The sequence below is a fragment of the Neoarius graeffei genome, chromosome 19 (genome assembly GCF_027579695.1).
Source record: "Neoarius graeffei isolate fNeoGra1 chromosome 19, fNeoGra1.pri, whole genome shotgun sequence".
NCBI lineage: Eukaryota > Metazoa > Chordata > Actinopteri > Siluriformes > Ariidae > Neoarius > Neoarius graeffei.
Genome location: NC_083587.1, coordinates 54,417,719 through 54,489,807, shown reverse-complemented (window position 1 = coordinate 54,489,807; position 72,089 = coordinate 54,417,719). Strand labels below are relative to the sequence as shown.

General features: G+C 42.6%; 1 protein-coding gene across 3 annotated transcripts; it reads left to right on the top strand.

Moving 5' to 3' along the window:
• The first annotated feature begins 16,302 nt into the window (after nucleotides 1-16,302).
• Nucleotides 16,303-71,272, top strand: ifnlr1 (interferon lambda receptor 1). Of its 3 annotated transcripts, none has more exons than XM_060900321.1 (7): nucleotides 16,303-16,494; nucleotides 36,728-36,854; nucleotides 54,845-55,008; nucleotides 56,071-56,261; nucleotides 59,036-59,177; nucleotides 59,582-59,709; nucleotides 67,391-71,272. In XM_060900321.1, the coding sequence occupies exons 2-7, from the start codon at nucleotides 36,751-36,753 to the stop codon at nucleotides 68,225-68,227; spliced, it is 1,566 nt and encodes a 521-aa protein (XP_060756304.1). In that variant the 5' UTR covers nucleotides 16,303-16,494; nucleotides 36,728-36,750; the 3' UTR covers nucleotides 68,228-71,272. The 3 variants fall into 3 exon arrangements, with proteins under 3 accessions (XP_060756304.1, XP_060756303.1, XP_060756302.1); XM_060900320.1 differs by having other exon boundaries at nucleotides 16,303-16,591; XM_060900319.1 differs by having other exon boundaries at nucleotides 16,303-16,591; nucleotides 67,388-71,272.
• Nucleotides 71,273-72,089: the final 817 nt, after the last annotated feature.

Here is a 72,089-nt window from a genome sequence, read left to right as displayed (position 1 = left end):
GGCAAGCTGGAGCCTATCCCAGCTGACTACGGGTGAGAGGCGGGGTACACCCTGGACAAGTCGCCAGGTCATCACAGGACTGACACATAGACACAGACAACCATTCACACTCACACCTACGGTCAATTTAGAATCACCAGTTAACCTAACCTGCATGTCTTTGGACTGTGGGGGAAACCGGAGCACCCGCAGGAAACCCACATGGACACGGGGAGAACATGCAAACTCCACACAGAAAGGCCCTCGCCGGCCATGGGGCTCGAACCCGGACCTTCTTGCTGTGAGGCAACAGCGCTAACCACTACACCACCGTGCCGCCGATGGAAGAGTCATTCTTTAAAAAAAGCTTTTATCCTAAGAAAGATGCAGAATCGAGAGATTTGACCTAATACATTCTACTCTGAATTTTATTAAATGTATATGAGGATCAGGTAAGAGGCATTTCACAATAAATTTTTCATTTAGGTTTCACCACAGACTTGTATGTTTTTAAATGGTTGATTAATTCAGTATCATGATACTCTAAAATCATGATATTTTAAGACTAGGTTATTATACCATGGAAATTTTAAACTGTAACACCCCTACTTTGTTCCATGCAGTATATCTAGCACAGGAACATATTCAGTGAAATATCACTACATTGGTGTAACAGTTCTATAAGAATCAAAGAGCCATCCCTGTCACTGCTGCTTTAAATATCCCCCTATCCAAATCCAGAATTATCCTATCCACATTCACTGGATATGAGCAATCGTGTGCTCTGATTGGCTACTCTACTACTAGGCTATCAGCTCATATACCGTGAGTAGAGAAAAACAAAATGGCGGAGCGTGTTGCTGAACCAACCAAGGACAAAATAAAAACTGTACTCGAAAAAAAAACAAGCAACAAAATATGGAATAAAAGTATTTGATGGTAAGAACTTTTTTTTATTTTCAAGAATTATGATTGTAGCATTTTTCACAAATTGCTCCTGTCATTTCGCTGGGTTGTTTACATTCTAAGCGGAAATGATTTTGTCGGACGTATTGTATAATGGGCAGCATGGTGGTGCAGTGGTTAGCACCGTTGCCTCAAAGCAAGAAGGTTCTGGATTCGAGCCTAGCAGCTGACTGGGGCCTTTCTGTGTGGACTTTGCATGTTTTCTTCGTGCCTGTCTGGGTTTCCTCCCACAGTCCAAAGACATACAGGCCTGAGTTTCCCAAAAGCATCGTAGCACAAAGATCATCATTAAATGGTAGAGTGAGCAGCACAATGAATGCTCTCTCTCCTAGTTAAGATGCTGTTAGCGTTAATAGGCTTTTGGGAAACCCACCCTAGTGGGTTAGTTCAATTGGCTACTCTAAGTTGCCCATAGGTGTGTATGTGTACCCACCACCAAATGAGGGTTTGGGTCCCTCTGGTGTGCGATAATCACCCAAGAGAATTCACAGAAGCTAGTTGATGGCTTCCTGGATCTCTAACCCTCAACTATGAGGATGACAGACAGACATTTTATTGCTGTCTTCTCTGCGTGGGTTTCCTCAGGGTGCTCTGGTTTCCCCCACAGTTCAAAGACATATGGTTAGGTTAACATGGGGTGGCCTTCGGCTGAAGTGCCCTTGAGTGAGGCACCAAACCCCCAACTGCTCCCTGGGCACTGTAGCATAGCTGCCCACTGCTCTGGGTGTGTGTGTGTGTGTGTGTGTGTGTGTGTGTGTGTGTGTGTGTGTGTGTGTGTGTGTGTGTGTTCACTGCCTCAGATGGGTTACATGCAGAGGAGGAATTTCACTGTGTGATTAAGTCTGTGCTTGAGTGTACATGTGATAAATAAAGGCTTCTTTTTCTTCTATGAAGTTATTATTTATCGAATTTGCAAAAAATATAAATGCTCTGTTTCTCAAAATCCAGTGAATGCAGATAGAATAAAAGAGTTATTCCACCCAGTCTCGTCGTACGTGGCTTATAGCCGTACAAATCGATTTTGTGGAATAACTTAATTGTAAAAGGCACTAATAGTGTGTGAGTGGGAAATGTTGCATGAATCTGGTTTTAACTGGGTATCCAATAGCACTCCATTATGGTCTCTGAAGGAATATTACGAGGCCTTCGGGCCCTCTACCTAGTTAGAGAATTCGAGTAGTGACTAATACATAGATTTAGGCACTGCCTAAAAGCGGAGCTCCCATCTGTTTCTGGGTTGTAGAATTTTCTTATATCATAGCTCTCCTCTTTTGTTTTATTTCTTTACCGGCTATAACACTGGCCACTAGGCGGTGTATATGACTGGTAATTACTAACACTGGCCACTAGGCGGTGTGTCTCATCTCATCTCATCTCATTATCTCTAGCCGCTTTATCCTGTTCTACAGGGTCACAGGCAAGCTGGAGCCTATCCCAGCTGACTACGGGTGAAAGGCGGGGTACACCCTGGACAAGTCGCCAGGTCATCACAGGGCTGACACATAGATACAGACAACCATTCACACTCATACCTACGGTCAATTTAGAGTCACCAGTTAACCTAACCTGCATGTCTTTGGACTGTGGGGGAAACCGGAGCACCTGGAGGAAACCCACGCGGACAAGGGGAGAACATGCAAACTCCGCACAGAAAGGTCCTCACCGGCCACGGGGCTCAAAACTGGACCTTCTTGCTGTGAGGCGACAGCGCTAACCACTACACCACCGTGCCGTCTAGGCAGTGTGTATGACTGGTAATTACTAACACTGGTATGGTTGCAGGCACGCACTGGACCGAAACCATCAGAGAACAACTCGATGGGTTTCTTTATGTATCCACACTCAATGCCTATGGGGCTCTGCTCACATGGGCCTTCAGCCCACGCAGGAGCTCCACTATAAAAATGAAAGATGTGAATACAGCTCTTGTCATACACATCTCTAGAGCCTTCAGGATGATGAAGAGATTGTTTATAAGCTGTGTGACCTGTAGACTTCGATGCTGATCTTACTGTTTGCAGGGAGACACACAAAGAATTTTAAAAGCAATTCAAACAGAATGGGGAAACATCTGGTTTGATCTGTAAAGCTTCAAAAATCACCTGTACCACAACAGTCATCTGCTTATATCTTATAGCTGTATATACACTCACTGGCTACTTTATTAGGAACACCCATACACCTTCTGTTTTATGCAGTTCTCTAATCAGCCAATCCCTTGACAGCAGCACAATGCATCAAATCATGAAGATACAAATCAAGAGCTTCAGTTAATGTTCACATTAATGGAATGGGAAAAATTGTGATCTCTGTGACTGTGGTATGGGCGTTGGTTTGAGCCAGATGGATTGGTTTGAGTATTTCAGAAACTGTTGATCTCCTGGGGTTTTCACACACACAACAGTCTCTAGAGTTTACACAAAATGGTACAAAAAACATCGAGTAAGTGGGCGACAGTTCTGTGGGTGGAAACAAACGGCTTGTTGATAAGAGAGGCCTGAGGAAAAAATCCAGATTGGTTTGACCTTTTTGGCCAGGATGGATATAGTAACTCATAGGAACTCTTTACAACCGTGGTGAGCAGAAAAGCATCTCAGCATGCAACAGCAGAAGACCATATTGGGTTCCACTCCTGCAGCCAAGAACAGGAATCTTAGAACCAAGAACAAGTTCCTGTTATTTTTGATGCAAAATCTATCTCTGAGCTCAAAACTGATTCAGGTTAATCCACCCATTATCTGTAGCTGCTTATCCTGTTCTACAGGGTTGCAGGCAAGCTGGAGCCTATTCCAGCTGACTACAGGCACGAGGCAGGGTACACCCTGGACAAGTTGCCAGGTTATCACAGGGCTGATACATAGACAAATAACCATTCACACCTATGGTCAATTTAGAGCCACTAATTAGCCTAACCTGCATGTCTTTGAACTGTGGGGGAACCACCGTGCCACCTGATTCAGGTTAATGGTTATACGAAATTCAACATTATAAACCTCTAAGTACGATTATTTCTTTTTTGAGATAGTCATTCACTCGTTCTTTTATGATGAATGGTCTCTTCTTTTAAATGATTTTCCACTTCACCTATAAATTCGATTTGTCATGTATTGAAAAAGGGCGGCACGGTGGTGTAGTGGTTAGCGCTGTCGCCTCACAGCAAGAAGGTCCTGGGTTCGAGCCCCATGGCCGGCGAGGGCCTTTCTGTGCGGAGTTTGCATGTTCTCCCCGTGTCCGCGTGGGTTTCCTCTGGGTGCTCCGGTTTCCCCCACAGTCCAAAGACATGCAGGTTAGGTTAACTGGTGACTCTAAATTGACCGTAGGTGTGAGTGTGAATGGTTGTCTGTGTCTATGTGTCAGCCCTGTGATGACCTGGCGACTTGTCCAGGGTGTACCCCGCCTTTCGCCCGTAGTCAGCTGGGATAGGCTCCAGCTTGCCTGCGACCCTGTAGAAGGATAAAGCGGCTAGAGATAATGAGATGAGATGAGATGTATCGAAAAAAAATCAAACTGTAACCACATCATTCTTTCAGGCAAATCTGAAGCCAGTGCTCCCATGAATTGAACAAACCTAAAACCCCATTCATGTCACTAATTCAGAAATTGAGATGTCTCAGTAGCTCATGGGTCTTATTGATAAAATGCTCCAGAGCAGTTTTTTTTCCCCACATCATCTGCCGATCCTTGATTAGCTGTCTTTTTGAATGTGGATTCACATGTTTCAGGGCTTTGCTTAAGTTCAACTGTGTAATTATAAAAAAGGGAGCATTAAAAGGGTTAAAGGCCTTGCTTAGGGGTGCTCAATACATACTCGGTGTCATGCAAAACTCAAGTTAGGAAGAAAGATGTATGTATGTGCAAATCCTGTCCTAGCATGTTCTCCTGGGAAGGTCAAAGAGAGATTTCTGAGAATGGTTCTCCAAGAAATATGGCTATCACAATTATTGGTTGTAATTTGCATTTAATGTATTTTCTGGTGAGAAAAAGAACCTTGGTCTCATTGCAGTGACTTCAGGCCTATTTCTGAAATCGATGTGCTTCTTTCTTGAAGGATCCATTGTCGCCTTGCTTGTTAAATAGGCTTTATTGCCTTAATGGTGCTAAATAGCCTGTATTTAAGTGTTTCATTTAGTTTAATTTAGCACCCTGCTCTAGATCATTCCACCATTTACATGTTTACATGTTAATGAAAATTGATTGCTGAAATAATTGCTGGTAAATTGATGTTCAGCCTTTAGGATGGTGTCAATTCAAAGACATAATCACTACAGTGCTTAATTAGAACAGAAAACTGTTTTGATGTTGGTCTGACGGCTTCTTCATGAAGGTGAGATTCAACATTCCAAGCTTAATTTTCTCCTCTCATGGGACTGTCAGAAGTGCAGGCATTTATGGATGTAGTTGCAGGGGAGAGCAGGTGCATCATAAACTGGCAGCCAAACCTGAATCGTGAGACTTATCACAAATATCAGTGTCAAGCAAGGGGTTGGCCAATGTATAAATAATGTGTCAGAGGTTAGGTGAAAGTTCAGAGTCCGAAATAAACTGAAAGCAGAGTCAACGTTACAGAGACTCAAACACTAGAGACCAGGCTTGGAGTACTCTAGTCCAGGACTCGGACTTGAGTCCGACTCGTGCCCTACTTTTAAGGACTCGTGACTGGGCTTGGACTTGGACTCATGCTTTAACTGCATTCGGACTCGTAAAGTGGAAACAAGGACTCCGACTTTTTCTTTATTTTTTGTAACATGCCATAATAATTTGACATAAGATAGTTATAGCTACATTAATTTTTATACTAATTTTGTGCAAAAGAATGCACATTCATCTGTTCATACACCATGTTCAAGAACAAACTAATGTTAATGGCGCTAAAATGCCTGGAGAGAACACCCCTAGAATTGTCCGCTTTGCCTATACGGACTTCTCGTGCAGTGGGAAAAAATGCACTGTTGTGTGTTCCATATGTAGAAGAACTATCGAGGAGACAATGGGGACAACCTCGAACTTCAATTGTCATTTGGTAAGACTCCACCCAGAGAAGGAAGTGACACGCTATGTTCATTGCTTTGCTGATAGCAGGGCTTGCTTGCTGACCGATGAACTAGCTAGTGTTAACTCTCTCTCATGCTATTTGCCCTGTTGATAGTGGGTGGGGCTTGCTGAGTGATGAACAAGCTTTTTATGTATAGCCTATTAACTAAAATGGGGCAGTCAAGCAGTAACGTTAGTCCAACACAGTAGCAGAGATGGTTTCACATAAAGGCAGCAACAGCCACTGTCAAATGGTGCAGTTAGAGTCTTGTTCTCAGACTCAACTCGGATCAATAGTGGATTCGACTTGGATTTGACTCGAAATTTTCTTTAATGACTTGGACTTGAACACTGGGGACTCAAGACTGGACTTGGACTCAAGGTTTAGTGACTCGACTACAACACTGATAGGCACAAATGGCTCGGTACGATCAGGTAAGGATATACTAAGCAATACTTCGCACTGAAGGCTTGTAACTGAGGCCTTTAAGTACTGGTGGTAATGAGGCTGTAATGATGAACAGGTGTGGCGGTGATTAGAATTCTGGACAGGGAAGGTGCTGAGGTGTTTGGGAGTTGTAGTCTGTGGTGGCCATGTTTGGAGGCTGCCACGAACTCTGATTGCTGGCGCTATCAGTGACAGGGACATTTACACTACAACCTCTCTTTGTCATTGAAGGAATAAAACAGAGTAAGACATGCTATTTAAGGAAAATGATCAACAATAGAGTGGGGTGATTTGGTCCAATGCAAAGCAGGGATACTCTTAAAAGCCCAGAACAGCATGTCCCAAAGTGTTTTTTTTCCTCCTATACCACAGCACTTTGAGAAAGCTATGTAGTATTTTAGCTCTAGCTCTGTTAGTAGCATCCTTCAAATGGAGTAGTGGAAAAAGTGCTGAAAATTTATAGCGAGATAGATCCTGTGACTAAAGTCACAGTGATTTGTGCTAGCACTTACAAACCGGGATGTCTGGTCACTGTACCCTATAGATCCAGAATGGTAAGAGGTAGAGAATGATGCTTAGTGATGAAAAAAGCCCATTTTTCATGGATCATTCTGGTTCAGTGATCCAGATCAGCACCAAAAGTCATAGCAACTTAATTCAGCCCAGAGGTATTCTGCATGTGAAATTTGGTGGTGATTGGTTGAAAACTGAGGAATAAATAGCATCCTAAAATGTTAGGATGATAATAATAATAATAATAATAATAATAATAATAATAATAATAAAGTAGAAAGATCCTGAGTGAGAGTAACAATTTGCGCTAGCACTGCTAGCTCAAATTAATTACCCGAATCAGCCATAGCATAAAAACGACTGAGAGGTGAAGTGAATAATATTGATTATCTTGTTACAATAGTATGTGTCAATGACCGCAAATCAGTCAGAGTGCCCATGCTGAACCTTTATCCACTGCTAAAAATGCATACAATGGGCATGTGAGCATCAGAACTGGACCATAACTTAGTGGAAGAAGGTGGTCATGTACCACCTACCTAAATATTGTTGCAGACCAAGTACACCCCTTCATGGCAAAAGGATTCCCTAATCAATATCAGTGGACTCTTTCAGCAGGAGAACACGCTCTGGCACACTCCAAAAATTGTTCAGGAATGGTTTGAGGACGGGACAACAAAAGACTGGGAAAGGTGTGAAATGCTCAAAAAAACACCTGTTTGGAACATTCTACAGGTAAACAGGTTAGCTGGTAATTGGAAAGGCTCAGTTGTTCACAAGCAAGGATGTGGCAAGGTTCACCATTTTGTGAAAAACTGCATGGGCAAATACTCCAACAATTTATGAACAACATTTCTCAGTGTACAACTGCAAGGAATTTAGGGATTTTGCCATCAATAATCTATAAAATCACAGCGAACTGGCCTAGTGGTTAGCGTGTCTGCCTTTTGACCGGGAGATCGCGAATTCTACTTGTGGTTGGGTCATAGCAAAGACCATCATAAAAATGTTACCTACTGCCATCTGGCAAGGCACACTGCAATACAGATGCGAGTAGGGAGTCAAACTCTTGTGGTTACCAGAGGACTAGCACCCCACTGTAACCCTAGCTGTATAGGTGAGAGGCCAAGGGCTATAGAAACAGAGATCGGTGCCGCCCAATGTGCCTTAAGGGCCTGGTTAGTACTGGGATGGGAGACTACCTGGGAAGACCAGGTCCTGGCACAGGAAGGACTTTGACTTTGAATCTATAAAATCATCAAAAGATTCAGAGAATCCAGAGAAATCTGTGCATGTAAGAGGCAAGGCTGAAAACCAACATTCAACGCCCATGACCTTGAAGTTTGGGGGTGGCTAATTATCCCTTCTTGCACCTGAATTATGAAGGATGCAGCTCAACATGGCCGAGTCGAAGGCATATAAAGGTGCCACTGGCAGCCGCCATACTACTCATGTCTGACCATGGAACACAGCTCAAATATGCACACCTATAGGCAATTTAGAGTAGCCAATTAACCTAACTGGGTGGCACAGTGGTGTAGTGATTAGCACAGTTACCTCACAACAAGAAAGTTCTGGGTTTGAGCCCAATGGCCGACGGGGGCCTTTCTGTGTGGCATTTGCATGTTCTCCCAGTGTCTGTGTGGGTTTCCTCCGGGTGCTCCGGTTTCCCCCCACAGTCCAAAGACATACAGGTTAGGTTAACTGGTGACTCTAAATTGACCATAGGTGTGAATGTGAATGGTTGTTTGTCTCTATGTGTCAGCCCTGTGATGATCTGGCGACTTGTTCAGGGTGTACCCTGCCTCTCACCCATAGTCAGCCGGGATAGGCTCCAGTTTGCCCGCGACCCTGCACAGGACAAGCGGCTACTGATAATGGCTGGTTGAATGGAATTAGCCTAACTGCATGTCTTTGGACTGTGGGAGAAACCAAAGCACCTGGAGGAAAGCCACTCGTCAGCCACTGGGCTCAAACCCAGAATCTTCGTGCTGTGAGGCGACAGTACTAACCACTACAACACTGTGCCGCCCACCTGTGCCACCAACTGTGCCAACCTTCAGCGCTACATTAAAAAAAATGACGATCATATAAAGGCTATAACGACATAGGCTTGGGAACACTTCAGAAATCTGTTGTCATTAAACACAGTTAGTTGCTGCATCCACCATGCAAAACAAAAGCCATATATTAACAACATCCAGAAACGCAGCGGAATTCTCTGAACCTAAGCTCATCTGAGATGGACTGATGCAAGGTGGAAAAGTGTGTTGTGGTCTGACAAGTCCACATTTCAAATTGTTTTTGGAAATCATGGATGTTGTGTCCTCTGGGCAAAGGACCATCCACTTTGTTACTAGCATAAAGTCCAAAAGCCAGCATCTGTAATGGCATGGGGGTGTGTTAGTGCCCATGACATGGGTAATTTGAACATCTGTGAAGGCACCATTAATGCTAAAAGGTACATCCAGGTTTTTGAGCAACATATGCCGCCATCCAGATGATGTCTTTTTCACGGACATCCCTGCTTTCATAAATTACATTTACACAGTGGAGGGTCCAACACACCCAGAGACAGTGGTTTTATTTTGTGCTGTGTAATTTTCTCTAATCATCTTTGGCTTCTCTCAGTTGTGTTTGAATGGATAGAGCGGGTGGGAGGGAAAAGAGTTAATTGTCCAGAAAGTAATTGATTTGCCATGTAATTAGCTGAAGGCAGTGTGAGAACAGCCAGCGGAGATGATGGGATGATGATAGGTGATGGTAAGAACACTGGTTGCAGATCAGTTGTTTTTTTTTTGTTTGTTTTGTTTTGTTTTTTTTCCATGTCACTAAAATTAACTTAATCGGGACAGGAAACTGATCTTCGCTCAGTGCTTTGGTGTCCACCAGGAGTTTTTGCTCAGTGACACCATGTTAAGATCTCAATTTTTTTGCAATATACAGCCTTAGTGGGAATTAATTGAAATTTTAGGCTTGATACTGTAAATATTTTTTTTAAATTATCGACCCTTACTGTAAATAAATTTACAACCTGCAGCGTAATGTTAATTTCAGCAACAGAAAAATCACTGTAGTGATGTGGCTGCTCTGACGGCTCCAGCCATCAAAGTTTCTAGGGAAGAATTAAAATAGCGGTTTCCTGTTGCCTTCTACTAGATTATTTTAGAAGTTCGAGAGGATAATTAGAGAATAGTTATCACCATTTTATCATAAATAATAGCAGGAACTAACCTGCGCTGAGTTTCCCAAAAGCATGGCAAAGTTAAGATTATTGTAAATGTGAGGGAGTGCGATGCTCACTTGACCATTTAACAATGATCATGGTGTTGTGATGCTTTTGGGAAACTCTGCCCTGTTTCATGGATGTTTCACAACATTAAATATAAGTCTGATGTTTCATTGTCTAATAAATAAAAAAATTGTAATCATTGGCCAAGTACTGGAGTATAAGAGGAATAAAAGAGTTCAAGATGTGCAGATATTGGAGTACTTTGAGTTGGTCATTGATTATTAGCTCATCTGGCCGACAGGTGATGAACTTATGCCATCATGTGTTGTCCGTCATCCCTTGTCTGTTGTCCACATTTCACAAAAATCACTTCTTCTCTCTCAGTTCTTCACTGATTTTTATTCTTTTTGGCAGGAAGGTAGGTCTGCCTGAGGCGCATGTAGCTTCTACTCAAATTTGCATAATTGCAATTAATAATGAAGATATGGAGTAATTAAGCCCTAATGAGCAGTTTCCACACAAATCGCTTCTTCTCCCTCAATTCTTCACCGATTTTGATTCTTTCTGACCTGAAGGTAGGGGTACTAAGGGTGCATATAACTTCTACCCAGGTTTTCTTAATTATAATTATTAATAAAGTTATGGACTAATTAAGCCTTAATGAGCAGTTCAACAAAAATTGCTGCTTCTTGCCGTTTTAGATTCTTTCTGGCAAATAGATCAGTATTCCTAGAGTGTATACAGTATAACTTCTGTATGCAGCTTGTATATAGTGGATGTAGCTTGCAATATTTATTGCGCCAGGTGGCCCACTTTAGATCATTTCTTCTGGACTAGACGGGGCTGGAGTGAGCTACACCATCACTGACGGTCTCGTTTTCCCATAACAGCAAGACCAGAAAGTGTTTTATTCCTTATTAATGTTTAAATGCATTAATACATGCTTATTTATCTCTGAAATAGATACTAGTTTATGCATTACCTGGTATATACAGTAGTGCACAAAAGTCAGAGGAACATATGTCACTTCGGTCACCCGTGGGCGGCATGGTGGTGTAGTGGTTAGCACTGTCGCCTCACAGCAAGAAGGTTCTGGGTTCGAGCCCAGTGGCCGACGAGGGCCTTTCTGTGTGGAGTCTGCATGGGTTTCCTCCAGGTGCTCCGGTTTCCCCCACAGTCCAAAGACATGCAGTTAGGTTAACATAGGACAGCCTTGGGCTGAAGTGCCCAAGAGTGGCGGCGCGTACGTATGCAGCGGCTTTGCTCTCCTGTGATGAACTAAATTTCATTGTACATTTGTGCAGTGACAATAAAGGCATTCTATTCTATTCATGAATATGTTCATCACTCGAAGATAAACTTCAAATCTTCTCACAACCGTGTAATATCCTCTCTCTCTCTCATATAAGTCTTAGGCACATGCAAAGAAATGCTGTAGAGCAAAGACGCCTTCAAAATTGAATTTTGAATTTTTTTGAATTTATTTATTTATTTCGAACATGTATAAAAAATGTATGTAACTATTTGTACATACAAAAGAAAGAACACGAGAAAGTGACAAAAAAATTAATAAATAAAATACATAAAGAGCTCAGACATTACAATACACCGCACATTGTTCGAAAAAGGAGTGGGAAGAAGTACAATACTTTTTTTAATTTCCCACCCCTTTTTAACTACCCCGAAATCCAAACTTCATTAATACACCTAAAAATATATATACTATATATACACTTCATGAATATCTATATAATTACAAAAATAGATATATACTACACACCATATATATACACACTTCCTAAACATCTATATAAATATTTAATTACAAAATAAATATATACTACATTCCATATATACACTTCACAAATATCTATATAAATATATAATTACAAATATATATATATATATATATATATATATATATATATATATATATATATATAATGTTTCTACATTAAAAAAGACTATAAAGTTCACTAATCGGTAATAAACGAAACAAGATTGATATTTGGTCTAATGATCCTTTGCTTTAAAAAAAAATAGTAGTCTCAGGTACAATGAGTGCAGTTTTATAAGGAAATAAGCTGTAGGTTTTACTGAGCATCTTGCAGAACCAGCCACAGTTCTTCTGGACACTTTGTCACACTCGCGTCTTCATTTTGCACCAAAACCCAGTCGCCTTCATTATGTTTTCTTTTTTAATCTGAAAAGTGGTCAATTATGTAATATGCTGCTCAGATACAAACTTTTTTTTTCTATAACATTTAATTTTGTGCTGGAAAAACGAATATTTGGAAACCTAAAATGTTTTTGTACTGACTTGATTATGTAGAAGTCATCAAATAGAAATCTATAACAAAGTTTGTACTGGGGGGGGGGGGGGGGGGGGGATTAACAGTGTGCCTAAGATGTCTGCACACTACTGTAGCTTATGTGTGAGCTAGTTGGACACTGACTGCCTCCAAACACAGTTTTCATTATATTTCCTCATCCTGTTCGGTACTTTCATTGCATCTCTACTCACAATGTAAGCAGTGATTAAAAAAAAAAAGCCAAAAGATTCTTCCAGGTGTACAAAGAACAATCGCAGTCACAAAAACAACAAAAACAAATGCCGTGTACACCTAAGCACTGTGTGGTTTCCCGAAACACCAATGTTCATCTGATAGAACTTCCACAATGCAGCAGGATACGAGATAAAGACAATGTAGTGTTGAAATAATGTTCTGGCGAGACGTGTCATTTATAAACATTTCGAACACAGCTGTGTGTGTGTTAGTGTGTGGATGTGTTGTATTTAGGGAAGTTTTCTCCTGCAGGAGGATTAGAAAAAAGGGAAGCTGGGAAAAAAGGGAAGTTAAAATAAAAGAGAGAGAAAGAATGAATTCTTTAGCTAAACAAGGAACCAAACATCCCTTCTCGTGTTCGGACATGTAGTACAAGGGATAATTATATAAAACCATCTGCATGTTTTTAACAGATAGGGCAAACATGACTCGAACGCAGTTTCCCCAAATATAGCTGAGACTTGATTTTTGTTGGAAGTTTGCCTCTTTAGTTGTGCTAATGTTAATGCTAATGTTCCTAACAGAGAATGCAAGCTTCTTCATACCATAGCTACTACTGTAGCTAACATCATTAAGTACTTATAGTGTCTTGCAAAAGTATTCATCCTCCTTGGTATTTGTCTTGTTTTGTCACATTACAACCCTTATCAAAAAGAAGTATACTTCAAGTTAATTTTATTACGTATCCTTAAGTAAAGTTAAAGTATATTTCTTTAAGTATACTTTTGTGTACCAAGTATAATGATATACTTGGTACACAAAAGTATACTTAAAAGAAATATACTTACAGTATACTTGTAAATAAACTAATCTAATACTTCTTGGGACTAAATTGGCCCACTTTTAGTTTATAAAAAGTATACTTTAAGTCTAAGAGAAGTAAACTTTGAGTATACAACTAGTATTTTTTTTTTATTTTGTCTTGCAAGTATCTCATCTCATCTCATTATCTCTAGCCGCTTTATCCTTCTACAGGGTCGCAGGCAAGCTGGAGCCTATCCCACTGACTACGGGCGAAAGGCGGGGTACACCCTGGACAAGTCGCCAGGTCATCACAGGGCTGACACATAGACACAGACAACCAGTCACACTCACGGTCAATTTAGAGTCACCAGTTAGCCTAACCTGCATGTCTTTGGACTGTGGGGGAAACCGGAGCACCCAGAGGAAACCCACGTGGACACGGGGAGAACATGCAAACTCCACACAGAAAGGCCCTCGCCGGCCCCGGGGCTCGAACCCAGGACCTTCTTGCTGTGAGGCGACAGCGCTAACCACTACACCACCATGCCGCCCTCTTGCAAGTATACCACAAGTAAACTTATATACTAATAGCTTACTAGTTCTATACTTGTAGTCCACTCTTTAGGTCACAAAAGCACACTTCAGAGCAGGGGTGGGCAATTATTTTTTCCATGGGGCCACATGAGAAACAGAAAATTTTGTGGAGGGCCGGACCAAAAGGCTGAACCAAATTCTGCATAATATTAATTGTATTTCTTTATATAAAGCAGTAAATAACATTGTTTTTACAAGCTGCTAAGACTGGTAAGAGTATGGAGAAAACGAGGTTGCCTTACAATGTAATGTATTCAATCAAATTTCCCAAAACAATGGTTAACAAAATGTGAACGTTTGTACCATTTTTTTCAGTCACATTCACCCCAAAACACAATAAAGACATCACAATATTGTCTTTCTACTCCACATATCAAGCAAGATACATCATATTATAATAATGATGCCGTGTCGATTCGGTGTAGGTATCAGATCTACAGATCGGCTCGAGCTCCGGCGCCTGCTGGTGACGTCACACTATGTGATTGGCTGGACCGTTTGAAGGATGACGTACAAGTTTGTGGTTGGTCTGGACAAATTACGGAAGTAGTTATCGCAGGATTAGGTTTCGTGGGATTTCATGTCATGTTCATGTCGCGCGCATTGCGTTTTTGTTGAACACAACTTCAAAATAAAAGCAATGCACATTCAGTCCATGCATGAGGTAAAATTAGAAAATACGTTTATTTTGTAATTTCTAATTAACCTTACGCGGGCCGGTCAGAATGAACCAAAGGGCCGGATGCGGCCCGCGGGCCGTAAAATGCCCAGGTCTGCTTCAGAGTATACTCGAAATATACTATGAGTTTACTTGTTTTATAATTCTAGTCCACTTTTTAGTTTATAAAAGTATACTTTATAGCATATTGGAAATATACTATTAGTTACTGGTTATATACATCTAGTCCACTTTTTAGTTTTGAAGTATACTGCAATTACCCTTCTAGGTATACTATTAGTTTTCTAGCCCTAACCCTTACCTCATGCACACTACCAGTAGACAACTTAAGTGTTTTGTACCTTAAGTTGCAATGAAGTTATAAAGGTAAGAATTCACAAAATAACAACAGAGACTCAGGATTAAGAACATATTCATTTTCTTTAAAAATCAAAATTTAAAGCAACATTGTATTAAATGCCAAAGATGGGATTTAAAATACTCTGCCGTATATCACAAAGAAGCCAATATGTGTGAAAAAGAAGTATTTTATCGGCTACTATCAAAAGGATAAGCACAACTACAGGGCAAGTACACTTAAACGTCTCATCTCATTATCTCTAGCCGCTTTTATCCTGTTCTACAGGGTCGCAGGCAAGCTGGAGCCCATCCCAGCTAACTACGGGCAAAAGGCAGGGTATTCAGAATTCAGAAATTCCAATATTTGGGCACCGGTGAGCCCCTGGGTGGTGGATGTTTGGATTTTTGTTTGTCTTGGGTTAACATCACCATTTCTCAACAGATCTTCACCAAATTTGACATGGAAGTCTGGGGGCAACCCAGAATTTTGCAGAACCCGTTGCAATGCCGGGTAACATGCTAGTATCTGATATATGCCATTCAGCTACTTGTCTTTGACTCATTCAGTATCATGCTAGCTGAATGGAATATATCTGATAGCTCACTCAATGCCAGCCAATATGATTTAAATGTATTATTTCACACATATATTGCATGGTTAACAGTGTAGCCGAAAGAATGCTTTGAAGCTGGAAATGTAATCTGTAGCTTGTGTGGCTGTTAATTGAAGTGTGGTTTGACATTGTGTCAGCATTTAATTGCACTAAAAATAGGACCGTCCCAAATCCGTTTTCTACAGAAAAGGTGGCCTACTTTTGAAAATTACTGTCCAATCAGTAAAAATTTATATTCTCTCAAATCCACTGTGTATTTTTATCCATTTAGACATACTGTATATCTGGGACTTTTTCTTAGCTGCACACGCAGAACTTTCATGTAATTGCTGTCTAAAATATTTGGTTTACTAATAGGTATTAAACAAAGGAGGTCACATGAAACCCCATCTCTCTCTCTTCCTTCAAGAGCTCTTTTACTTTCTTTTTCTGTTTTCCAGAAGCAGACAAATTCCAGGTGTGTTGATAAACCAATAAAACCTGAAAGACAATGACTCAGTGGGAGGAGAAAGGAGGCAGAAAAATGAGAAGGTAACTCCAAAGTTCACCTGCACGTGTATACACACACACACACACACACACACACACACACACACACACACACCTGCTAAAGGGCACTTCTTTACCCAGGATTCTTCAGAGATGGAACAGAGACATTAGAAGGCGGCTCACAGCTCTCGTCTCTCCCCAACACAGGGGAGGAAAAGTAGACTGAAGATGTGTTTTTGTCCCAATTCTGATTCAAAATTGTTCTGAATCTCCGTGGAGTCCTGTGAGGGAAATCAAAGGTGCTAGTCCTTTTTTAAATTTATTTAATCTTGAAATCTGCTATGGATCTGGTTATGTGGCTTCTCAGAGCACTGTTCCTGCTTGTCTGGTGTTCAGGTGAGATTCAGTCCTGATCTTGTACTTTCATTTTCAATTATTGGGTTACTGGGGGAAAAAAAAAAGAAAAAAGATAAGTTTATACATCATACAAAATAGGTCAAATTTACATTTCAGCAAAATAAAGTATTACATGTAGCATAAAATATTATAATGTATATTGAAAATGCATTTTAAAAGCATTTTACATCTTTTTACATTTTTTTAAGGGGTCATGACAGTAATGCTAAAGTAGTGTGTATGGTGTCCATTCCTGCTTCCAACACATCAACTTCAAGAACGGACTGTTCTCTTGCTGCCTAATATATCCCACCTTTAACAGGTGCCAACTGTAATGAGATAATCAATGTTTTATTCACTTCACCTGTCAGTGGTTTCAATGTTACATCTGATCTGTGTGTGTGTGTATATATATATATATATATATATATATATATATATATATATATATATATATATATATATATATACACACAACCCCGATTCCAAAAAAGTTGGGACAAAGTACAAATTGTAAATAAAAACGGAATGCAATGATGTGGAAGTTTCAAAATTCCATATTTTATTCAGAATAGAACATAGATGACATATCAAATGTTTAAACTGAGAAAATGTATCATTTAAAGAGAAAAATTAGGTGATTTTAAATTTCATGACAACGACACATCTCAAAAAAGTTGGGACAAGGCCATGTTTACCACTGTGAGACATCCCCTTTTCTCTTTACAACAGTCTGTAAACGTCTGGGGACTGAGGAGACAAGTTGCTCAAGTTTAGGGATAGGAATGTTAACCCATTCTTGTCTAATGTAGGATTCTAGTTGCTCAACTGTCTTAGGTCTTTTTTGTCGTATCTTCCGTTTTATGATGCGCCAAATGTTTTCTATGGGTGAAAGATCTGGACTGCAGGCTGGCCAGTTCAGTACCCGGACCCTTCTTCTACGCAGCCATGATGCTGTAATTGATGCAGTATGTGGTTTGGCATTGTCATGTTGGAAAATGCAAGGTCTTCCCTGAAACAGACGTCGTCTGGATGGGAGCATATGTTGCTCTAGAACCTGAATATACCTTTCAGCATTGATGGTGTCTTTCCAGATGTGTAAGCTGCCCATGCCACATGCACTAATGCAACCCCATACCATCAGAGATGCAGGCTTCTGAACTGAGCGCTGATAACAACTTGGGTCGTCCTTCTCCTCTTTAGTCCGAATGACACGGCGTCCCTGATTTCCATAAAGAACTTCAAATTTTGATTCGTCTGATTACAGAACAGTTTTCCACTTTGCCACAGTCCATTTTAAATGAGCCTTGGCCCAGAGAAGACGTCTGCGCTTCTGGATCACATCTAGATACGGCTTCTTCTTTGAACTATAGAGTTTTAGCTGGCAACGGCGGATGGCACGGTGAATTGTGTTCACAGATAATGTTCTCTGGAAATATTCCTGGGCCCATTTTGTGATTTCCAATACAGAAGCATGCCTGTATGTGATGCAGTGCCGTCTAAGTGCCCGAAGATCACGGGCACCCAGTACGGTTTTCCGGCCTTGACCCTTACGCACAGAGGTTCTTCCAGATTCTCTGAATCTTTTGATGATATTATGCACTGTAGATGATGATATGTTCAAATCAAATCAAATCAAATCAAGTTTATTTGTACAGCGCTTTTAACAATAAACATTGTCGCAAAGCAGCTTTACAGAATTTGAACGACTTAAAACATGAGCTAATTTTATCCCTAATCTATCCCCAATGAGCAAGCCTGTGGCGACGGTGGCAAGGAAAAACTCCCTCAGACGACATGAGGAAGTTCAAACTCTTTGCAATTTTACACTGTCGAACTCCTTTGTGATATTGCTCCACTATTTGTCGGCGCAGAATTAGGGGGATTGGTGATCCTCTTCCCATCTTTACTTCTGAGAGCCGCTGCCACTCCAAGATGCTCTTTTTATACCCAGTCATGTTAATGACCTATTGCCAATTGACCTAATGAGTTGCAATTTGGTCCTCCAGCTGTTCCTTTTTTGTACCTTTAACTTTTCCAGCCTCTTATTGCCCCTGTCCCAACTTTTTTGAGATGTGTTGCTGTCATGAAATTTCAAATGAGCCAATATTTGGCATGAAATTTCAAAATGTCTCACTTTCGACATTTGATATGTTGTCTATGTTCTATTGTGAATACAATATCAGTTTTTGAGATTTGTAAATTATTGCATTCCGTTTTTATTTACAATTTGTACTTTGTCCTAACTTTTTTGGAATTGGGGTTGTAGACCAGTTAGCATGGCCATAATTCAGTCTTGTTAGCAAAAAAGCTGCTAAAGCAGTGGCTACAATTATCGACACCTTAACCATCTTTTGGCTGCTGCAAAAGTAGAAAAGACTTTCAATACGTAAATTGTGCGTGAACAGTTACTCAAACTTCCACTGGAAAAAAATGAGTTGATTCCCGATTACTTAGTGTATCAGATCACGTGACACCATTCCACAAGTATTGACACCTTTGTTCACAGTTATCGACACCATTCCACAATTATCGACATACAGATGATTATATATAAAGAAACAAATAATAATCAGTTTGTGGTATTAAGTTAACAAAACACAGTTTTTATTTAAAATTTTTTTACATCGACTTATATTTAGTCCAAAATATCTTTTATATAAATATATGGATGTCGGTGTTTACGTAAATGAGGAAGTAATTCTAATGTTTGTAAACGAATGAACTGATAATGTTTAACCTGTGTCAGAAAATCTTTTTTTCCACTTTCTACCCACTTTCTAAATATTTTCATGGATCACATTTTGTTAATCATTCGTTGTTGTTCAGCAACACACTCTGCCATTTTGTTTTTCTTCTACTCATGGTATATGAGCTGATAGCTTAGTAGTAGAGTAGCCAATCAGAGCAAACAATTGCTCATATCCAGTGAATGTGGATAGAATAAATATAATTATTACTCTATAATATATAGAGGATATTACACGGTGGCGCTACAATATGACGTTTATTTTCGAGTGGTGAATATATTCACGAGTGAACAAAGCGAATGAGTCATATTTTCAACACGAGAGGATAAACTTCATATCTTCGCACCACTCTGTAATTATATGGACACATCACCAAAAAAATATGCAAGTTAATCTAAAGAAATTTAATTTCTAACTGGTTCGCCATTTTGACAACGTGCGTCTAGTCAGCGGGAAAACACTGAGAGTGACATTATCAGGAAATATGTCATCAGTGAAACATCAGGAAATAGGTCACTCAGATCTGCGATGTATTTTGTATGAAAAATGTGAGTTTTTCAGCACAACAAGATAAACTTTATATCTTCAAGCCGACGTGTGATTTTCTTTTTATAATATAGACACATTCACAAACAAAAAGTACCCAAATTTATCAAAACAATTCATTGATTTCCTCATGAGTTAAATATGTTTCTCAATGTCCCTGATTTGCTGCATATGAAAAATGTGAGTGGCATATTTCCCAGTAAAACACTCATGTCTGTATCATAAAAAGTATTATTACGGTAAGTATAATTCAGAATAACTGAATCATTAGTGCTGCAGTAATTTTGTTTTAGCTGTACTCCAAAATCCGCCATCATGAATGTAAGTAGTGTAATTTGTTCCCTTGTTGCGGTGTCCTAACGTTTTAGATTTTTTCTCAGCCAAACGTCTTTGAATTGCTAAAATCCAGGTTTATTTACTTTTTTTTCCAATTAAACCAGAGTCTGAAAACCAACCTCTAAAATAATTCTTCAAAATATTATGCAATATACTGTATGCTGCTTCATTAAAATTGAAGCATTAACACACACACACACACACACACACACACACCAGGGGCGATTTCTCAGGGACAACAAGAGAAGCCGAGCTTCCCCTAAAATTCTCTCCCCAAACTGCGGCATCTACGACATTGAATTCTCATTAAAACAATAACTTGCATGACATAATATATGCCCAAGATTGTATTTACATTCATAACTATCCTGTAACGTTCGCTACGAGAATCACCTTTGCTGCCAGGCTGTAACCAGCGTTGCCAGATACTGCTGACGTTTTCCAGCCAAAATATGTTCAAAACCCGCCAAAATGCACTTAAAACCTCCCAATCTGGCAACACTGGCTGTAACCTTTCTTATTTCAATGGGCTCTATGCGCTGGCAGCTGGGTATCCGTTGCAGTCTATGAGAGGGCTCTGAACAGCCAATTTCGGCTAGTTGTTATTGGTTAAAATCGACAAAATCGTCACTTCCAGGGAAGCCGGGCTTCTCTGGGACTAAACGAGACAGTGGGAGGGGCAAGAAGCCAGGCTGATGAAGGATTATTGGAGGTAGTGTTAAAGACATGAGGAGGGCGGGCTCTGTACTTCGGCGTCGGCGAGGAACACGGAAGCATGATCAGTCAGTCCCTAGCGGATGTCGAGAAAGTGTAGTCGTGTGCCAAAGTGCTGTCCGAATTTCTTTTCATATAAACGTTTCTTCTCATTGATGTCTCTGTACATTACTCTGTAAATAAATGTAAATATTACTCGTTGTGCTCCGTTAACTTTCATCCATTCTATCAGTTTGATCATTCATGAATTCACTCGTTTATTTCATTTGTAGTTCAATCTGGTTGTAGGCTAGCTTGAGCCTTATTGGGATCTGCAGTGCTAGCTGCTAACAGAAATTGGTGAAGTCTCTGGAAAGCACAACCAGCTGGTATGACAGGGTCACAGACCATTTTCTGGAAAAGGAGCGGAGGGCAGAATTTGTGTATAAATAGTGTGCATCATATAATGTTCATGAATCTGAAGTGTGTATATTGTTCAGTAATGTTAAGAGAATGGTGGGCTCTGTGTTATAGGTTATACCTGGGTATAATATTCAAGGTTCTGTGTGTTGCATAGCCTACCTGGTTATGAATTTCCAGACTGTGTTGCAGAAGATGTTCAAGGATGTGTTGCACAGCTGGGTGTTGTGTTAAAGACTCTGTGTTGCATATCAGGGTATGATGTTCAAGGCTCTTCGTTGAATAGCCAGTGATTTTTGGATGTTTGATATTTTTGATTAAGGATATGAGGCACTAGCCTGGCAAGCCAGACTATAACATGAAATGTACAGGCAAAAATACTTTCTGCCACTCGGTAGGGTTGTCTAGTTCACTATGCTAATGGGGCACACCTTTCTATGCTTTGATATCCGGCCTACAGGTTTTACGATGAATGCGTAAAATGGGCTTCCCCTGTTTTAAAAACCAGCAGCCGCCACTGACACACACACACACACACACACACAAAATATGCTTTGAAAGAAAATTCTGATACAGAAATATAGAAGATATTTAGCCAGCTAGCAAGAAAGTGAATATTATGTGAAAGTGAATATATTTCCTGTTTTTCTGTTAGCTCAACATTTCGCATATTGAGATGCGTAAATAAAATTCTTCATTAGCATCTTGTATGTTATTGGGGGTGGTGCAGTGGTTCGCCCTGTTGCCTCACAGCAAGAAGGTCCTGGGTTCGAGCTTAGCAGCTGACTGGGGCCTTTCTGTGTGGAGTTTGACATGCAAACTTTGCATGTTCTCTTCGTGCCTGTCTGGGTTTCCTCCAGGTGTTCTGGTTTCCTCCCACAGTTCAAAGACACACAGACCTGAGTTTCCCAAAAGCATCGTAGCACAAAGATCATCATTAAATGGTAGAGCGAGCAGCACAATGAGCGCTCTCCCTCCTAGTTAAGATGCTCTTAGCTTTAAGAGGCTTTTGGGAAACCCATCCCAGTGGGTTAGTTCAATTGACTACTCGAAGTTGCCCATAGGTGTGTACGGTATGTGTACCCACCACCAGATGAAGGTTTGAGTCCTTCTGGTATGCGATAATCACCCAAGAGAATTAATGGAAGCTAGTTGATGGCTTCTTGGATCTCTAACCCTCATCTATGAGGATGACAGACAGACATTTTATTGCTCATTAGTGTGAATAGATATCAGTACAGTTGGTGAGAAGTAACATAACATTACCATAGCACAAAATTAATATGGGAACACCATGAAAAACCTGTACGATGGTGACTGATGCATTTGTGTTCAAGATTTCATGTTAAACCGCAGCACATCCAGCTGTGCACTTGAAGGTTTTTTTTTTCATCCTGTGCACAACTCAGTTGTTGGAAAAACAAAGATCCTAAATTCTGTGCTTTTTCTGAATAAACATAACATGCAAATGTACGTATGATACTGTCAGAATATTAATACTGTGTTCCCTCTGAATAATAGCAAATAAAGACTCACTTTCTTACTGTGTTTAAATGTGAGGCACGCTGTACTGTTTAAAGCCCACTGAACGCCAGAGCTGCTGTAATCAAGGTGCATTTTAAACTGACCGTATGAATAAACGTTATTTGATATTATACAGAAGTATCACACATGATTAATATTCTGACTTTTGTAACTGTGTTTATTCAATAAAGTACACATTTTAGGCTCACATTTTGCGCTTCTCTAACTCCTCACAATGTTTTCTGGGTTTTTTTAAAACACTACCGTTCAAAAGTTTGGGGTCACCCAGACAATTTTGTGTTTTCCATGAAAAGTCACACTTTTTTATTTACCACCATAAGTTGTAAAACGAATAGAAAATATAGTCAAGACATTTTTCTGGCCATTTTGAGCATTTAATCGACCCCACAAATGTGATGATCCAGAAACTCAATCTGCTCAAAGGAAGGTCAGTTTTATAGCTTCTCTAAAGAGCTCAACTGTTTTCAGCTGTGCTAACATGATTGTACAAGGGTTTTCTAATCATCCATTAGCCTTCTGAGGCAATGAGCAAACACATTGTACCATTAGAACACTGGAGTGAGAGTTGCTGGAAATGGGCCTCTATACACCTATGGAGATATTGCACCAAAAACCAGACATTTGCAGCTAGAATAGTCATTTACCACATTAGCAATGTATAGAGTGGATTTCTGATTAGTTTAAAGTGATCTTCATTGAAAAGAACAGTGCTTTTCTTTCAAAAATAAGGAAATTTCAAAGTGACCCCAAACTTTTGAACGGTAGTGTATATCAGTTTCCTATAGGTTTTCTTTATAGCTATAGAAACAGGATCTTACTGTCAGGAAGCATTTATGTCGTTTCTATCAGTAGTGTTGTAGGATTTGTTCTCGATTTGATGCATTTTTGTTTTGTTTTCTATGTTCAGATTTAGTTTTTTGTAGTGGCGATTTGAATGTGTTGTGGTAATTCTTTGGTAAACTTGTTTATTGGTATAGTCATTTTGTTTTGCAGTGATGTTTTGTTGTGTTTGTGAAGTATATATAGGATATTACACAGTTACTCTTGTGTTGAAAATATTTTCACTCTTTCGCTTCACTCACTCATGAATATATTTAGTATTCGAAGATAAACTTCATATCTTTGCACCACCGTGTAACATTCTTTATATTATATGGACACGTCCACAAATAAATACACAAGTTAATCAAAAGAATTGTAATATTGAACCGGTTTGTTATTTCAACAACGTATGTCAAATCAGCAGGCAAACACTAGGAGTGACATCATCGGAATGAAATTTCAATCAGGAAATATTCGACATTCACATTCACTGGATATGAGCAATCATGCGCTCTGATTGGCTACTCTACGACTAGGATATCAGTTCATATACAGTGAGTAGAGAAAAACAAAATGGCGGTGTTAGGGTTTTGCTGGGATTCGAACCTGGTTCGTTGGTGTGATAATCCAGCAAACCCCCACTAGGCCACCAGGGGGATGACTCAAATGCAGAGGCGTGAGGCGGAAGTAGAAAAAGAATCAAAAGGTTTATTTAAACTATATACACTATATACAGGGCAAAACAAAAGACAAAAAAAAAAACAAAGAGTAAAATCCAAAAGAAAAGCAAAGTGCAAAAATTCAAAAGCTAAGAAGATCAAAAAACACAGTACAAAGGAAACTGGAGATAAACATAACAGCACAAAGACTCCGTGACAAGAGGACTGAACTCAGGGGTATAAATACACAAACTAATTAAGGACACAGGTGAAGATAATTAGGCAATTAACACAAACACAAAACACAGGAACAGTGGCGGCCTCTAGAGGCCAAAATAAACACGACATGAAAAGGAAATAACAGCGGCCTCTAGAGGCCAAAACAGTCCTAGTCCTAACAGGACCCCCCCCCTCTAGGAGCGTCTCCTGACGTTCCCAGGGCGATCCGGATGGGCCGAATGGAAGTCCCGACATAGTTCTTTATCAAGGACATCCCGAGCAGGAACCCAGCAGCGCTCCTCAGGACCATAGCCCTCCCAGTCCACCAGATATTGCAACCCGCCGCGGACCCGGCGGGAGTCAAGCAGGCGATTAACAGTGAACACAGTCTGCCCCTGGAAGATGCGGGGGGGTGGGGGGTTCCTAGGGGCAGGGGCATACGTAGATGTCAGTACGGGCCGTAACAGGGAAACATGGAAAGTGGGGTTGATCCTCAGAGTCCGGGGCAACTGGAGCCGGTAGGAGACAGGGTTCACCCTGCGCACCACCTTGAAGGGGCCAATGTAGCGAGGAGCAAGCTTGCGGTTCTCCACCCGCAGTGGAAGGTCCTTAGTGGACAGCCAAACACGCTGCCCAGGGCGGAAAGCGTGTGCAGGTCTTCTATGGCGGTTGGCCTGAGTCTGGTTGGTTCTGGAGGTCTGTATGAGGGTCTTCCTGACCTTGCTCCAGGTCTTGCGACACCGTCTCACATATTGGTTGACCGAGGGCACCCCCGCGTCCTCCTCCTGGTCCGGGAACAGAGGTGGCTGGAACCCGAATTGGCACTGGAATGGCGACAGCTTGGTGGCCGATGACTGCAGGGTGTTGTGGGCGTACTCCGCCCATGGCAGCCAGGTGCTCCACGATGTCGGGTTATCCATAGCCAGGCCTCGCAGGGTGGTTTCCAGGTCCTGGTTGAGCCTCTCCGTCTGACCATTGGACTGTGGGTGAAACCCAGAGGAGAGGCTGGCAGTGGCTCCGATGACCTTGCAGAACCCGTGCCACACTCGGGAGGAGAACTGGGGCCCTCGGTCTGAGACGATGTCCTGTGGAAGACCAAAGACTCGGAAGACATGATTAAACAAAAGTTTCGCAGTTTCAAGAGCAGAGGGGAGTTTGCACAGTGGTATGAAGCGGCAGGCCTTGGAGAATCTGTCAACTAAGACCAAAATGACCGTGTTACCTTGTGACTCAGGGAGACCCGTGATAAAGTCGACTGCCACGTGGGACCAGGGACGCCGGGGAATGGTCAGAGGATGCAGGAGACCCTGGGGACGCTGTCGTGGGTTCTTGGTTCTGGTGCAAACCTCACAGGACAGGACAAATGACCTTACTTCCTTCTCCATGTTAGGCCACCAGAAGCGTCTTTTCAGGAAGTCCAGGGTCCTCCGAGCTCCCGGGTGGGCGGTGAGAGGGGAAGAGTGACCCCACTGGAGAACCTTGGCCCGGGCTTGATGTGGGACGTACAAGAGGCCTGGTGGCCCCGTCCCAGGACCGGGGTCCTGGCGTTGGGCTCGTCGGACAGCCTCCTCAATACCCCAGCGGACAGGGGCCACAATCCGGGACACAGGGATAATAGGCCCGACTTCATTCTCCCTGTTAGTGGCAGAGAACAGTCTGGACAGTGCGTCAGGTTTGGTGTTCTTGGAGCCGGGGCGGTATGAGAGGGTGAAGTCAAACCGACTGAAAAACAGGGCCCACCTAGCCTGTCGAGGGTTCAGTCTCTTGGCTTGCTGGAGGTACTCCAGGTTCTTGTGGTCAGTCCAAACCAGGAATGGATGTTGTGCTCCCTCCAGCCAGTGCCTCCACTCCTCAAGGGCCAGTTTGACCGCTAGCAGTTCTCGATCCCCCACATCGTACCGGGACTCAGCAGGACTCAGGCGGTGGGAGAAGTAAGCGCAGGGGTGCAGCTTTCCTTCCGAACGTTGAGAGAGCACCGCGCCGACACCACTGTCCGAGGCGTCCACCTCCACGATGAATGGTTGGGAGGTGTCCGGGAGAACCAGAATGGGTGCCGTGCAGAAGCGGTCCTTGAGGTCTTTGAACGCCTTTTCTGCCTGAGGAGACCAGCCATAAGATCCACCTGTCCCTTTGGTGAGGTCTGACATGGGTGCTGCCACAGAACTGAAGTTCCTGATGAACTTGCGGTAGAAGTTAGCGAATCCTAAGAACCTCTGAACCTCCTTAACGGACTTGGGAGTAGGCCAGTCCCGGACGGCCAGGGTCTTGGCAGGGTCCATTTGGAGTTGGCCTGTCCGTACAATAAATCCCAGAAAGGAGACCTCGGGAACATGAAATTCGCATTTCTGGGCCTTGGCAAACAGATTGTTCTGTAGCAGCCTCTGGAGAACCTGGCGGACATGGTGGCGGTGCTCCTGCACGGTCTTGGAAAAGATAAGGATGTCGTCGAGGTAGACAAAAACGTATAGGTTAATCATGTCCCTTAAGACGTCGTTGATTAGGGCCTGAAAAACAGCTGGTGCGTTGGTGAGTCCGAAGGGCATCACCTGGTATTCGTAGTGCCCAGACGGGGTGTTAAAGGCAGTCTTCCACTCGTCTCCCTGTCGGATACGGATGAGGTGGTAGGCGTTCCGTAGGTCCAACTTGGTGAAGACGGTGGCGCCTTGGAGCAGGTCGAAAGCTGTGGACATCAGCGGAAGGGGATATCGGTTGCGCACAGTGATCTTATTCAGGCCCCTGTAATCAATACATGGTCGGAGCCCCCCATCCTTCTTGCCGACAAAGAAGAAGCCGGCTCCAGCAGGTGAAGTGGAGGGTCGAATAAACCCAGAGACCAGGGCATCTTTGAGGTATTCCTCCATGGCCTTGCGTTCTGGCTGAGAGAGTGAAAACAGTCTGCCACGAGGAGGGGTAGTCCCAGGGAGCAAGTCGATGGCACAGTCGTAGGCCCGGTGCGGAGGAAGAACGGCGGCCCTGCTCTTGCTGAATACCTCCTTGAGATCCCAGTACTCTGTGGGAACTTGAGATAACTCGGTGAGATCAGGGGGCTCGGCAGGAGACACAGGAGAGCTAGAGAGCAGACAAGAGGCATGGCATGCAGGGCCCCATTCCACAACCTGGCTTGTTACCCAGTCTATGCGAGGGTTGTGGCGAGTAAGCCAAGGAAGGCCTAGAATAACTGGGAACTCAGGTGAAGGAATCAGGTGCAGGGATATTTCTTCCTTGTGACCTTGAGACTGGAGGAAAACTGGAGAAGTAACTTGGGTGACTCTTCCATCACCTAACGCTTGGCCATCGAGGGCAGACACAGACAGTGGGACTTCAAGAGGTGCAGTCGGAATATTGATGCTTTGGGCGAAGTGAATATCCATAAAGTTCCCAGCCGCCCCTGAGTCTATCAAAGCTTGACAAGAGTGGACAGACTCACCCCAGGAGATGGAGACCGGGATGTAGATTCCTTGGCCAGGGAGTCCGGGAGAGAGGGTAGGCCCCGTCACAACCCTCCCTCGGCTGGACGGGGCGGTCCTTTTCCCAAGAGTTCGGGACATGATGCTCGGAAGTGACCAGGCTTGCCACAGTAGATGCAGCACTTGTCCCTCCTTCTGCGCTCCCTCTCAGATGCGGAGAGGCGAGTACGACCCACTTGCATGGGTTCTGGACAGTCACTGAAGGAGGTAGACGGTCTCCAGGTAGAGGTAGGGAGGCTGGGGGGGCTCAAGGTTTGGTGGCGTTCTCTCATCCTGTTGTCCAGACGAATAGCATGTGAGATGAGGGTTTCGAGGTCACTTGGGCATCCAATAGAGGCCAGACCGTCCTTGATGGGGTCAGACAGACCATGGTGGAAGGCTGACACCAGGGCAGTCTCGTTCCATCCACTTACTGCTGCGAGTGTTCGGAACGAGATGGCGTAATCTGCGACGCTTCCTCCTTGCCGGATGGACATGAGCTTTCGGGCTGCGTCGGTGCTGATGTCTGCCTGATCGAAGACCCGAAGCATCTCTTCAGAAAACAGCTGGAAATCAAAGCACTCAGGTCCCTGTCTTTGCCAGATAGCAGTAGCCCAGGCTCGCGCCTTACCAGCTAATAAGGTGATCACAAAGGCAATCTTGCGGCGATCCATAGTGTAGGTGGTAGGCTGAAGCTCAAAGGTGAGTTGACACTGGGTAAGGAACTCTCGGCACTCACTGTGCTTGCCGTCATACCTCTGTGGTGCAGGAAGGCTGGGTTCGCGAGGTGAAGAAGGCAGCATTGCAGGAGGCACTGGAGCAGGAGTGGGAGCTGGATCAGGAGCAGGAACTGGATCAGGAGCAGGAGATGCAGGCAGAGATGTCAGCTGTGCCAGGGTTTTCCCAATTTGCTGAAGCAGTTCCTCGTGGCGAGCGAGGGCCTCACGTTGGCTGGTGAGCGTACGTCCATGAGCGTCCATGGTCGCTCCAAAGCGTGTCAAAGCTGCCATAATTCCCTGAAGGTTGGCCAGGTAGACAGTTGAAGCAGCCTCTGCTGAGTCGGTCATGACGGAGTCTTTCTGTTAGGGTTTTGCTGGGATTCGAACCTGGTTCGTTGGTGTGATAATCCAGCAAACCCCCACTAGGCCACCAGGGGGATGACTCAAATGCAGAGGCGTGAGGCGGAAGTAGAAAAAGAATCAAAAGGTTTATTTAAACTATATACACTATATACAGGGCAAAACAAAAGACAAAAAAAAAAACAAAGAGTAAAATCCAAAAGAAAAGCAAAGTGCAAAAATTCAAAAGCTAAGAAGATCAAAAAACACAGTACAAAGGAAACTGGAGATAAACATAACAGCACAAAGACTCCGTGACAAGAGGACTGAACTCAGGGGTATAAATACACAAACTAATTAAGGACACAGGTGAAGATAATTAGGCAATTAACACAAACACAAAACACAGGAACAGTGGCGGCCTCTAGAGGCCAAAATAAACACGACATGAAAAGGAAATAACAGCGGCCTCTAGAGGCCAAAACAGTCCTAGTCCTAACAGGCGGTGCGTATTGCTGAACCGAGGACGAAATAAAAACTCTACTCGAAAACAAAACCACAAAAAAAGCAACAAATTATGGAATAAAAGTATTTGATGGTAAGAACATATATTTTTCTTTAATTTTTCAAGAATTATTATTATTATTATTATTATTATTATTATTATTATTATTATAGCATTTTTCACAAATTGCTCCTGTCATTTCACTGGTTTGTTTACATTCTAAGCGGAAATGATTTTGTTGGGCGTTTTGTATAAAGTTTTTATTTTTCAAATTTGCAAAAAATAAAAATGCTCCGTTTCTCAAAATCCAGTGAATGTGGATAGAATAAAACAGTTATTCCACTCAATCTCGTCGTACACGGCTTATTGAGGTTTTTCACCTGACGTCACAGGGTCACGTGACACCCCGGTGTCCGCCATTTTGAAGGTCAAGCTAGCTAATGTCAACAACATCATAGCTGGTATGTTACTGTAGCAATGTTTACATTCAGTTATTTGGATGACTGTTAAAACCTTTCAGTCTCAAGTTTTTCCTTTACTGTATTTACTAGTTTACTGTAATTATGATCCGGCAGCTATTTACACCGGATCCAGTGTAAATAGCTGCCGGAGCGCGCTCCGGCTTGCTCCCCCTCAAATTAAGCAGCGCGCTCCGGCAGCTATTTACACTGGATCCGGTGTAAATAGCTGCCGGATCATAATTACAGTAAACTAGTAAATACAGTAAAGGAAAAACTTGAGACTGAAAGGTTTTAACAGTCATCCAAATGGCTGAACGTAAACATTGCTACAGTAACATACCAGCTATGATGTTGTTGACATTAGCTAGTGCTAACAGCTAGCTGCTCGTACACTGCTACAACACAGACACCGACCCTAATAATACAGTTCTTGGTCATTGCCTGGTAACAGCAAATTTATAACGGGCCATGTCTCAACAGACTAAGAAGTTATTTCAATGACATTTAATAACATTTTGTTTATCCTGAGGACCGAAAGTAAATGAAAATGTGAACAAACCTTAGCTGTAATAAGTTTTGGTTTCACCAAAACCCCTATGGAGAAAAATCCGAGGACCGTGACGTTGCCCGGGATGACGCAGCCGGGGCCCCACCCTGGAGCCAGGCCCGGGGTTGGGGCTCGTATGCGAGCGCTTGGTGGCCGGGCCTTTGCCCATGGGGCCCGGCCGGGCTCAGCCCGAAGAGCTGACGTGGGCCCGACCTCCTGTGGGTTCACCACCCACAGAGGTAGCAGTAGGGGACTGGTGCAATGTGGATTGGGTGGCAGTCGAAGGCAGGGGCCTCGACGACCTGATCCCCGGACACAGCGGCTGGCTGTTGGGACATGGAATGTCACTTCGCTGGGGGGGAAAGAGCCTGAGCTTGTGCGGGAGGTTGAGAGGTACCGGCTAGAGATAGTCGGGCTCACCTCCACGCACAGCTTGGGCTCTGGAACCCAGCTCCTTGAGAGGGGCTGGACTCTCCACTTCTCTGGAGTCGCCCGTGGTGAGCGGCGGCGGGCTGGTGTGGGCTTGCTTATAGCTCCCCAGCTCAGCCGCCATGTGTTGGAGTTTACCCCAGTGAACGAGAGGGTCGCCTCGCTGCGCCTTCGGATTGGGGAGAGGGCTCTTGCTGTTGTTTGTGCCTATGGCCCAAATAGCAGTATAGAGTATCCGGCCTTCTTGGAGTCCCTGGGAGAGGTACTGAGGAGTGCTCAGACTGGGGACTCCATTGTGTTACTGGGGGACTTCAATGCTCACGTGGGAGATGACAGTGACACCTGGAGGGGCGTGGTTGGGAGGAACGGCCTCCCCGATCTGAACCCGAGTGGTGTTTTGTTATTGGACTTCTGTGCTAGTCACGGTTTGTCCATAACGAACACCATGTTCGAGCATAGGGGTGTCCATAAGTGCACGTGGCACCAGGACACCTTAGGTCGGAGGTCAATGATAGACTTTGTAGTCGTTTCATCTGATCTCCGGCCCTATGTCTTGGACACTCGGGTGAAGAGAGGGGCTGAGCTGTCAACTGATCACCACCTGGTGGTGAGTTGGATCCGCTGGCGGAGGAGGAAGCTGGACAGACCTGGCAGGCCCAAACGTATGGTGAGGGTCTGCTGGGAACGTCTGGCCGAGCACTCTGTCGGGGAGGTCTTTAACTCCCACCTCCGGGAGAGCTTTTCCCAGCTTCCGAGGGAGGCGGGGGACATTGAGTCTGAGTGGACCATGTTCTCTACCTCCATTGTGGACGCAGCTGTTCAGAGCTGTGGCCGCAAGGTCTCCGGTGCCTGTCGTGGCGGCAATCCCCGAACCCGGTGGTGGACACCAGAAGTAAGGGATGCCGTCAAGCTGAAGAAGGAGTCCTATCGGGCCATGTTAACCTCCAGGACTCCTGAGGCAGCTGACGGGTATCGGCAGGCCAGGCGTGCTGCAGCTCGGGCAGTTGCGGAGGCAAAAACTCGGAACTGGGAGGAGTTCGGGGAGGCCATGGAGAAGGACTATCGGTCGGCCTCGAAGAAATTCTGGCAAACCGTCCGGCGCCTCAGGAGGGGGAAGCAGTACTCTGCCAACACTGTTTACAGTGCGGGTGGGGAGCTGTTGACCTCGACTGGGGACATTGTCGGGCGGTGGAAGGAATACTTTGAGGATCTCCTCAATCCCACCGTCATGTCTTCCACTGAGGAGACTGAGGCTGATGACTCAGAGGTGGACTCGTCCATTACCCAAGCCGAAGTCACTGAGGTGGTTTGCAAGCTCCTCGGTGGCAAGGCACCGGGGGTGGATGAGATCCGCCCTGAGTATCTCAAGTCTCTGGATGTTGTGGGGCTGTCTTGGTTGACACGCCTCTGCAACATCGCGTGGCGGTCAGGGACAGTGCCTCTGGAGTGGCAGACTGGGGTGGTGGTCCCTCTTTTTAAGAAAGGGGACCGGAGAGTGTGCCCCAATTATAGGGGAATCACACTTCTCAGCCTCCCAGGGAAGGTTTACTCCAGGGTACTGGAGAGGAGAATTCGACCAATAGTCGAACCTCGGATCCAGGAGGAACAATGCGGTTTTCGTCCTGGTCGCGGAACACTGGACCAGCTCTATACCCTTCATAGGGTGCTCGAGGGTTCATGGGAGTTTGCCCAACCAGTCCACATGTGCTTTGTGGATCTGGAGAAGGCATTCGACCGTGTCCCCCATAGTATTCTGTGGGGGGTGCTTCGGGAGTATGGGGTTCGGGGCTCTTTGCTAAGGGCTGTCCGGTCCCTGTATGAACGGAGCAGGAGTCTGGTTCGCATTGCCGGCAGTAAGTCAGACCTGTTCCCAGTGCATGTTGGACTCCGGCAGGGCTGCCCTTTGTCACCGGTTCTGTTCATAATTTTTATGGACAGAATTTCTAGGCGCAGCCAGGGGCCAGAAGGAATCCTGTTTGGGAACCACAGGATTTCATCTCTGCTTTTTGCGGATGATGTTGTCCTGTTGGCTTCTTCAAACCAGGACCTTCAGCATGCACTGGGGCGGTTTGCAGTCGAGTGTGAAGCGGCTGGGATGAGAATCAGCACCTCCAAGTCCGAGGCCATGGTTCTCGACCGGAAAAGGGTGGCTTGCCCTCTCCAGGTTGGTGGAGAAGTTCTGCCTCAAGTGGAGGAGTTTAAGTATCTCGGGATCTTGTTCACAAGTGAGGGAAGGATGGAGCGTGAGATCGACAGGCGGATCGGTGCAGCCTCCGCAGTGATGCGGTCGCTTTACCGGTCCGTTGTGGTGAAGAAGGAGCTGAGCCAAAAGGCGAAGCTCTCAATTTACCGGTCGATCTACGTTCCGACTCTCACCTATGGTCATGAGCTTTGGGTAATGACCGAAAGGACAAGATCGCGGATACAAGCGGCCGAAATGAGTTTCCTTCGCAGGGTGGCTGGGCGCTCCCTTAGAGATAGGGTGAGAAGCACAGTCACTCGGGAGGAGCTCGGAGTAGAGCCGCTGCTGCTCCACATCGAGAGGAATCAGCTGAGGTGGCTCGGGCATCTTTTTCGGATGCCTCCTGGACGCCTCCCTGGGGAGGTGTTCCAGGCATGTCCCCCCGGGAGGAGGCCCCGGGGAAGACCCAGGACACGCTGGAGGGACTATGTCTCTCGGCTGGCCTGGGAACGCCTCGGTGTTCTTCCCGAGGAGCTGGCCGAGGTGTCTGGGGAAAGGGAAGTTTGGGCTTCCCTGCTTAGACTGCTGCCTCCGCGACCCGGTCCCGGATAAAGCGGAAGAAGACGAGACGAGACGAGAGATGGCGACCACCGGCTCCAGGGACGACCCACTGATGTAGGCATGTTACCCAGCCTGACACAAAATATTTGTAGGTATCCAAACTCTTATACGCTTTCAGATCAATACCTGTGTATGGCGATGGGTTTTTAACGACATAGGTATACAGATCATGTGGGCCGAAGTCAGGTAAAGACGAGGGCTTCGTGTACTTCCGTACATCAGTGAACAATCCTGGTGGAAGCAGGTAAACGTCGTTCTCTAAGCCTGCTAACCTCAATTTTTGCAAATACCTCTCCCTCTGCTCGCCCTGTAAATGCCCTACGTCGCTGGATAGTGAAGGTGTTTTCTGCATCTCGCTCCTTTTTCTTTTATGTTTTTCATTTGTCGCCTTCCTCGCATTCAAACTGATTCGAGCCGTGACGTCCAAAATGGCAGCCTCACATGACTTGGTCACGTGGGTGAAAAACCTCAATAGCCGTTATCAGCTCATGTACGACTCGATTTCGTGGAATAATTGTTAAATATGCCATTCAGATCCGTGATGTATTTCGTATGAAAAATGCAAGTTTTTCAACACGAGAAGATAAACTTCTTCACTTGGGTGGCACGGTGGTGTAAGTGGTTAGCACGGTCGCCTCATAGCAAGAAGGTTCTGGGTTCAAGCCCAGCGGCTGGTGGGGGCTTTTCTGTGTGGAGTTTGCATGTTGTGTCTGTGTGGGTTTCCTCTGGTTTCCCCCACAGTCCAAAGACATGTGGTTAGGTTAATATGGGATGGCCTTGAGTGAGACTCCAAACTGCTCCCCGGGTGCTGTTAGCATGGCTGCCCACTGCTCTGGGTATGTGTGTGTGTTCACTGCTTCAGATGGGTTAAATGCAGAGAGGAATTTCACAAGTGTGTAAGTGAATAAAGTTGTGCTTTCTTTCTTATCTTCAAGCCAACCTGTGATGTTTCTTTTTATTATATCAATACATTCACAAACAAAAAGTACCCAAATTTATCAAAACATTTCCTCGATTTCCTCATGAGTGACACATAGAGATTTATGACATGGTTTTGGTTCTCTGTGTGCAAACACTTCTCCATGTAATATTTTGTTTTATGGTCTGGTAATTTGTACATGGTGGGTTGTTTTTTTTGTTTTTTGGTACTTTAGTTTTGACCGCGAGTTGGCCTAGTGGTTCACGTGTCCACCTTTCGACCAGGAGGTCGTGAGTTCTACTCACAGTCGGGTCATACCATACCAAAGTCCGTTATAAAAAATGGCGCCTACTGTGATCTGGTGAGGCTGCAATACAGATGTGAATTGGGAATCAAACACTCGTGGTTACCAGAGGAGCAAAAACATTTTTGTTTTGTTTTATAGTATGGTAATTTGCAGGTTTTTTGCATGGTGTGTTTAAAAATTTGTTGTTGTACTCATTTTATTTTGTGGTGTGTTCATTTTCTAATGTGTTTCCCAATTTGTTTTGTGTTTTTGAATTTTTTGTAGTATGATCACATTTATGCTGTGTTCACGTAATTGTCTGTGTGATCATTTTGTTTTGTCGTATGGTAATAACGTTTTGTGTTCATTTTGCTTTCGGATTGCCTGTGTGTCCATCTGGCTGATTCTCATTAGTGCGATATCTCTTGGTTGAATGTTTGTTGGATTTATATAGAAGTTTTATTGGAAGCAGCAGATGAACTGATTACATTTTGAACTTTATCCAAACAGGTTCAAGGTCACAGTGAGGTCTAACACCAGACACAGATTTTCTTCAATAGCTTTCTCCCTGTTTGTCATCCAAAGATGTTACTTGCACCTTCCTGTTCAGGAACTCAAGGCCCATTTGCTGGCTATCTATGATTTTTACTCTCGCTCTGTCAGTCCATCTGTCAGTCCCTTGGTAGAAAATACATGTTAGTGCAATATTGTCGAAATACGTGGTAAAAGTTGCATATGTATTGACTTACTGTATCCTTGCGAGTACCAAGCTTGCATTTTGTCACCGATCCAGACACAGTCGTAGAGTGTTTTAAGGGTATTTGAGACATGAAAATTAAGAACAAGCTAGACTAGACTTGGTAGTGGAGACATCCGAGTTCAACTGGTTAGTTTAAGATTGTTAATTTTGCTTTGCATAGTGATAATTTCGTTATGTGGTATGCTAATACTGTTGTGGAATACGATGCATATCTCACATACCTCTTCACCCATCATTTATGAAGGATTTGTGGGTTAACGTATGGGATAATGAGTAAGATAATGAAACACTGCTTATGATTAATGAGAACCAAATTGATAATTTGTTAAAGTGACAATTATGACGTTTCAGCAAAATGATAGAAATAAAAACCTGACACACTGCAATAAAGCCCAGAGGATCTGTTAGCTCTGCCTTCTGAAGAGTTTTCCCAGGCAAAACTCAAGCACGTTTGCTTTTTTTATGAAGAAAAGATGTGTGTGACCTACTTAGAGTAAATGCGAATTAAAAATGGAATGACTGCTGTCTGACGCAAAGGATTAGTGCTGGCCTTTTCACTATATCACCTGCTATACAACTGAGTGACAAAGCTAAGCCTGAGATTAAGGCTGTGTGTGTGTGTGTGTGTGTGTGTGTGTGTGTGTGTGTGTGTGTGTGTGTGTGTGTGTGTGTACATTTCTATCCACACACAGCTTTGATGATCACTATAATATTGCAAGTGTTAATTCTACCCTGCTGTTTTTGATGTTTAATATCTATTGAACTCATAACCTCTATTTAAACTCTAGATTCAGCTACAATAATATTTTTCAGTAACTACATTCTGGTGTCGTATCTTTGTAATTTTATAGAGTCTATCTGGATATTTTGTAAATCAAACCTAATTGTGTTTTCTTCTTCTTCCCCTTCCTTTTTTTTTTTTTTGGATGTAGGATTCTGGTGCAATGATTGCAACATGACAAAGGTATATTTCGAGTCCCGCAATTTTCACAGCAGGCTCCATTGGGATGAAGTGAAAATCCCAGGCCGAGAAGTTCGCTATAGCGTCAAATATCACATGTGAGTGTAATCTGAGCTTCAACTTTCTGTCGAAATCCTGGAGGATAGTTGGACTGTTGAGGTTTTTTTGCTTTCTTACTCTTTAAACTTGTTAATGGCTTGATAATTACTGTTTTCCAACAAGGCATTGCTTCAGTTTAAGGATTATTATTGCCACAAACCAAATAGGATGACAATTAAGTAAGTAATGGGGCATGCAGTTACAGGACAATAATCAACAACAGAGTTACTGTTACTACTCAGTAACAGAATGCTGATTTTTAGTAGATCCAGAACTCTTTTGTTCCACTTGAAGATATTTACAAAACGCAATAAACGCCAAATTTGAAAAATTGAAACTCCCGCCACCAAACCATCATATCTTACTCATACCATATTCAGTTTTCGCCAAAACACGATATCTGCCATTGATTTACACACTGCATTACGGCCTTTCATTCCAAAACGCAACAAGCGCCATCACAGATTTTTCTCAAAACCAGACGTATCCATTTGGCCAATCAGAGGCTGCCATTGGTGTGAAGTCTTCTAAGATGGCTGCGCCCATGAAGTAGGAAATCGCTTTGGCAGTTCTCGCATTTATTGGACAATTTCATGCAGAATTATGAATAATTTCGATAAAATAATCTAAAAAAATTAAATCTATAAAATAAATTCTGTCATGAAAGAACACGGTAAATTCACTTTAAATAGAAAGGGATATGTAGCATTTTGGGGGGGAATGCCGTGGCGTGGATATGTAGTGACTTGACAAAAAAAAAAATTACTTGGTTCAGTTAAAAGCTGTTAATTAGTTCTGGATTTCATTTTTGAAGTTTATTATCATTAAGGAGTTCGTCAATACATTTTAAAACAGGATACAGTCATACTCCTTTTATCACTTCCCGTAATCAGAAAAAGTGATTTTTCTCGAAACAATAGAATTGGATATATAGCGTTTTGGAACCAAACTCTTCATTTGGACCTCAGCAATTTTCCAACAAATAAAACGTTTCCTTTATTAAGAAACAAGATATTATACTTTTACCTGATTACAGTTGCATTTCATGTTGTGGAACGTTCACAAGACTCATTAGTTCCTGTTATCACTTATGCTATACAGCTATAAACAATCATTTCCTCACCAGCCTCTCTTTTCTCTCTTTTGAAGTTAAAATGTCAGAAACTGAAAAAAAAAGTCCATCCTTTGACTCTCCCAACGTTACTTCTGATATTTGCAAAGCATCAACACTGGAGACTCCTTCCATAAAGGTTCAATAAGCATCTCGTTCCAGAAAACTTCATCATACCAACATATTAGTTAAACATTTTTTTAATCAGTTTATTATTAACCTTTGATTACAAGTCCCTGTGACCGTGAGTTGGCCTAGTGGTTAGCGTGGCCGCCTCTCGACCGGGAGATTGCGAGTTCTACTTGTGGTCAGATCATACCAAAGACCATCATAAAAATGGTACCCACTACCATCTGGCAAGGCATGCTGCAATACAGATGTGAGTGGGGAGTCAAACTCTCGTGGTTACCAGAGGACCAACCCCTACTGTAACCCTAGCTGTATAGGCAAGAGGCCGAGGGCTACGGAAATGGAGATCAGCGTGGCACCCGTACGCCTAAAAAGTTGGTTAGTACTGGGACAGGGGACTGTCTGGGGAGACCAGATTCTGGCGTGAGAGGGACTTTGACTTGACTTGACACGACACGTCCTTGTGAATGAGTTATTACTGTAGAAAGAATTGCTGTTATAAAACATTAATTAGCACTTCCTGATGAATCAGATAAGAGAATTCAGCCAGACTGTCGTATAAAATATGGAAAATATTAAAGCACAGTTCCAGTGGAGATTGTAATATTTGTATGTAATGATGCTCTTAGATCCTCTTATCTAGAAATCTATATAGATAGAAAACAGCACGAGTATCAGATGTAAGACAAATGTATTTTATGTTGTACAATCTACAATATGTTCTTAAGCTATTCCTTATCCAGCTTCTCTAATTGAAAGGATGTTAAAAATGAGCCCACTGTTTGAGGTTTTAACCCCCAAAATGCTGAAATATACAGTGACTGGCAGTGATAATGTATTCATTTGGCATTTTAGACAGATGCTCAGCACAAGACCCACATATCCACAATTAATGCCAGATTTTATCTCACACAGTTCAAAGGAGTACTGGATTGGTAATTTCACTCCCTCTAAGGCTATATATATTATATGGACATGAGTGTTTTATTTTTCATACGAGCTCCATCCGGGACATGGAGAACCAAAACCGTGACATAAATCTCTGTGTCACTCGTGAGGAAATCGATGAATTATTTTGATAAATTTGGTTACTTTTTGTTTGTGAATGTGTCTATATAATAAAAAGAAAATCACACGTTGGCTTGAAGACATGTAGTTTATCTTCTCATGTTGAAAAACTCACATTTTTCATATGAAATACATCACAGATCTGAGTGACATATTTTCTGATATTTCACTCCGATGATGTCACTCCCAGTGTTTTCCCGCTGACTAGACATGTGTTGTCAAAATGGCGGACTGGTTCAAAATTAAAATTATTTTGATTAACTTGCATTTTTGTTTTTGTTTTTTTGGAGGGGATGTGTCCATATAATATAAAGAACATTACATGGCGGCACAAAATATGAAGTTTATCTTCTCGTCTTGAAAAATATACCACTTATTTGCTTCACTCTCTCGTGAATATGCTCACCACTTGAAGATAAACTTCACATCTTCGTGCCACCATGTAATATCATATATACAGTTTATATTAAAAAAAATTTCCCCACTCACCCCTCCTTTGGGTGGTCTTTTTCCCCTCAAGCTCAGGTCCTCTACCAGAGGCCTGAGAGTTTGAGGGTCCTGCACAGTATCTTAGCTGTTCCTAGGACTGTTCTTTTCTGGACAGAGACCTTGGATGTTGTTGGAGCCACTCTCCCAGTTTGGGGGTCACTGCACCGAGGGCTCCACCATGGGGACCATTGTTGTCTTCATCTTCCACATCTTTTCTAGCGCTTCTTTCAGCCCTTGATACTTCTCAAGCTTCTCAAGTTCCTTTTTCCTGATGTTATTGTCACTTGCTATTGCCACATCTATCACCACAGACTTCTTCTCCCATTTGTCCACCACTACCATGTCCAGTTGGTTAGCCATTACCAGTTTGTCCGTCTGTATCTGGAAGTCCCATGGGTTCTTAGCTTGGTCATTCTCAACCACCTTTGGAGGCATGTCCCACTTCGACCTTGGGACATCCAGTCCATACTCGGCACAGATGTTTCTGTACACTATGCCAGCCACTGGGTTATGGCGTTCTATGTATGCTCTTCCTGCTAGCATCTTACACCCTGCTGTTATGTGCTGGATTGTCTCGGGGGCATCTTTGCACAGTCTGCACCCGGGGTCCTGCCTTGTGTGGTAGATCCCAGCCTCTATCGATTTTGTGCTTAGGGCCTGTTCTTGTGCAGCTATGATTAGTGCCTCTTGTATTCTTATACACACACACACGCTGTCACGCTGTGTATATGATATATGATAAGGAAATCTATCCAGCCATTGAACTAGCACTTGTTTCCTGCTCCATCACTACAGTCTAATCACCGTAATATAAACTATTGCACAAATGTTTCTTCTTTGTTTCTACAACCCTAACTCCAGAAGAGTTGATGCTGTGTAAAACATAAATCAAAACAGAATGCAACAACGATTTGTAGATCCTTTTTGACCTATATTCAGTTGAATACAAAACAAAGAGAAGATATTTAATGTTCATCAGAAAGGACAAAGCTGATGTGAAGGTGAAATTTACAAAGTATATTGATGGCACAGATTCATCACACAACTCTCACCATAGAATATTTTGCCAAGAATCCGCCTTCATTTTTTTCTCACCACATAGGACAGGGGTCACCAACTGGTATGCAACAAATCCAGCAAAGCATTTCATTAGACTGTATCGAGGCAAAATAAAAAAAAAAGAATATACAAATATTCATAATTTATCATAGCTTTCTACACATGAACCATCGTCTGTTGTGTCTTGTTGTGGCCAATCATATCCACTTGTGTAACTTTTTTAGCTGAAGACATTTTATTGGACTGGAGACAAGCTACAGGGCTAAAAACATTAGCTCAGAAACAGGACAGTTTTCACAGACTTTCATTAAAAATTTTCCTCATTTTATTTACTTGCTGCTGCCAAAAGCAGTAGTGTGAAACAGCAAGACAAAACAAAACATGTTAATTGTGTATCCCAACCTTTGTAAGAAAGGAATTTTAACAACAATTATATTTAACAACTCATATCCAAGATACTTTAATACAGGGGGTCTGGTTATTTAGAACAAAGCAGAACCTGCCAAGAACTCCAAACTGAGTTCTCCAGTTACGCCACACACTAAAGACTCTTGGGTAGGACTTGTTGAAGAGTCGGAAGGAGATGGGAAAATACCACATACAGTACAGAAACTTCGTCACTAGTTGAGAATGCTGGGAATTTACAGAAAGTTAATTATGAAGAAGGTAGGGCTTCAGACTTGGTCTTTCTCCCAAACATTTTGCTGGGTTGGGACAGGGGTGTTAGGGGTGTTGTCTGGCTATCTAGTGCATAGCAAGAAGCCAGGCTTTTTAGTTGAGGGTTTCAATATTGCAAAACAATGTTGAAAATCTGGGAACTCTTCCAAGCATCTGAACATTCTTTGACTAATCTTGTTTTCTTCATAGTTTTGATGCTTCCATAATTAAACGCTGAGTCACCATTCAGGTTTGTTCAATTGTACTGTAGTGAATGATCAAGTGTTTACCTCCTCATACTGTACAGACTGTTGGTACTCTAGATTGTATCAATCCATATGTCCAAACTTTTCCATCTAGGATTATTAATCCCAACCTCATGACCAGGGTTGAACAAAGTACTCAACTTTATTACTTAAGTCAAAGTACAGATCCCACTGGTTTAATTGTTACTTTGATACAAGTGAAAGTTGTACAGTCAAATTTTTACTGAAACTAAAGTACTGAAGTACTTGCTTTTAAAAATACTCAAGTATTAAAAGTACATTTTCTGTCAATGCATTGTTGTATTATTGCCACAATGCTTACAAAACCTAATGCCGCTGAAGCAACCTACTGGATTTACTGACTAGCTTGTAGAACCTGTAGACCTGAAGCTCCACCTGACATGCTAGCAAACTCTTTTCAAACTCAAAATCATATTGGGTAGCTAATGTTACTAGAAAAGAAAGAGTTCTACATTCTGTTTATTTGGCAAGATTATGCGAAAACATATTTCTGAAAGGACTTCAGATAAGTTAACATTATTCATGTTAGCATAACTCCATTTTTACATGCTAACTAACAGTGTCCAGTTAACTAGCTATGTTTTAACGTTAGCCGCGGACAAGGCTATGGCAACTTGGCAGGCAAATCCATAGAAAGTCATTTGACTAAACAGACTGCATAGCTATTGCAACGTTATCGCTAGCTCTAAAAGCACAGACAACTTCATGGCAAGCTTTCTCTTGGAATAAAGCGGTTACATACCTCAATATGCTTCTTCAGGTTGGACGCCGAGTTTTTGTAGGCCGTGATGTGGTTCATTTTCGGCAAACAAAGCAAACATTTAAAACAAAACGAATCTTTAATCCTTTCAGAAAACTGAAACATGGGTTCATGGGCCATGAGTGTGTGCATTCTACAGAAGAGCCGCCTCCTTCCATTCTGCCATCAACTCATCGTGTTAAATAATGCTGCGGAGAAATCACTGAACTTGATTTTATACAGTCTATGGACGTGACGTGACCCTAGTGATTACTGATCAGCTGTCTCAGTGTCGCCTGCGAAAAAAACAATCATGTTTTAGAAGAGAAAAGAACAAAACATCCACTTTCAAAGCTGCTTCATAGTAACAAGTAACGAGGACCTTGATAGAAATGTAGTGGAGTGAAAAGTACGATATTTGTCTTTCAAATGTAGTGAAGTTAAAGTCATACGTTTCCAAAAAAAAAATACTCAAAATACAGATACTCAAAAAGTGTACTTAAGTACAGTACTCAAGTAAATGTACTTCATTACTGTCCACCTCTGCTCATAACTTTTTTTTACGTGTTGGATTATTTCCCCCCATCTTGTTCTTTGACCTCTTGTATCAGGAGCCATAGTCATATCTTAGAAATCTTCTAGTAATTGTCTACATTCACGTATCCTTGTCTCCATTGTCTTGGAATGTAATCATTTCTTGCTTCACACTCAACTGAAAAAAAAAACACGAAAGACAACTAGCTGATAAAATTTCCGTCAACCAAAATCTTTCAGTTCGTCAATGAAGGTAGTCACTTTAATTGTGCATTTAAGTGATTTGTCTTTGTTCAGCATTCATTACTGAATGCTCTCCGCTCTGTTGTCATGTGTTTGATTTTATTTGGGGGAAAGTGAAGCTTGTGAAAGAAGACACGTGTGTTAGGGTTTTGCTGGGATTCGAACCTGGTTCGTTGGTGTGATAATCCAGCAAACCCCCACTAGGCCACCAGGGGGATGACTCAAATGCAGAGGCGTGAGGCGGAAGTAGAAAAAGAATCAAAAGGTTTATTTAAACTATATACACTATATACAGGGCAAAACAAAAGACAAAAAAAAAACCAAAGAGTATAATCCAAAAGAAAAGCAAAGTGCAAAAATACAAAAGCTAAGAAGATCAAAAAACACAGTACAAAGGAAACTGGAGATAAACATAACAGCACAAAGACTCCGTGACAAGAGGACTGAACTCAGGGGTATAAATAGACAAACTAATTAAGGACACAGGTGAAGATAATTAGGCAATTAGCACAAACTCAAAACACAGGAACAGTGGCGGCCTCTAGAGGCCAAAATGAACACGACATGAAAAGGAAATAACAGCGGCCTCTAGAGGCCAAAACAGTCCTAGTCCTAACAGGACCCCCCCCTCTAGGAGCGTCTCCTGACGTTCCCAGGGCGATCCGGATGGGCCGAATGGAAGTCCCGACATAGTTCTTTATCAAGGACATCCCGAGCAGGAACCCAGCAGCGCTCCTCAGGACCATAGCCCTCCCAGTCCACCAGATATTGCAACCCGCCGCGGACCCGGCGGGAGTCAAGCAGGCGATTCACAGTGAACACAGTCTGCCCCTGGAAGATGCGGGGGGGTGGGGGGTTCCTAGGGGCAGGGGCATACGTAGACGTCAGTACGGGCCGTAACAGGGAAACATGGAAAGTGGGGTTGATCCTCAGAGTCCGGGGCAACTGGAGCCGGTAGGAGACAGGGTTCACCCTGCGCACCACCTTGAAGGGGCCAATGTAGCGAGGAGCAAGCTTGCGGTTCTCCACCCGCAGTGGAAGGTCCTTAGTGGACAGCCAAACACGCTGCCCAGGGCGGAAAGCGTGTGCAGGTCTTCTATGGCGGTTGGCCTGAGTCTGGTTGGTTCTGGAGGTCTGTATGAGGGTCTTCCTGACCTTGCTCCAGGTCTTGCGACACCGTCTCACATATTGGTTGACCGAGGGCACCCCCGCGTCCTCCTCCTGGTCCGGGAACAGAGGTGGCTGGAACCCGAATTGGCACTGGAATGGCGACAGCTTGGTGGCCGATGACTGCAGGGTGTTGTGGGCGTACTCCGCCCATGGCAGCCAGGTGCTCCACGATGTCGGGTTATCCATAGCCAGGCCTCGCAGGGTGGTTTCCAGGTCCTGGTTGAGCCTCTCCGTCTGACCATTGGACTGTGGGTGAAACCCAGAGGAGAGGCTGGCAGTGGCTCCGATGACCTTGCAGAACCCGTGCCACACTCGGGAGGAGAACTGGGGCCCTCGGTCTGAGACGATGTCCTGTGGAAGACCAAAGACTCGGAAGACATGATTAAACAAAAGTTTCGCAGTTTCAAGAGCAGAGGGGAGTTTGCACAGTGGTATGAAGCGGCAGGCCTTGGAGAATCTGTCAACTAAGACCAAAATGACCGTGTTACCTTGTGACTCAGGGAGACCCGTGATAAAGTCGACTGCCACGTGGGACCAGGGACGCCGGGGAATGGTCAGAGGATGCAGGAGACCCTGGGGACGCTGTCGTGGGTTCTTGGTTCTGGTGCAAACCTCACAGGACAGGACAAATGACCTTACTTCCTTCTCCATGTTAGGCCACCAGAAGCGTCTTTTCAGGAAGTCCAGGGTCCTCCGAGCTCCCGGGTGGGCGGTGAGAGGGGAAGAGTGACCCCACTGGAGAACCTTGGCCCGGGCTTGATGTGGGACGTACAAGAGGCCTGGTGGCCCTGTCCCAGGACCGGGGTCCTGGCGTTGGGCTCGTCGGACAGCCTCCTCAATACCCCAGCGGACAGGGGCCACAATCCGGGACACAGGGATAATAGGCCCGACTTCATTCTCCCTGTTAGTGGCAGAGAACAGTCTGGACAGTGCGTCAGGTTTGGTGTTCTTGGAGCCGGGGCGGTATGAGAGGGTGAAGTCAAACCGACTGAAAAACAGGGCCCACCTAGCCTGTCGAGGGTTCAGTCTCTTGGCTTGCTGGAGGTACTCCAGGTTCTTGTGGTCAGTCCAAACCAGGAATGGATGTTGTGCTCCCTCCAGCCAGTGCCTCCACTCCTCAAGGGCCAGTTTGACCGCTAGCAGTTCTCGATCCCCCACATCGTACCGGGACTCAGCAGGACTCAGGCGGTGGGAGAAGTAAGCGCAGGGGTGCAGCTTTCCTTCCGAACGTTGAGAGAGCACCGCGCCGACACCACTGTCCGAGGCGTCCACCTCCATGATGAATGGTTGGGAGGTGTCCGGGAGAACCAGAATGGGTGCCGTGCAGAAGCGGTCCTTGAGGTCTTTGAACGCCTTTTCTGCCTGAGGAGACCAGCCATAAGATCCACCTGTCCCTTTGGTGAGGTCTGACATGGGTGCTGCCACAGAACTGAAGTTCCTGATGAACTTGCGGTAGAAGTTAGCGAATCCTAAGAACCGCTGAACCTCCTTAACGGACTTGGGAGTAGGCCAATCCCGGACGGCCAGGGTCTTGGCAGGGTCCATTTGGAGTTGGCCTGTCCGTACAATAAATCCCAGAAAGGAGACCTCGGGAACATGAAATTCGCATTTCTGGGCCTTGGCGAACAGATTGTTCTGTAGCAGCCTCTGGAGAACCTGGCGGACATGGTGGCGGTGCTCCTGCACGGTCTTGGAAAAGATAAGGATGTCGTCGAGGTAGACAAAAACGTATAGGTTAATCATGTCCCTTAAGACGTCGTTGATTAGGGCCTGAAAAACAGCTGGTGCGTTGGTGAGTCCGAAGGGCATCACCTGGTATTCGTAGTGCCCAGACGGGGTGTTAAAGGCAGTCTTCCACTCGTCTCCCTGTCGGATACGGATGAGGTGGTATGCGTTCCGTAGGTCCAACTTGGTGAAGACGGTGGCGCCTTGGAGCAGGTCGAAAGCTGTGGACATCAGCGGAAGGGGATATCGGTTGCGCACAGTGATCTTATTCAGGCCCCTGTAATCAATACATGGTCGGAGCCCCCCATCCTTCTTGCCGACAAAGAAGAAGCCGGCTCCAGCAGGTGAAGTGGAGGGTCGAATAAACCCAGAGACCAGGGCATCTTTGAGGTATTCCTCCATAGCCTTGCGTTCTGGCTGAGAGAGGGAAAACAGTCTGCCACGAGGAGGGGTAGTCCCAGGGAGCAAGTCGATGGCACAGTCGTAGGCCCGGTGCGGAGGAAGAACGGCGGCCCTGCTCTTGCTGAATACCTCCTTGAGATCCCAGTACTCTGTGGGAACTTGAGATAACTCGGTGAGATCAGGGGGCTCGGCAGGAGACACAGGAGAGCTAGAGAGCAGACAAGAGGCATGGCATGCAGGGCCCCATTCCACAACCTGGCTTGTTACCCAGTCTATGCGAGGGTTGTGGCGAGTAAGCCAAGGAAGGCCTAGAATAACTGGGAACTCAGGTGAAGGAATCAGGTGCAGGGATATTTCTTCCTTGTGACCTTGAGACTGGAGGAAGACTGGAGAAGTAACTTGAGTGACTCTTCCATCACCTAACGCTTGGCCATCGAGGGCAGACACAGACAGAGGGACTTCAAGAGGTGCAGTAGGTATATTGATGCTTTGGGCGAAGTGAATATCCATAAAGTTCCCAGCCGCCCCTGAGTCTATCAAAGCTTGACAAGAGTGGACAGACTCACCCCAGGAGATGGAGACCGGGATGTAGATTCCTTGGCCAGGGAGTCCGGGAGAGAGGGTAGGCCCCGTCACAACCCTCCCTCGGCTGGACGGGGCGGTCCTTTTCCCAAGAGTTCGGGACATGATGCTCGGAAGTGACCAGGCTTGCCACAGTAGATGCAGCACTTGTCCCTCCTTCTGCGCTCCCTCTCAGATGCGGAGAGGCGAGTACGACCCACTTGCATGGGTTCTGGACAGTCACTGAAGGATGTAGACGGTCTCCAGGTAGAGGTAGGGAGGCTGGGGGGGCTCAAGGCTTGGTGGCGTTCTCTCATCCTGTTGTCCAGACAAATAGCATGTGAGATGAGGGTTTCGAGGTCACTTGGGCATCCAATAGAGGCCAGACCGTCCTTGATGGGGTCAGACAGACCATGGTGGAAGGCTGACACCAGGGCAGTCTCGTTCCATCCACTTACTGCTGCGAGTGTTCGGAACGAGATGGCGTAATCTGCGACGCTTCCTCCTTGCCGGATGGACATGAGCTTTCGGGCTGCGTCGGTACTGATGTCTGCCTGATCGAAGACCCGAAGCATCTCTTCAGAAAACAGCTGGAAATCAAAGCACTCAGGTCCCTGTCTTTGCCAGATAGCAGTAGCCCAGGCTCGCGCCTTACCAGCTAATAAGGTGATCACAAAGGCAATCTTGCGGCGATCCGTAGTGTAGGTGGTAGGCTGAAGCTCAAAGGTGAGTTGACACTGGGTAAGGAACTCTCGGCACTCACTGTGCTTGCCGTCATACCTCTGTGGTGCAGGAAGGCTGGGTTCGCGAGGTGAAGAAGGCAGCATTGCAGGAGGCACTGGAGCAGGAGTGGGAGCTGGATCAGGAGCAGGAACTGGATCAGGAGCAGGAGATGCAGGCAGAGATGTCAGCTGTGCCAGGGTTTTCCCAATTTGCTGAAGCAGTTCCTCGTGGCGAGCGAGGGCCTCACGTTGGCTGGTGAGCGTACGTCCATGAGCGTCCATGGTCGCTCCGAAGCGTGTCAAAGCTGCCATAATTCCCTGAAGGTTGGCCGGGTAGACAGTTGAAGCAGCCTCTGCTGAGTCGGTCATGACGGAGTCTTTCTGTTAGGGTTTTGCTGGGATTCGAACCTGGTTCGTTGGTGTGATAATCCAGCAAACCCCCACTAGGCCACCAGGGGGATGACTCAAATGCAGAGGCGTGAGGCGGAAGTAGAAAAAGAATCAAAAGGTTTATTTAAACTATATACACTATATACAGGGCAAAACAAAAGACAAAAAAAAACCAAAGAGTATAATCCAAAAGAAAAGCAAAGTGCAAAAATACAAAAGCTAAGAAGATCAAAAAACACAGTACAAAGGAAACTGGAGATAAACATAACAGCACAAAGACTCCGTGACAAGAGGACTGAACTCAGGGGTATAAATAGACAAACTAATTAAGGACACAGGTGAAGATAATTAGGCAATTAGCACAAACTCAAAACACAGGAACAGTGGCGGCCTCTAGAGGCCAAAATGAACACGACATGAAAAGGAAATAACAGCGGCCTCTAGAGGCCAAAACAGTCCTAGTCCTAACAACGTGTGTGTGTGTGTGTGTGTGTGTGGTTGTTGTTTATCCTTCCATTCTTTTTTCCTATTCAAGCAAATGAATAGGAACGAAAGCTCTCGAACAAAGAGCTTTCTTTGGCAGTTAAAACAACGATAACAGAGTTAGGCTTTTATCATCGAAAGAATTAGAGCTGGAGTGAAAAAAAAAACAAAAAAAAAAACAATAACAACCTGCAGTTAGAAGGAAAGTCCAACCTGTTGGTTAAAATCTTCTCCATAACTATGAACAAGAGTAGATATTGGGTGGCCCTGGAGATCAGTTGCACTGGAGTGCAGTCTGACACTGTTCTGGTGCTCAGTGAGAACTTTTACTGTCCATGGGGTTTGAGTTTCAGTTGAGTTCCGAGATTATTATACATACAGGACACTTTTTCCGAACAAAGCATGTGTTCTATTCCCTTTCAGCAGGTGTCATTCATTTGGTTTGATAGCATGCAATATTGTTAGCATATCGCTTATCCTACATGTATTACGTCACTCTACCCAGTGTAGAATGAGCATTGAATATCTCATCTCATCTCATTATCTCTAGCCGCTTTATCCTGTTCTACAGGGTCGCAGGCAAGCTGGAGCCTATCCCAGCTGACTATGGGCGAAAGGCGGGGTACATCCTGGACAAGTCGCCAGGTCATCACAGGGCTGACACATAGACACACAACCATTCACACTCACACCTACGGTCAATTTAGAGTCACCAGTTAACCTAACCTGCATGTCTTTGGACTGTGGGGGAAACCGGAGCACCCGGAGGAAACCCACACGGACACGGGGAGAACATGCAAACTCCACACAGAAAGGTCCTCGCCGGCCACGGGGCTTGAACCCGGACCTTCTTGCTGTGAGGCGACAGCGCTAACCACTACACCACCGTGCCGCCAGCATTGAATATGGTTTACGATATTGCATGGTTGTCAAGACATGACATCACATGTTGGAGACGTAAAACTTCCACGCTAGCAAGCGACTGTGACAATTTGTAAACAAACATGGCTACCAGGTTTGCTTTGTTAAATGCGGAAGATTTTGAGAGAATTTGTAACTTTTTGTAAAATCCATAACTGTTCCATCGAATGTGTATGTATAATATGTGTATGTATAATAAGAAGAATATTCCATTCAGCTAGCATGATATTGAACTCGTCTTTGACTCGTTCAGTATCATGCTAGCTGAATGGACTATATCTGATATACCACGAAAAAAGTCAGCCAATGTTTTTTAATTAATGTAGAGAAGCACTTGCTTAGCATCCTGTACACCGTTGTCTGGTTGTCTCCTTTATGAGAAGCTAATGGCTTGTTATTCTTACTCAGATTTCAGTGTTTCTTTTTATACAGTGCCTTGAAAAAGTATTCATACCCCTTGAACTTTTTCACATTTTTCCACCTTACAACCACAAACTTAAAAGTTTTTCATTGAGATTTTATGTGATAGACCAACACAGAGTAGCACATAATTGTGAAGTGAAACGAAAATGATAAATGGTCTTCAAAATTTTAAACAAATAAAAATCTGAAAAATGTGGTGTGCATTAGTATTCAGCCCCCTGTACTCTGATACCTCTAAATACAATCCAGTGCAATCAATTGCCTTCAGAAGTCATCTAATTAGTTAATAGAGTCCTACTGTGTGTAATTTACTCTCAGCATAAATACACTTGTTCTGTGAAGGCCTCAGTGGTTTGTTAGAGAACACTGAAGAACAAACAGCATCATGAAGACCAAAGAACTCACCAGACAGGTCAGGGATAAAGTTCTGGAGAAGTTTAAAGCAGGGTTAGGTTATAAAAAAAAATCCCAAGCTCTGAACATCTCAAGAAGCACTGTTCAATCCATCATTCAAAAATGGAAAAAGTATGGCATAACTGCAAACCTACCAAGACATGGCCGTCCATCTAAACTGACAGAGCGAGCAAGGAGAGCACTGGTCAGAGAAGCAGCCAAGAGGCCCATGATCACTCTGGAGGAGCTGCAGAAATCCACAGCTCAGGTGGGAGAATCTGTGCACAGGACAACTATAAGTTGTACACTCCACAAATCTGGCCTTTTTGGAAGAGTGGCAAGAAGAAAGCCATTGTTGAAAGACAGGCATAAGAAGCCATGTAGGGGACACAGCAAACATGTGGAAGAAGGTGCTTTGGTCAGATGAGACCAAAGTTGAACTTTTTGGCCTAAATGCAAAGCGCTATGCGTGGCAGAAAACTAACACTGCTCATCACCCTGCACACACCATCCCCACTGTGAAACATGGTGGTGGCAGCATCATGCTATGGGGATGCTTTTCTTCAGCAGGGACAGGGAAGCTGGTCAGAGTTGATGGGAAGATGGATGGAGCTAAATACAGGGCAATCCTGGAAGAAAACCTGTTGGAGGCTGCAAAAGACTTGAGACTGGGAAGGAGATTCACCTTCCAGCAAGACAATGACCCTAAACATACAGCCAGAGCTACAATGGAATGGTTTAGATCAAAGAATATTCATGTGTTAGAATGGCCCAGTCAAAGTCCAGACCTAAATCCCATTGAGCATCTGTGGCAAGACTTGAAAATTGCTGTTCACAGACGCTCTCCATCCAATCTGGCTGAGCTTGAGCTATTTTGCAAAGAAGAATGGGCAAAAATTTCAGTGTCTAGATGTGCAAAGCTGCTAGAGACATACCACAAAAGACTTGCAGCTGTAATTGCAGCAAAAGATGGCTCTACAAAGTATTGACGCAGGGGGGCTGAATACTAATGCACACCACATTTTTCAGATTTTTATTTGTTTAAAATTTTGAAGACCATTTATCATTTTCGTTTCACTTCACAATTATGTGCTACTCTGTGTTGATCTATCACATAAAATCTCAATAAAAAAACGTTTAAGTTCGTGGTTGTAAGGTGGAAAAATGTGAAAAAGTTCAAGGGGTATGAATACTTTTTCAAGGCACTGTACCAATCCACCCGAATGACCTCATCAAATAAAAATCAGCGTTTCCCAAGCAACTAAGAACAACCATAACAACTACAGACAGGTCAATGGTTCTATGATGCAGTTTGGGACCTTTGGGACTGCATTTGGTCTTTCCTCTTTCCTGAAAAACAAGAGTTCTGTTTTGAGTGTAGCTTATTCTCCAAAGCTCTTTACCCACTCCTTACAGAGTTCAGCGTGTAAGGATTTTTTTTTCTGATATCTTACACTGATCGAGTGATATGTAGCTGTGTGGTGCTTTCCTACTTCATATCTCAGATCACTCTATTTTTGGTTTAAACAAAGGCCCAGTTATACAATTGACAAGGAAGGAAGGTCTATTCCTCAAGAGCTACCAGTTAGATCTTAAAGAAAATATTTTGCAAATAAACAAATTGAGCTAAAAGTCGGTCTTTATGTCTGTCCTTTATAAAAAAAAAGCTGCATGTTGAATTTGTTCTTCATGATATAACCACTAAAGTGATGAAAATAGGCAGGACAATTTTTTGTCAGGGAGGCTACCATAACTCCATCGTCTGTGATGTCATTTTCGGAGGTGTGCAAGTGCATGCTATACTAGGCTCATCTCATCTCATTATCTCTAACCGCTTTATCCTGTTCTACAGGGTCGCAGGCAAGCTGGAGCCTATCCCAGCTGACTACGGGTGAAAGGCGGGGTACATCCTGGACAAGTCACCAGGTCATCACAGGGCTGACACATAGACACAGACAACCATTCACACTCACACCTACAGTCAATTTAGAGTCACCAGTTAACCTAACCTGCATGTCTTTGGACTGTGGGGGAAACCGGAGCACCCGGAGGAAACCCACGCGGACACGGGGAGAACATACAAACTCCGCACAGAAAGGCCCTTGCCGGCCACGGGGCTCGAACCCAGAACCTTCTTGCTGTGAGGCGACAGCGCTAACCACTACACCACCGTGCCGCCCCCTATACTAGACTATAGTATAATATTATGGTCTAGCGTGACTTCTCAGTCAATTTGTTTGCATTTCTCCACAAAATTATGGCAACGCAGGATGAGAAAAGGAATCAAAATAAAGTAGTGGCTAGTCTGATAAATCAAAATAAAGTAGTGGCCGGTTGAGAGTACGCCATGTGTGTTTTGGCTGCCGCTTCTCACTGGAGCGTTTCATTTTTCTTTTTATTTTCCTTTTGTTTCTCTTTTTTGTGTTTGTGTAGTTTGATGCTTGTTTTTTGTTTGAGTGTTTTGTCCACCGGTTGTGGTGTAGCTCCGGACCCAGTTTTGGCCTCGGTTTCCTTCAGGCCTTGGTGCGCCGTGGGTGATGCCTGTGCTTCTTGCTATGGACTGCAGAGAGCTTGTTCCTCTTTTTAACATCAGGGTTGTCCAGCGCTCTGTGTGGCGGTGCTTCTGTGCTTGGCGAGGTGTTCCGTGCGATGTTGCCCAGTGGCATCGCAGTAGCTGTGCAGGTGGTTTGGGACATGCCAGCGCTCTGTGTGGCGGTGCTTTTGTGCTCACTTTGTATATCCATGGCGCGATGTTCCAAGCGATGTTACCTGGTGGGGTCGCAGCGGCTGTGCAGGTGGTGTGGGATTTATTTTTGTGCGCCTGGTGGGACTGTGTTAGCTACGCCATTGGAATTACTGTACATCCTGACCCTCTTTTGGTGCACACACTCTTTTTTCTTCTTTTTTTTCCCCTAATTGTAAAGCGACCTTGGGTGTGAGAAAGGCGCTATATAAATTGAACTGATTTTTTATTATTATTATTATTATCTCATCTCATTATCTCTAGCCGCTTTATCCTTCTACAGGGTCGCAGGCAAGCTGGAGCCTATCCCAGCTGACTATGGGCGAAAGGCGGGGTACACCCTGGACAAGTCGGCAGGTCATCACAGGGCTGACACATAGACACAGACAACCATTCACACTCACATTCACACCTACGGTCAGTTTAGAGTCACCAGTTAACCTAACCTGCATGTCTTTGGACTGTGGGGGAAACCGGAGCACCCGGAGGAAACCCACGCAGACACGGGGAGAACATGCAAACTCCGCACAGAAAGGCCCTCGCCGGCCCCGGGGCTCGAACCCAGGACCTTCTTGCTGTGAGGCGACAGCGCTAACCACTACACCACCGTGCCGCCTTATTATTATTATTATGTAGTTTATTGCCTGCTTATTTAAAAAATATATTTACCTGCTTAGCTTCCATCCGTTTGATGTGTGACATGGTATGCTGTCAGTGTTTTGTGGTGAAACAAAGTCAGGATCGCGTCTGGCTTCAGTTGTCATTTCTGCCTCGTGTCTCGCTTCTTCCCAGTGATTTTTTTCATACAAGTCCTCCACAAATCCAATCTTCTGCAAAATGCTCACTGCACAATTTGCTGCTTTTTCCAGGAGTAAAGTTTTCTCGCTTTACTTGATGAAGCCACTCGGCCAAACGTTTTGGATCCAGGATGGAATGAGGAAGACGTGCAGAATCCTACGTCACACAGCTCCACCCTCATTTTCATTTCCTAATACATCCATATATCTCGCTACTCCAGTACGGCCACACCCGGGGAAATGGCCCAAAAGACTGATGTTACAACTTTAACGTTTTTTTAAGCTAAAGTCCGCTTAATTTTTTTTCATCTAGAACATCTTGTATTAATGTATAATGATGACATTTCATAACCCCGTAATTTCAAAATTTCCTGGTTAATCGCTTTAACAGTGACGATTTTGAAAATGTTCCACAGTGCTGTTGAATTCTCTACCCTGGTTGATCAGAAGATGGCGATTCATTTTCCACATTATTTTTTTGTTTAGTGACAATACAAATCAGAGCGACATGTATGGCAGATACTACACCTAAGTGGATTTAAATATGTGTATTTGTTAATATGCTGGTATTTTCTGTGGGGAGATGTTTTGAGAAGGAGTCTCCAGTGTCAGTACTTGGTAACAGTCCGAGGTAAAGCTGGTAAGTTTTCTGGCACAGGAAAATTTTCATGGTGAACACTTTTCCAGTTTCTCTGTAATATTAATGAGAAAAGAACAAACAAGCAGAGACTGGCATGAATCCCAACTATTAATAGTTGTATTGTGGTTCAATCTGCTATATTAAATGTGACATATATATATATATATATATATATATATATATATATATATATATATATATATATATACATATATATATATATATATATATATATATATATATATATATATATACAGTATATATATATCGTCATGACTGATGTAATGATTCTGTTTCTTATAGATACGGAGAGCGATTCAGGCCGATGATTGAATGCCAGAACATCTCTGAAACTTTCTGTGATCTCAGCTCTGTGACAATGGACATTCGCTCGAAGTATTTTGTCAAAGTTATGGCTAATGAGTCATGCCTCGGTGAAATTAAGCACTTCTGTCCATTTGAAAAAAGTAAGACTATTAAGATATAAAATGTAATAAAACCACTGACAGATCAAGTAAATAACATTGATTATCTCATTACAATGACATCTGTCAGGGGGTAGGATATATTAGGCAGCAAGAGAACAGTCAGTTCTTGAAGTTGATGTGTTGGCATCAGGAAAAATGGGCAAGCATAAGGATCTGAGCAACTTTTGACAAGGACCAAATTGTGACAGTTAGATGACTGGGTCTGAGCATCTCCAAAATGGCACATCTTGTGGGGTGTTCCCAGTATGCACTGGTTAGTACCGAACAAAAGTCGTCCAAGGATCCAAAGGACAACCAGTGAACCAGCGACAGGGTCATGGGTGTTGAAGGATCATTGATTCATACGAGACACAAAGGCTCGGCCATATGGTCCAATCCCACAGAAGAGCTCCTGTAGCACTGTAAACTGCTGAAAAAGTTAATGCTTTAACTTTAAACCTTTCTGTTTTAGCCAACATTAACTTTTTCAGCAGTTTGTGTTACAGTAGCGCTTCTGTAGGATTGGACCATATGGGCTAGCCTTTGTGCCCCATGTGAATCAATGAGCCTTTAACACCCATGACCCTGTTGCTGGTTCACCGGTTGTCCTTCCTTGGACCACTTTTGGTAGGTACTAACCACTGCATACCGGAACAACCCACAAGATGTGCCATTTTGGAGATCCAGTCATCTTGCCATCACAATTTGGTCCTTGTCAAAGTCATTCAGATCCTTACACTTCAAGAACCAACTGTTCTCTTGCTGCATAATACATCTCAACCCTTGAGAGGTGCCACTGTAATGAGATAATCAATGTTATTCAGTTCATCTGCCAGTGATCATATGTTGTGTCTGATCGGTGTATACTGTATATTCACTGTGGAATTTTGTAAATGTACATGATCTGTGCACTAGGATTTTGTATTCATTAAATGATTGTTTATCTATAAAACAGGATTGAACTCTCTGTAGATTATTTTAGATCTCATGACACTAATTCCTGCCTTTTACCTCCCTCCTTATTACTCCTTCTTACTTCTTTCTTTTTCTTGTCCTTGTCAGGCACTCTGGAAGCGCCACATTCATCCGTGGTAATGACCGGGGCCTCTTTCACCGTAACACTCACAACTCCCATGGGGCCTCAGAACCACTCGATTAGGGAAATCAGCTGTTGGGAAAGGTGTAGGGATTCTGGGCAATCTTCTGTTGAGTACATTGTCAGTCTCACACACCCAGAGTCTGAAGCTGGAAAGGTAAGGTCTAGTTCCATATGAACATTTGTACTGTACCTTCTGTCTTGGTGGAATGTACACCTTTGTAGTAAATATACTTAGTTACTTAGATCAGAGATTTAACATAGCCGAGGGCATAATTCTGTTAATATTGACTTAAGTTAAATTACCTATCATACTGGTTCTTCCTTCTACATTGATATAATGTAAACATGCAGTAAAACCAAACAATTCAGACTGTTAAAGTGTTGGGACAAGATGTTTCATGTGTGTATTCCAGAAGCACTGAACCATAAGTTGTGGGGGGAAAGTGTTATTATTTGAATTAATGTGTTATTAATTCAAAATTAATTCATAATTAATCGGCCCCATGAGGACAGTTGAGGGTTACACCTGGAAGACGCTCTGGACACTTACATGTACTGTACAGTAATGCTTTTATGGCTGAGGACTACAGTTGACTTGCTAACTTTAGGACTGCAGTTGTCATGAACAGTTTTGCACTCAAGTTTCCATCAATGAAGAGTTACAACATCAACGAAACTGTCTTCATGTTAAAACCGTTAATGTTATAGTCATGCTGTCTGCTGTTGCCCAAATGAGGATGGGTTCCCTTTTGAGTCTGGTTCCTCTCGAGGTTTCTTCCTCATGTCGTCTGAGGGAGTTTTTCCTTGCCACCGTCACCACAGGCTTGCTCATTGGGGATAGATTAGGGATAAAATTAGCTCATGTTTTAAGTCGTTAAAATTCTGTAAAGCTGCTTTGCAACAATTTTTATTGTTAAAAGCGCTATACAAATAAACTTGACTTGACTTGACTCATAATTTTGAATTAATAACACATTATTCAGCATGCAAACTCATTGTTTCAAGATGTTATGTTGTTAAAAGCACTGTCTGGGAAACAATGTGTAGAATAAGAATTATAATTTAATATTCAGTAAATTAGACTTCTACATTATGGGGTGCTAAATATTAAGTTGAAATAATGAGATTATATGGCAAAACAATGAGATAACATGAAATAATGACTTAATAGGTTGAAATACGTGCTTATTAGTTTTAGTTATGGGTGGGTTCTTGCCCGAACTGATAATCACATCATCAGTTTTTCTCTGGCTAATCAGACACAAGGTACACCACCACTCTTGCTGGAGCAGTCAGGGGTTAGGCACCTTGCTCAAGGGCACTTGAGCCAGTCCTGCTGAATCAGGGATTTGAACCAGCGATCTTTTGGTCCCAAAGCTCTTTCTCTAACCATTTGGCCATGGCTTTCCCCCAAGTGCTTATTAAATAATGTAATAACCACATTATAGATAAACATAGATATCTTAGATCGATGGTAAGTCATAATAACAAGATATTAAGTCAACATATTTATTTCAGGGTTTTTTTTAATTGAATGGTAAATGTTAACTCTTTGGTCTCAACATTATTACTCAAAATTATTGCCTAAGTTACACATGTAAGTTATTGATTTGCTCTGCAAACCTTAGCTACCAATGCCAGCTTGCTAGAATAATGTATTCATTTTTATTCAATCCACATTCACTGGATATGAGCAATCATGCACTCTGACTGGCTACTCTACTACTAGGATATCAGCTCCTATACCGTGAGTAGAGAAAAACAAAATGGTGGAGCGTGTTGCTGAACCAACAGAGGACGAAATAAAAACTTTACTCGAAAACAAAACCCCCCAAAAATACCAAAAAAGCAACAGAATATGGAATAAAAGTATTTGATGGTAAGAACATATCTTTTTTATTTTTCAAGAACTGTTATTATCGCATTTTTCACAAACTACTGTCATTTTGCCGGTTTGCAGAAATTATTTTTATTTATAAAAATATTTATCATCACACACTTGTGAAATTCCTCTCTGCATTTAACCCTGGGGCAGTGAACACACACACGTGAGCAATGAGCACATACACATAACAGTGGGTAGCCATGCTAACAGCACCCAGGGAGCAGTTGGATGCCTCACTCAAGGGCACCTCAGCCCAAAGCCATCCCATATTAACCTAACCTCATGTCTTTGGACTATGGGGGAAACCGGAGCACCTGGAGGAAACCCACGCAGACACAGGGAGAACATGCAAACTCCACACAGAAAGGCTCCCCTGCCAGCCACTGGTCTCAAACCCAGAACCTTTCTCGCTGTGAGGCGACCGTGCTAACCACTTACACCACCGTGTCACCCACTTGCATCAAGTTTTTTTATTTATTGAATTTGCAAAAAATAAAAATAACAATGCTCCGTTTCTCAAAATCCAGTGAATGTGGATAAAATAAAACAGTTATTCCACTCAAACTTGTCGTACATGGTTTATAAATACAGTTCATGTACCGGTACAACTCAATTTCATGGAATAACTGTTAATTATATAATAAATTTTAAGCAAACAAGTAAAAATGATAATTTGTATTTTAAAAAAAATCACCGCTGTCACCAAAATATATAAAGCTAACTGTATACAGTATTACTGACGGTATGTTATGTTCTTAACTTAAGAAAAACTTGTTTTCATCAGTCATAGCTAATTCGGTAGTTCATCCTGTAACAGGCTCCAATATGTATGCCTAACTTATTGCACCTACAGTATATGATTCTTCCCTTATTTTACTTAAACATTAAGTGTATAAATGTGCACACTTAGACAGAATTGCTATCATTGCTAGCCAGTGTAATGCTAACTGCTAGTTCTTTTAAAACACATTAGCATTTAAAAAAAAATACACCAAGTTGCACAATCACGTTTTATTATCCTTTATCACATATCTTATTTACAGGTGTTTCAGAATCCATCTGGCATGATTACAGTGAGTCACTTAGACATGAACACCGAATACTGTGGCGTTGCATTGTACGAGCTGACCCATCCCTCCGTAAAGCGACAGAGTGAAAACACCACCTTCTGTGTGACTCTGCCAGGTAAAAACAGGAGTGTTTTGTTTATTTTCTGTTCACTGTGGAAAAGTTTCTTGTGGCTACGTCATTTGAAACGAGTAAGATTAGATTCTTCGTATTACTCACTTATAGGTTATGAGGTGCAAAATATAAGCTCTGATTAAAGGCCAGCATGCTAAAGAGAGAGCCACATGACAAAATGTTCAGATACTTATCAAAAAAAAAAGATTATTTCACATGCTGTTCCTTTTGTACGTCTAGAAAGTTCAGTTTCAAGGAATTGTGCAATTCTCAGCCCAGCTCTTGCTTAACCAGGATTAACTTATCATATGAGCACCTTATGACCTTTGGGATTGTCCTAAAATTAGATTTTTTTTATAGTGAGTTTACATTGGCTTTATTTTTGGTCTTTTTTTTTTTCTCTCCAGCTGCAGACAAGCCCTGGATTCCTGTATTCATCGTGTCTGCATTAGTGGCTCTTTTCCTCCTGTTCACCTTGCTGTTGGTTTTGTGTCAGCAGTACGTCACGAAGAAGAGGAACCTGCCCAAGGCACTGGTAAGACACTCTTACTTGTTTCTCTATCAGGAAATTGTAGTAGGAAAATTCCCTTTGTAAGTATACCCGGAAGGAGCTCTACCTCAATGTTCCTGGCACTGACAAGCTGAAAGATTGGGGTGTGTGTGCGCGTGTGTATGTTGGGACAGGTTTAGGAGGAATGTGCTTTGCTCATACATGAGTTATAGCACACATGTAGCTTTGGCCCTGCAGCCAATTTCCATGATGTGTCTTTTCACAGATCAATTGTGTTGCGTTGCTTTTTTATTCATTTGATGCCCTTCTCGTTCAATGTTTCATTTTTGGTTTATGATATTAAAGCAGTAGTGCAGTATTTTTTTTTCAATCCAACCTTTATACATTGCATATGTGCTGTATGTGCTATTACCACAAAAAAAATTTGACATACACTACCGTTCAAAAGTTTGGGGTCACCCAGACAATTTTGTGTTTTCCATGAAAAGTCACACTTTTTTATTTACCACCATAAGTTGTAAAATGAATAGAAAATATAGTCAAGACATTTTTCTGGCCATTTTGAGCATTTAATCGACCCCACAAATGTGATGCTCCAGAAACTCAATCTGCTCAAAGGAAGGTCAGTTTTATAGCTTCTCTAAAGAGCTCAACTGTTTTCAGCTGTGCTAACATGATTGTACAAGGGTTTTCTAATCATCCATTAGCCTTCTGAGGCAATGAGCAAACACATTGTACCATTAGAACACTGGAGTGATAGTTGCTGGAAATGGGCCTCTATACACCTATGTACAACCCCGATTCCAAAAAAGTTGGGACAAAGTACAAATTGTAAATAAAAACAGAATGCAATGATGTGGAAGTTTCAAAATTCCATATTTTATTCAGAATAGAACATAGATGACATATCAAATGTTTAAACTGAGAAAATGTATCATTTAAAGAGAAAAATTAGGTGATTTTAAATTTCATGACAACACCACATCTCAAAAAAGTTGGGACAAGGCCATGTTTACCACTGTGAGACATCCCCTTTTCTCTTTACAACAGTCTGTAAACGTCTGGGGACTGAGGAGACAAGTTGCTCAAGTTTAGGGATAGGAATGTTAACCCATTCTTGTCTAATGTAGGATTCTAGTTGCTCAACTGTCTTAGGTCTTTTTTGTCATATCTTCTGTTTTATGATGCACCAAATGTTTTCTATGGGTGAAAGATCTGGACTGCAGGCTGGCCAGTTCAGTACCCGGACCCTTCTTCTACGCAGCCATGATGCTGTAATTGATGCAGTATGTGGTTTGGCATTGTCATGTTGGAAAATGCAAGGTCTTCCCTGAAAGAGACGTCGTCTGGATGGGAGCATATGTTGCTCTAGAACCTGGATATACCTTTCAGCATTGATGGTGTCTTTCCAGATGTGTAAGCTGCCCATGCCACACGCACTAATGCAACCCCATACCATCAGAGATGCAGGCTTCTGAACTGAGCGCTGATAACAACTTTGGTCGTCCTTCTCCTCTTTAGTCCGAATGACACAGCGTCCCTGATTTCCATAAAGAACTTCAAATTTTGATTCGTCTGATTACAGAACAGTTTTCCACTTTGCCACAGTCCATTTTAAATGAGCCTTGGCCCAGAGAAGACGTCTGCGCTTCTGGATCATGTTTAGATATGGCTTCTTCTTTGAACTATAGAGTTTTATCGAGCAACGGCGGATGGCACGGTGAATTGTGTTCACAGATAATGTTCTCTGGAAATATTCCTGAGCCCATTTTGTGATTTCCAATACAGAAGTATGCCTGTATGTGATGCAGTGCCGTCTAAGGGCCCGAAGATCACGGGCACCCAGTATGGTTTTCCGGCCTTGACCCTTACGCACAGAGATTCTTCCAGATTCTCTGAATCTTTTGATGATATTATGCACTGTAGATGATGATATGTTCAAACTCTTTGCAATTTTACACTGTCGAACTCCTTTCTGATATTGCTCCACTATTTGTCGGCGCAGAATTAGGGGGATTGGTGATCCTCTTCCCATCTTTACTTCTGAGAGCCGCTGCCACTCCGAGATGCTCTTTTTATACCCAGTCATGTTAATGACCTATTGCCAATTGACCTAATGAGTTGCAATTTGGTCCTCCAGCTGTTCCTTTTTTGTACCTTTAACTTTTCCAGCCTCTTATTGCCCCTGTCCCAACTTATTTGAGATGTGTTGCTGTCATGAAATTTCAAATGAGCCAATATTTGACATGAAATTTCAAAATGTCTCACTTTCGACATTTGATATGTTGTCTATGTTCTATTGTGAATACAGTATCAGTTTTTGAGATTTGTAAATTATTGCATTCCATTTTTATTTACAATTTGTACTTTGTCCCAACTTTTTTGGAATCGGGGTTGTAGATATTGCACCAAAAACCAGACATTTGCAGCTAGAATAGTCATTTACCACATTAGCAATGTATAGAGTGTATTTCTGATTAGTTTAAAGCGATCTTCATTGAAAAGAACAGTGCTTTTCTTTCAAAAATAAGGAAATTTCAAAGTGACCCCAAACTTTTGAACGGTAGTGTAGTTTCTGCAGTGAGAAAAGAACAGAAAGCCTGGAATGCCAAAGGGCAGTTGAATTATTTCAATAAACTTTACAAATATCCACAATCAGACTCATAGTAGTGTAAACCAAGGGTGGGGTGAGACAGACACGGGGGGGGACTCTTACCAAAGCTGTTCTTATAAATGTTTAAAGATTTAATTTTATTTTTATTTATTTATTTATTTGCACATGATGAAAGAGATTTACAAGAAAACATAAATGGAACAAAAACAGAAAATGTGCTGGGGGAAGAAAAAAGCACAATGGCTTGTTCTAAGTCTTCCCCCGTTTAAATTAACAAGTAATTAATCCAAATTTAACAAATTAGAGAATAACTATATTAACAATAGTAAATAATAACAAATAATAACAAAGATAATAATATAATTATTGGTAACAAAATTATACATTAAACTGTAATTGGCATCATAACTGAAATAAATATAAACAATGTCAATTGCAAATAACAAAATATAAGTTAACGAGTGAAAATAAGAAATGAATAAAATGTAACCTAGGATCTATACATAAAGTAAAAAAAAAGTATAATTGATTGATTTCGAATGGTGAATAAATATTGTCCTAATAACAGAAGCCTGGTGCATGGTGTAGTGTAATATTTTACAATTTGATCCAAGACTGAACTATATTTAAAGATAAAGGTCAAGTGTGGCTGGGGAATGAAAATAGGTGGCTTTTGAGATTACGTTTAAAACTAATCATGGATGTAAAACTTTTAAGGTGGAGGAGGAGGTTATTCCATTCAATTACACATTTGTATTGAACACTCTTTTGACCTAGGGATGTTCGCACTAGGGGGATATGCAGTTGGTCGCTTTGTCGAGTTTGGTAAGCATGAAATTGGGAATTAAGATTTAAAAAACGATCAAACGTGTCTGGAAGAGAATTTCTAAGAAATTGGAAAGTGAAGATATTTAGCTGAAGTCTATTGATATCAATAATATTTAAAATCTTAAGCTTCGTAAACAGAGGTAAAGAATGGGCATAAAAACTGGATCTGGTGGCCATACGAACAAATCTTTTTTGTAGTAGTATTAGGGGCTGTAGTGTAGTTTTGTAGGCACATCCCCATATAATATTTCCGTAGGTCAGATATGGATATATTAAGCTATTATATATGGTGATAATGGCTTGTTGAGTGAGAAGATGTTTGAGTTTTCCCATAAGTCCAATAGTTTTAGATATTTTATTACATAACGTGGCTATATGTGGTTTCCAGGTCAGTTTTGCCGCTTTTCCACTACAAACGCGGCTGAGTCGGGCTGAGCCGTGCCGTGCTGAGTCGGGCTGAGCGGGGCTGTTGGAGTTGCATTTCGACTATAACCGCGCTGAACCGTGCTGGCTGGAAGTGGGTGGACACATTGGGTGGAGTTAGCGAAAGTGGGTGGACGTCAGGTGATGTCGTTAAGCAGCGCAAACAGTGACATCAGTGAGCTTTTAAGCGGTAGTCTCACGACCCGGAGAGTAAACAATAAACATGGAGGACATGGAGTCGTTAGTGTTGCTGGTCTTGGTGCTGTGGCTTGTTGTCACCGACAACGCGGACAGATACTGGCAAGAGCGTATAGATGAGGCGAGGCGCATAAGACTTCAGAAATTCTCGTAATTCATAATTCTTCTCCTTCCGGGTTAGGGGAGTGTCTGCTCACGCCCCCAGCCTCACTCGGCTCGCTTTGGCTCGCTTCAGCCCTACTCCAAAACAGTGCGAGTTTTAGGGGCTAAGCAGGGCTGAAGCGAGCTGAGTCGTGCTGGTTTTTGGTAGTCGAAACGCGAGCCGTGTCGGGCTGAAGTGAGCTGAAGCGAGCTGAAGTGAGCTGAAAAAGGGTAGTGGAAAAGGGCCATTTGTCATCTATTATTACGCCTAAGAATTTAGCTTGACACTCTTGAGAAAGGGGCATACTTTTTAGTAAGATTTTTGCATTATTTCTATTGTAGGTTTTATTTTTATTACAGAAAATAAGGAAGTATGTTTTTTTGGCATTGATAGATAGTTTGTTAGCCTCGAACCAGATAAGTCAATCCAGTAAAAAAGTAGTTTGTGTTATTTATGCTTTTTTACAGGTTTTGGGGCACTTTTTACTGTGCGCTACATTGGCCATGGCTTGTATTGAGCATTGCAGATTTGAGTCAAAAGCAGTGTTGTAGTCGAGTCACTAAACCTCAAGTCCGAGTCCAGTCTTGAGTCCCTAGTGTTCAAGTCCGATTCAAGTCCAAGTCATTAAAAAAATTTAGAGTTGACTCCAACACTCCAACAGTACCATTTGACGGTGGCTGTTTTAGCGCCATTAACATTAGTTTGTTCCTGAACATGACGTATGAACAGGTGAATGTGCTTCTCTTTGTCAGGGAGTGTGAAGTATTCTGTCAGAGATGGTTGGGAGATGGATGCAAGTGCAGAAGGTGTGTGTATTAATACAAGTGAAGATGGTAAACAATCCAGAATGGCAGGCAAAAACAGTGAAACAGGTGATAGGTTGAGCGAGACACAAACAGACTATCATAGACTCGGCAGAATCAAAGAAGAGAAACAGGAAATCAGGGATCAGGAAACCAAACAAAGAAATAAGGCTCAGTAATGTCAACAACACAACTCAGTACTTCGCAAAGTACAGTGGTGCTTGAAAGTTTGTGAACCCTTTAGAATTTTCTATATTTCTGCATAAATATGACTTAAAACATCATCAGATTCAGTGTGCCCACTCACACCTGATTGTCATCCCATTGATTGAAAACACCTGACTCTAATTTCACCTTCAAATTAACTGCTAATCCTAGAGGTTCACATACTTTTGCCACTCACAGATATGTAATATTGGATAACTTTCCTCAATAAATAAATGACCAAGTATAATATTTTTGTCTCATTTGTTTAACTGGGTTCTCTTTATCTACTTTTAGGACCTGCGTGAAAATCTGATGCTGTTTTAGGTCATATTTATGCAGAAATATAGAAAATTCTAAAGGGTTCACAAACTTTCAAGCACCACTGTAAGTGTGTTTTTCACAGTTTCTATATAGGCGTGCTGTTTCCGCCTTAATCCTGTGCAGGTACAAGTCGTTTACACCACGCACGAGAGTCGGCTTGGCGCACGCACTGTCCGGAGTGCGCCCAAGAGTCTATCTGATGCACATGCCAAGGCGTGCAGGTGTGACAATCTGACACGAAATTACTACAGAATTAATGTAGATATAAATATCTTATGCCAAATTATTATGGCATGTTACCAAAAAAATAAAGATAAAATCCGAGTCCTTGTCTCCATTTTCCAAGTCCTAATGCAGTTAACGCATGAGTCCTAGTCATCAGTGCTCAAGTCCGAGTCAAGTCATGAGTCCTTAAAATTAGGGCACAAGTCGGACTCGAGTCCGAGTCCTGGACTCGAGTACTACAAGCCTGGTCAAAAGACATGTCTGTAGTTCCACAGGGAAAGTTCCTTGTATTCAGAGTCTTCTTACACACGTCAAAATCCCTCCTGTGCCAGGACCTGATCTTCCCAGGCAGTCTCCTGTCCCAGTCCTAACCAGGCACCGAATGGTGCCGATCTCCATTTCTATAGAGGCTTTGCACCGTCACGTGACCCCATAGCAATGGTAATTACGCTGCCATGATAGGAGGCATGCTTGTAGTGCTTCATTCAACCTTGTTGTTATTGATCAATATGGGAAGGTTTTGCTGCATTTTTAGATGTGCAAATCGTTTTGAAAGAAACAAAGACATCAGATTTTTTTTCTTTTTAATTTCAGGGAGTGTATTATGTGCACACTTGGGACCCAGTCATTATGGGAAATGCCTGATACTGATTTGAGTGCTGATTGCGCTTAAATCACCATCAGGTGTTTCCCATAATGACTGGGTCCCAAGTGCGCTCCAAAGGATCCCCAAATGTAAATGAACTTTTTAAGTCTTGGTGAAGCTCTGCCGAGCCGCTGTGTTGATGCTCATGTTCACTTCACTGTGAGCACCTTACTGCAGTTGTGAAATTTTTTTTTTCATTCTTACCTTTGTGGAAATGAAGTAAGCATACCATCGGGTTTTTGACCTCTCTGTTCGACACCGAGTCCTGTTGGATGTTTTTTTCCCTCAATTTCCCCTTCTACATTTAGAAATCTCTCTAGTTTTTTCCCATGATGATGAAATACTTTTGGTAATTTTTTTTTTAAATCTGATGTCTTTGTTTTGTTCAAAATGATTTGCACATCCAAAAACTCAACAAAACCTTCCCATACCCATCACTAACAACTAACTTGGCTGAATGAAACACTACAAATGTGCCCCCTGTCATGGCGGCATAATTACCACTGCTATAGGGTCACGTGATGGTGCAAAGCCTCTACTGCCCTTGGCCTCTCACCTATTATATAGTCACAATGGGGGGGGGGGGCAGTCTTCCAGTAACCACGAGAGTTTGACTCCCCACTCACATCTGTATTACAGCATGCCTTGCCAGATGACCATTTTGTAGGTACCATTTTGATAATGGTCTTTAGTATGATCCAACCGTGAGTAGAACTCACAATCTCCTGGTTAAAAGGTGGATACAGTAATCCTTAGGCCAACTTGTGGTTCTTACACACATGCTTAGATTGATTTTCTAGGCTCCCATTTCAGATTATTAAAATTAGCTCTATATCATTTAAACCACCACCTTTAAAGACAAAAACTTTAAAGATGACCCCCGAAAATCAACTTAAGTTCAAGGTCAGAATCGAAGTTCAATGAAACACACCTTGATTTTTTGACATGCTCTGTTTTTGAGGTCTGAATACTGATGTATTCTGTAACTCTCTAACTCTACAACAATCTATAACACCTCACTACTGAACTCTGAATACAGCCCCATGATGGTTACACATAATCAGTAAAGTAGTTTTCAGTTATTTTTCTAGTACAGAGAAATATATAGGGGTTCTTCATTGTGGTAATTTCCCATGCGCCACAAATGCAATAGAGATCCAGGGTTGAAAAATGAAACAAAGCTATAATCAAGTTTGGTCATTATAACAATAAAAAGAAGTTGTCTGATATCAACATGTGGCCATTGAAATGAACTAAACAGCAACTTTACACTTCATTTCTCTTTTTCTCTATAGCAGATCATGTCGCTGAACATTACTCCAAATTTCAACCCAGATCCTAAAGCAGAGATAACCACTGTGAAGGTATACCCTGAATTTCCAGCGATTGCCATCAAGCCCAAACCAGCCTTACCTTCTGTCTTGGTGAAGCCACATGTTGTGAGAAATGAAGATTATGCAGCCCAGGACTACCATAACCAAGCTTGGCACTGTCGTTCTTACACTAATGAACAGGGAGCACCACTTAGTGACCGGAGTGGTGAATCCTGCACTAGTTATAGCATGGTCTTGGCAGTGAGGGTACCCCAGGTTCAAGAGGAGTTGTCCAGTTATGCTACTGACAGTGGGTTAGGAGACTCCATTAGTCCTGGACTGTCCTCTTGCACAGAAGATGACCTATTCCAGATCTTATCTCCTCCAGAACCAGAAGCAGACCTGGACATGATAGAACCAGACTCCAATGAACTTTTGGTGCTGCCAGTGTCACGTGATGCCAACGGGGAACTGCACTTCTTCAGCTTGGCATTCCAGCCTGTGGATTCAAATGTAAACCACAGCCCAGAGATCACACCTCTTGTGGCAAGATCAACACCAGCTGGAGAGAGGACTCTTTTGTTGACAGATCTTGTCTCCAGGGATGAGTCAGACTGGACAGACGATGAATCAAGTTCTGATTACAGGAAAGCCTACCTACCAAACAGGGTCCCTCAGAGCTGCTCGGAGTTACCCTCTCCTGTAACCATTTCCAAAGTCTTCTTATCTGACTTTACATCCAACTACAGAGAAAACTGGGTACCGGGAATCCTACCAGATCCTCTGCCAAATGAGAAGAACTACACTGGGAGTGACAATTAGCTACATGATTTGGCTGAACCAGAAGAGGCTGTCGACGAATCACCATCAGAACTTGAAGCAGTCCTTTTAGGTGAATGGATGGTTAAAATCCAAGGATAGTAACTTTTTTTCCTTAACCAGTGACTCTGACTCTTAGTGCTGGCTTAAAAAGAGTTATTTAACCTTCCACTATAATGTTGTTAATGAAGAATGAAAACCACTCACTGGGCCAAGGATATATTTAGAATGCAAAACCAGGCTTTTGGTCAGGTATGAGTAGCAGATGTTGGGTAAGACTTGGACTTCAGGAAGGCTGAAGGAAACTGAAACAGCTCTTGAGCACTTGCTAATGAGCAGAGAACATTTCCCATATGTCTCATGTGTCATCTGTGGCCTTTGTAGTGCTACTCACAGCTAAGCCTGTAGGATTACTGCATCACACCATTTGGTGTGTAAGATGCTCCAGGACTTGAGTGAATCTCAGCTCCAGTGCATTAGCCACCTGTCAGACAGTTGAAGCAGATGTGTTAAACTTGAGTAACATTAAGCTGTGTGGTGAAGTAACACTTGTGTGGAATGTGATGGAACAGTTGAAACTGGTTTACATTTTTGCACCAAATACATTGTTGAAGTAATGTGCAGTTTGACTGAAATGGACAAAAGTATGGGGACACCTATCCATCATAGCTATATGTGCTTGCTGAACATCTCCCTTTTGCTCATACAATAGCCTCCACTCATCTGTGAAGGCTTTCTGCCCATTTAGCCACAAGTGCAATAGTGAGGACAGGCACAGATATGAGGCAAAGAGGCTTGGCGCACACTTGGCGTTCCAATTCATGTTCAGTTCAATGAGGTTGAGATCAGGGCTCTGTGCAGGCCACTAGAGTTCTTCCAGTGCAACCTTGACTATGTCTTCACTTTGTGCACAGCAGCATTGTCATCCTGGAACAGGTTTGGGCCCCTTAGTTCCAGTGAAATAATATCTTAACACTACAACATACAAAGACATTCTAGACAATAGTATGCTTTGTAGCAATAGTTTGCGGAAGTCCCACGTATGGGTGTGATGGTCAGGTGTTCACATACTTTTAGCCATATACTGTAGCTCAAGTAGCAGCCAAACATCTAGCCATCATAACTTATCTAACTAACTAGGAAGATGTTATGCTGTTAGTAGATCATTTTTACCTGTTTATTTATTTCCTGCTTTGGCTAGACTGAAGTCAGTCGCTGGCTGTACATCAGTACTGTGTTTCTTGGTGAAACAATGCCCAAAGCTCACTAGGAGAAAGTGAAAATATTTGTGTATGAGAGAGAGAGAGAGAGAGAGAGAGAGAGAGAGAATGTTGTAGTGATTACCTAATTAGCCAACATGTTGGATGGTTGTTAAGGCATAAATTGTACACATTGTTCCAAAGTTTATAGTGTCATTTGGGAGTACATGTCTGTGGCATTACATATTAACTCCATTATCTCATACAAATATCATGTGCATGTTTGTTGAGAATATCTGAGAGGCTATAATAATGGTTAGGAACCCTGATTATAGTCACATTTATGGTATTCAAATGAGCTTTGGATGCTTTTTCACCTGGCTTCCATTCAAGACTTGCAGAAGTCAAGTCATTATCAAGAGTTACTCTTTAATTTAGCGAACTCTCTGACTAAAAGTATGATTATTAACTAATCAAGAAGGTTTGAAAGTAGTGTTTTAGAAGTTCCCTTAAAACAGTTTCTACCAGTCGCTGTAAGCTTCCCTTATTTGTACCTCATAGCTGCAGTGCAAAACTAAAGGCAGTGTTTGCAGTGCAAACACGAAATACCTTGCATGATGTGCTGTACTCATAATTTTGCAAAGTTAATTTTTTGCCTTAAATACTGCTTTAAGCATCATTTTTATTTTTTTTTTATTTTTAAAGCGTCTATATATGAAGTAGGAAAATAAGATATGACTGACTAGTTTGCTGTTTGTATTTGATTCAGCTGTAAATTTGTGCTTTGTCTCAGTGTTGTGTCATTCAGCAACATTCTGCATGTGATCTGTTGTATATACAGTTACCTTTGTTAATCTATGGAACAATAATTACACTGAAATATTGTCGTATATTTATTTGTTGGGAATTCACATCTCAGACAAAGTAACTAGAGCTTCTCAGACTTTGGGTGTGCATGATTCTTTAGGAGGTTTGACATTTTTTTTCTATCTATAAGCACAGAGTGCAACTTTAACCGCACCAATTTGAATCTAAACATAATAAAGTGGAGAAACAATATTATCTTATCCTGTTTCATTTGTACACCATATGTTTCACTGTTTTACTCTCCCAGTTAAATATAGAGTTCTGTACAAACAAGGCAAAGGTCTGGCTCCTCAGCCTTGTCTCTGGTTAGTTACGACTGCTACATCACAAGAATAGAATAGAATAGAATAGAATAGAATAGAATAGAATAGAATGCCTTTATTGTCACTGCACAAATGTACAACAAAATTTAGTTCATCATAGGAGAGCAAAGCTGCTGCATACGTGTGCGCCGCCACTCTTGGGCACTTCAGCCCAATCAAATCACTTTATCACCTGAGCAGCTATGTGAGATTTGCTATGTGGCAGCTGCATGCTCAGCTATACTATGGGGAAATGTTTTTGCTAATGTCTCAAAATATTTTGCCTTTAAACTTGTTATTGATATGTTTGCTAATTTGCTGTTTGCTAATTTGGAGCCTACGTAACTAGCTAGCTGCTACCTGTGACTAGCTCTGTAAATGCCTAGAGAGTTAACATACAAAACATGTTTACATTAATTTTTATTTTAATCAACAATGAATGTTTCACACTGACAAGTAAAAAATTGTTTTCACATTTTCAGTAAAAATCGGCATTTTTACAGTGGTGTGTGTGTGTGTGTGTGTGTGTGTATAATATATATATATCGAGTTGGCTATAAGCCATGTGCGACGAGATTAGGCAGAATAACTGTTTTATTCTATGCACATTCATGGGATTTTGAGAAACAAGGTGTAGTTTTATTTTTTGCAAATTCGATCAATAAAAACTTGAAACAAAATGTCTGACAAAATCATTTCCACTTAACAAACTGGCAAAATGATAGTAGCAATTTTGAAAAATGCTATAATAATAATTCTTGAAAAATAAAAAAAGATGCATTCTTACGATCAAAAACTTTTATTTCATATTTTGTTGGGGGTTTTTTTTGGGGGGGGTTGTTTTCAAATAGAGTTTTTATTTTGTCCTCAGTTGGTTCAGCAACACGCTCCGCCATTTTGTTTTTCTCTACTAACCGTATATGAGCTCATAGCCTAGTAGTAGAGTAGCCAATCAGAGCGGGCAACTGCTCATATCCAGTGTGTGTGTGTGTGTGTGTGTGTGTGTGTGTATAACAGTTATTCCACAAAATCCAGTTGTACATGAGCTGTATAAGCCATGTACGATGAGATTGAGTGGAATAACTGTTTTATTCTATCCACATTCACTGGATTTTGAGAAACGGAGCATTTTTATTTTTTGCAAATTTGATAAATAAATCTTTATACAAAACGTCTGACAAAATAATTTCTGCTTAGAATGTGAACAAACTGGCGAAATGACAGGAGCAATTTGGGAAAAATGGGGTAATAATTCTTGAAAATTTAAAAAAAAGATCCCTTCTTACAATCAAATACTTTTATTCTATAATTTGTTGCCTTTTTTGTATTTTGGGGGGTTTTCTTCTTCTTCTTTTGGGTTTTTTGGTGGTTGGCAAACCAACTTACAGGTGCATTACTGCCATCAACTGAACTGAAGCGTGGAACAGGAGATGTTTGGGGGGACTATATTTTTTTTAGCTATTTCTGTTTCTTTTAAATACTTGATAATTTTTTTTT

Excerpts from the sequence above, each read along its gene's own strand:
- ifnlr1 (XM_060900319.1), top strand. The coding sequence starts at position 16,537 with ATGGATCTGGTTATGTGGCTTCTCAGAGCACTGTTCCTGCTTGTCTGG. Across the intron at positions 16,592-36,727 it reads CCTGCTTGTCTGGTGTTCAG|GATTCTGGTGCAATGATTGC; the intron begins GTGAGATTCAGT and ends TTTTGGATGTAG. Across the intron at positions 56,262-59,035 it reads CAGAGTCTGAAGCTGGAAAG|GTGTTTCAGAATCCATCTGG; the intron begins GTAAGGTCTAGT and ends TCTTATTTACAG.